The following is a 71,794-nucleotide window of genomic DNA, read 5'->3' as shown; positions in this document are numbered from 1 at the left end:
ACCACCGCGGCCACCACTTTGCGGCCACCGATCCCTCGTCCCCGAAACTTGGCTGCATGGGCCAGATCAAAAGGAAAAACAAGTCATCTAGCTCCATCTCCTCCTTCTCTTCCTCCTCCTCGCCGTCGTTGAGCACCGGTTCTTCGGATTCGAGGAGCGGCAACAAGTTGTTCGGGCTTAAGAGGGCCTTCATGGTGAGGAGCGTGGGGTCACAAGCGAGCTCGACGGTCCGGGATGACCGCGGCGGCGTGCCGGTGGTGGTGAGCGTGGCTGATTTGGACCCGCCGCTGCCGGTGGTGAGGCGGCGACCGGTGAGCGACATGAATTCGGTCAGCTTGTGGGAGAGGAGATGCGGTGGGGAGGCGCTGAGGGGCATCCAGCTCGAGCAGCCGCAGCTTCACCTCTATGCCACTGCGCTGTAGCGCTGGGTGGGGAGCCAACGGTCGAAAAGGGAAGCAAACGGCCATCTAGTGCTGCACATACTTCTAATCAAATGAAAATGTTGCATATATTATTGTTGCTTTAAAGGTTGGGAATAGTACTATCGCTTTGTTTAGTATCATGCAAATTTGGGCCTTGATGGCAACGATGGATCAATCCTATTCCTTTTGTTTTGTTTTTTTTGTCCCCCCCCCCTCCTTTTTTCCTCAAATAAAATCATTGTAAACAGATGTTCATCTTACTTTGTTGCAAGTATGGTATCTTTCTAAAACAAAAGTGTAATTTCTTCCAAGAACAATCGTGCTAGGTGAAGATTGAAATTTAGAAAAATGTTGAGTTTGGTAAAAGTTTGGATGAAATTCAGAGTTTTTTTTTTTTAAGCAAAATAGTGTGATGACTTGGGAATTTCTTATGTAGCACCCAGAAATTCAGATAATTAAAACTGAGGAAAACGATAAAATTGAAGGATGTGGAATCATTGATAGTCATCCAAGGCGGCGTTGCAATAGTGAACAGCAAAATTCATGTAACATTAAAGTTCATACATCATTAACTTAATTCGATCAATTTGATCATCCAAGAATAGATCAAAGAATCACTTGGCCAACAAAAAGAGAAGTGAATATCTAGTTCAAAAGCCTTCCAATTATTTGTAGAATATTGTTATTTTCATTTGAAAGAATAGAATATTGTTACCATGAGTTCTCTTCACACGCAACTCGATCTCTACTTTGTAGTAAGGAAATAGATAAATCCTTATCAAATTTGGAGAGTGTCATATAAACATGGGACTTTCTGTTTATTTGGGATTTTTGAGTATGAAATCATAAAGAAATTTAATATTATAATTATATCACTCATACTACGTACCTTCATATTAATTTCTCTTGGACAATCACCTAGGAATTTTCAAACTTCAAACCAACTGCTTTTCTCCTCTTAGTTTTGAGCAAGGACCTCCTTGGATTAAGGATGGCTCTAACAAGAATGCTAATGCTTCTCTCATCTCAGACAATGTTAACCTCTGAAATGATTACTTTCCACTCTCATGATTGGCTTTCATCTTAAAGTTATATAATCATAAATTGTTGATCAAAGATTGAACAGTTCACATGGCAGGTAACCATTACGAGTGTCAATAAAGGTGCTTCAGGCCATGAATCAACCGACCATCCTTTGGTCCAGATTCTCCTCGTACGAAAGGAACATAAGTACCTATTTTTCTACAAAACTTTTCCGCCATCACTAGCGATGGTAACAGGCTTTGACAGGAAAGTATTTTTCGAACAAAAAGTCGAAAACCTTTTCCTGAACATCTCAGAGGCCAAGACAAGCCGGAGCTAAAATTTCATTCCCTTTGAATAATCTCCTCATTTACAAGCATGGCATTAACTTTTGTTGCACAAGTGCTGGATTTGTTTGATAGCATGGAGATAGACATTAGAGATAAGCTCTTTGACGTCGTGATTCCGGCAATCAGAACCCACCGAAATCAGAGAAGAAAAGCCCGAAATAACCCAGAAATCAGCGGTGGTTCCCTAAGAAATTGGTGATGGTAAAATAGGGGAGGGAGCCACTACTTAATTATAGATGGGTCCAAGAGCCCAAAAGAAAAAGGCTGGGGTGGCTATTACGGTTTTAGTGATTGGCACCCTTCCTTGAGAGCTCACTCAAGTGTGTGAGTCTAGGGTTCAAACCTTAGTGGTGGCACCCACACCTTATTTATCAGATGAGGAGAAGAAAAGGAAGAAGAAATCCATCAATCAATAATAACAGGGGCAAGGGGTTTGCTGACAAATATTTATTAATCAAACTATATGCATCTTTAAAGGCCATGCAGTTCCTGGCCTTACGATTATTGAGATGCTTAACATGAATGACAACAGGAACTCGATCCAAGCAGATGATATCCTTATCAATAAACGCTCTACGCACACTATGACAAAAATGAGATAGTGACTGATATAATGTGCTGCTAGGCTGGCATCAACAGTAACAAAAAAAAAGAGTCCAAAACAGTATATTGTGCTGTTATTCTATCATGTTTCCTCTACCCTTGCATGCCAACAAATTCATTCTCTTTCTCATCACACAAATATAATCGGCAAACCTTAGTCCAAGCCTAAGACATTCAAAATACAAAAATACACAATAAACACAAATATAATCGGCAAACCTTAGTCCAAGCCTAAGACATTCAAAATACAAAAATACACAATAAAAGGAAGTAAGCACTGGATCGTTATTGGAATTTTTACTCAAAAGATTAAATATACGTGAAGTCTGATAGAAGAATAATATGGAATGTCTCTAGTTTCTAGGTCTCAGAAATGATGCATACACTGTCCAAGGGAATGATGTTGATTGTTTTTGAAACAGCATATTTCACAACATTTATAATCTTCTCATACAATATATTCCTTTCATATGTGATATGAAAAGGTGGCTGGCAAGCACAATTTTCCAAGGTCCCACTTGAGCTAGAGCCCCACAAAGTAGGTGGTGCTAACTCCATTCTCATCCAATATTACACACTAGCTCAAGCTGGAAAATTTGACAATTTCACCAGAAATATCATGATTTGGAAATTAAGGAGATAGCAAGATTGGAAATCATAGGAAAGAATTACAAGGCTCGTTGCATCAACATGAAAGGAGCAGTGACATCTACTAACAAACAGCAACTGATCTCTGACCAGTGCACTTTTCTCTACCTACCTAGATCGAAATCCTCTGCAATACAACATAAGCATTAATCGGCAACACATGCACTAAAGAAAAAGTAAGCAAGAGAAATCCTCTGCATTATAAGTCTGTCATATAAAATGCCTTGCACTTAGTCCCTATATATGTTTTGATTCCATTCTAAAAACCAAAAGCCCAGGGTACAACAGCTTGCCCCAAGCTAAAAAATCAGCGACTCAAAACAGCAAGGAGGTGTTTGATTTGCAATTACAATATAAATTAGAATGAAAATTAGGATGGATTGAAATCAGAATCGAAATGGTCAAATCTTTGAAAGCGTTAAATTCGTGATCGGAATCGGAATGAGACTGAAAATTTGAATCTTTAGAAGAGAGTAGGTATTGAGTTTAGAAAGATTGAGCCATTCTCATTCTGATTTTAGACTCCAATTCTTTCCAACCAAATATCTTTCTAAAAAAAAAAAAAACTCAAAATCTGAAATCAAAACATAGAATTTTACAATTGTCATGCTACATTGACATATTGGCCACTTATTTAGTGTTCAATGATCGTACTAGCTCGTTGACAATATTTTGCAGCGCATGCACTGTAATAACAAGGGCATAATCTATTAATCTGAGACCAGGCAGCTTGAATTTTTTACCATAAATAGCAACGTCTCATTATAGATATATTTTATCATCTGAGACCTGAACTCCAGAATATTAGGGATAAATGATTCAGAAAATAACAAGAATAAACAAAATAATAGATAAACAGGGAATAGTTAAATAAAGAACTGAATTGGCATTGGAGAGATTCAGACTTGTGATCTCTAGCGAGCCTAAACCCAGCTCTAATACAATGTTAACTATCCAATTGACCCCAAAACCCAAGTTGATATACAAAGGGTCGACTACGTATGTTAAACTTAACATACTGTCACATCTGGGGAAAACGATACCTGAAACAGATGCCATTGACTCGATAATTGACATGTACGATATCGAGATAAATTTTGAAATAACCACAATGGCGGGATATTACATACTTAACAAAATGAGGTCCGTATTTCCTAATAAAGATCGACACTGAAATATTGACAAATTAATGACACGATCAGAATATGCAAACTAACTCAACAAGCACTGCAACTTAATTGAATCTCATATTTTGCTTATACAATTACTAGGAAGAACTTTGCTAATGCAATATGCAAATTGTTCGTGCAATTTCCTTAGATGTACAATGTTGATATAAACTTTTTGGATTATATATAGAAATCATTCACCAACACCTGTTTATTAATGCACTTTGTTTGTCATGACATTTTACAATTTATTCCCAGTTCATATAGCCTGTTATCTTTCACAAACATATCTTGCAGGATCTTGTTCAAGATCTCAACTGTATCTCAAAGTCTTTTCTTTGTTGACTAAATTTGAATCGCCCAATTCCATAATGGCATGTCTCACCTTACGTCTTTTATCTAGCTCTATTACTGTACTAGATTTTACATCCATCTTCCACTTAGCAGGATCTGGATTAATTCCAACCTAGGGCTTGTTGTGCGCACGTGTCAAGCGGTCGTCAGGGTGAACCATGTCTCGACCCACGAAGTATTGTCCGCTCCAACTGGATCCGAACGGGGAGCATTATCCCGTGGTCTCCACCGGGGGCGAGTCCCCCCAGCGTCACACAGACGGCCTCACGATTTTGTCCTTATCCTCGGTGAAAAAAGACGCTTCACGAGGGAAGATGTGTCCGTATTCCTCTTAAGCATATGCACACACCAGAGTTGTCCGATGTGGGACTATTAAGAGAGGTCCCCCCACAGTCTGCCCACAACAGGGCTTATATGCTGAGCTTCTATGACATTCTTTTTTGAGATAAAAGTAGCAGTAAGATTCTCCCCCGAGCTAGATTAGTTTAATAGTGCAAGAAGAAAGACAAAATAGCAGTATAGAAGAAGAAATACAAGCTCCGACAGCTTGCATGACATTCTTGTTTCACATCTTGACAACACCAGTGCATAATCTTAGTTTTATCAATCTCATTATGTAGCATGATTACTCTAGTGTAAGTGGTGTCATAGAAACTAATGCCTCATCAACTGATCAAAACCCCAACAGAAATACAAGTTCAACCAAAAAATGGATGCCATTAGCTAGCAGGTTTGTTTTGAATATCAAAATCTAGGGCTACAAGTGGGTTTGGTAAATCTAGATCTGACTCAAAACTTTCTTGGCTGAAACCCTCAACTCATGCTCAAAATTAAGAGCCACAGGTTGACATCAATCTTGTATTGGAAAGGTTCCATGAGTAACTAAATTGGAGTCGACTTTTTTTAGCAAAATGGTGGGAGAGACCACCACATATTTTATTAAAGACAAATTAGAGTTGATGTAATCATGCCCAAATTAACTTAATTTCATCTACAAATCTAAGCTCACAAATTCTGATTTTTATGGTCTCAAAGACTTATACATGACTTAAGGTCCATTCTTTTGTGGGTAAAAAGTTTATCTCGGAATCTATATGTTTCTAGGTAAATATTTTCAAGACAATATTTAGATGAAAAAATAATTTATTCATATTCTTTTACATATCGAAAAATGACTTTGAAATCCGTTAGCCATAGTCTTTTGCATTACTATTGTTGAGAGAATTCTTTACGAGTGTGGAATATGGATCCTCACCCAAGATCACAATGCCAATGACAATGTCGATACCACAAGAGGAAGGATAAAAATATATACATAAAATATAACTAAATAACGTAGATCGGTTCAAGGTTTATCTCCATGGAGCATGCAACTTCACTATGAGAGAAATTTACAAATATAAGAGGAGATCACACACTCTGAACTCTTATACATCAATCTCTCAATAAGAATCACACATTCCTCATAAAAAACTCTCAAAATCCTCAAAGAGACTCCAACTATCATAAACTCTACCATCACATTGTAGAGCTCGTCGCAAGCTTTTTATAGAGCCTAAAAACAGCTAAAATGGATAAGAAACTATTAGGTTATGCTCAATTTAAACCGAAATAACTCTCAACCGTTTGATCGTCGCTCTAATGCAGGAACATTGTTGATCGTCACCTTTTTTCACTGGCCCACACATCAGATCTATGTCTCCACTAGCTGCCCTAGCGCATCCCATTGCCAGCTGTCCGATCATGCCAATCGGACAGTCCAGAAGGCTCCTGCAACAGTGCCGTTCCAATGGTAGGTTTAGGGGTGCCGTAATCGATCCAGTGACCGACTCAGCACCGATTTAGTTGGTTCAGCCTGGTTCTTCACCGATTCACCTCGAATCAGTTCCAACCCAATTGAGCTCAATCTTGTGATTTCTCCATCAATTCTTGACTCTTGGGCTTCCATTAACCAACTAAGATCGAATTCGAGGCATCAAACCCAACAAATCTCCATCTCGACTCAACATTCGGCCTCCACATGGCTTTGAGAGTTTGTGAAAGATCTCATCCTCACACTCTGAGGTAAATGCCTGGCTGCTCATGGATGGACAGATATGAAAGTCAAGCCAAACTGAATGATCCCATCTTTGTCATATGCAGTGACCTGCCTGACCTGAGACCTGCTTAGGATAGTCTTTCATGATAATAAGAACTTCATTCTGTGCCATCGCCTGTCACCCTTCCGAATCTCTCGCCTCGTGTCCAATCTATTTACATCCGGAGTCCCACCTCGTGCTGAGCTCTCTACAAAGAGATAATATCCTCCACACTTCTTTTTTTTCAAGACAACCCTACTACCATGCACAACCTTCGGGACTCTATCATTAGCTCCCCATCTGTAGCTGTTTGAATTCAGTCTATTTAGTGAAATTAGATTACTCCTGAAATAGGATATGTATTGGATCTCATTCAACTTCCTCATTCCTCCATCATATATCTGCAAGCTGACTGTTCCAATATCCTTGATTGGATATCTCGATCCATCCAGCAAATGAATAGTGCCCTCACTGTCCTATAGAGAGAAACAACTTCTCTCTACAATAAACATAATGCGAGTAAGTCGAATTTAAAATCTACTAAGAAAAAAAGTAGATATCTCATCAGAGATCATAACACATCATTAATCTTATCAGTGTCACTACCATGGACTACTGCCGCAGTATCCTTCATCCGATCTTTGAGCTGTGGATAATCTCTGACTCGATGTCCCAATTCATTATATCAATAGCATCTGATCTTGCTCGAATCCCTCGACTTGGACTTGGATTGCCCACCTTGCGATTCTTTGCCACTTCGTTCTCTGCCACCACCACCTCTAATCACCACCAAAGCCAAGTCACTGTCTAACTTGAAACTTGGTTCTCTTATCTGAAAATCTCATTTTGGAGAAGTGCAGAAGTGACCTTATCCATCTTAATGGTGTTTTTTCTTTTAAGAAGAGCAATCACCAAAGACTGAAATGAGGGGGGAGCGACGAAAGCATGACCAACATCTTAGTCTTCTCTTCAACCTTTTCACCAACGTTGAAGAGATCAATGAAGATTTTTTAGAAGTTGCTGAGATGCTCCTGCATGCTCTACTCTTTACTCATTTACAGCTGGTAGTACTATTTTTAGAGAAAGAGAGTGTTAGTGAGAATTTTTGCTATGCACATCTCCTCGAGCTTTGACCACATCATCATCGGAGAAGTCTGGCTATGCACATAGATCACCACATCATCTGTCAAGTACAAGTGAATCGTGCTCACCACTTGCATTTGAAGCCACTTTTAATCTTTCTCCTTCGTGGTAGTTGTCTTCTCCTTGCACAAAAGAATATCAATCAACCCATATTGGATGAGCACATCCTTCATTATTGTTGCTATAAAGAGAAATTGCTCTTCCTATCAAATCAGTTAATCTTTCTCTACTTTGATTGAGCATATTTTCTCCATCTTCTTTAATCTCAATCAACACCACCACAATTCGGACAACCCCGTGCTCTGATACCACTTGTTGGAAGAATCTCTCACGAGTGCGGAATATGGATCTTCGTCCAAGATCGCAATGCTGATGACGATGTTGATACCACAAGAGGAAGGATGAAGAGAGATGCATAAAACATAATCAAATAGCATGGATCAGTTTAAGACTTATCTCCATTGGATATGCAACTTCACTATGAGAGAAATCTATAAATACAAAAGGAGATCATACACTCTCAACTCTCATATATTAATCTCTCAATAAGAAGCACATATCCCTCATAAAAATTTTTAAAATCCTCAAAGAGATACTTCAGTCACTACAAACTCCATCACCATATTGTAGATCTTCTCGCAAGCTTTTCACAGAGTCCAAAATCTCTTAAAACGGATAAGAAACCATCAAGTTACGCTCAATTTGAACCAGAATAACTCTCAATCGTCTGATCGCCGCTATAATGCACAGATCACCATTGATCGTGCCTTTTTTCATTGGCCCGCACACCAAATCTATGTCTCCACCAACTTTCCTAGCGTGCCGCATCGACAGCCATCCGATCGCACCAATCAGATAGTCTAGAAGGCTCTTGTAATAGCATCGGTCCAGTGGCCAGTTTAGGGGCATCGCTGGACTGGTTTAGCCCTGATTCAAGTTGGTTCTGCACCGGTTCACCTCCAATTTTGGTGAGTTCAGCTCCACATTGATCGGTTCACCTCTGATTCTAATCCAATTGAGCTCAATCTTGTGATTTCTCTATCAATCCTTGACTCTTAGGCTTCCGTTAACCAAACAAGGTCAAATTTGAAGTGCCAAACTCAACAATTACTTTCCTGGATAAGTTGCTAAAATTTATTCATATTTCTCATAATATCGTTTATGCTTGTTAGGTTTGAAGAAAGTAGATGATTGAGTTATTGAGCATTGAATGATTAAAGTATTAGAAATAATGATTGGATATTTTAGAAAAAAATTAAATATCTATTTTATTGGTCGATGAAAAAATGATTTAGCCATCCACTAGGTGGGTAAGATTTTTTCTATGTTATGGATAAATATTATCTATAAACAATAACTTATCTCCTTTGAAAAACGTGAGAACATATGTAAGTTAGTTAATAAAAAAGTTGAGCAATCTTTCCATGATATTTATCCACAAAAGAACGGACCTTTAAGTGATGGGTTAGATGTGAGTCTAAGTCTAAGATTAGCATGATTAGGTTTTGGTTAGATCTAACCCATTTGTAGCTCTATCAAAGTAGTTGTAAGAATTTACATGCATTGTATGTATTTGTTTAGCAAATACTTAAGTCTAATGTCTTGAATATGCTTTAGGCCTATTGCTAATCCACGTTACCACCTTGTTTTGCAGTTTCTTGCCATCTTGCGTCAACACTTGGTTGTTTGTATTGGACCCTTGCCACGGCTGTCTGGTTCGAGATTCCAGTGGAACGGATTGGGAGAAAGCACATGCACAACTTTGAATAGCCTCAAACTATCAATTGATATAGAATGATATAGGGTACGATCCACAAGTCAATCTATGGACATCCCCATGCGAATTTTCTTCGACCATCATGTTCCCCTGTACTGCTACCATATCGCACTTCTCTCCACTCAAATTATAGATCGAATATCACTCCTCCATACATGTACACTTTCACATCTTTGCAATCAAGGGAAGCGGAGAAAACTAGCATTGTTGCGGCCAATCGCCTCGTCGCCCGATCGTCGGAAAGCGTGCACCTGCAAAAGGAAGTCCGCACTGATCGGAGGCGGCTCCGGCGGGGACCCTCCGACGGTCAAGTCAGAGAGGTGACTGGGCAACAGTGAAATGCAGACAGAGAGCTCTGAGAAAGAGAGAGTGAGGGGGAGGAGCGAGCCTGCGTACGTAGGAGAGACGGACGGATCGATCCTTTGCACTGTTGCCTTCCCCGGTATATATAGTGGAGCTAGGTATGGCGCCGTCATTAATGGCGCGGACAAGTGAGGAACTGTCAACTCACTGTGGGCTGTCAGAGCCACCGTGAAAGCGTCATGTCACCGTGTGGCCGTCTAATCACCAGGGTTGACCCGGCTCTCGGCGGGACAATGCCCCTAGGTAACTGTGCCGCATGTCCGTGTCAGAGCTGACAACGTCTGGCGGCCGTACGGCGGTTGGAGGAGTCAGCCGACCCTAGGTCGGCAGCCAGCAGAGTGGCGTCGGGTTCCTCCGGTCGATCGGCGAGCGTCATGTAAGTCGGCCATCGAACCTCGGGGTTCGGTCGGTCGGGATGGATACGCCCGACATACCCCCAGTCGGCGATGGGCCATTGGACGGCCGGCGGTTAGCCGCTGATGGCTCCCGTCAGTCGGTCGCCCCGACCGACGATCGGTCGGCCTATCGGCCAGTCGGAGTCGTCCAATGGAGGTGGTCGGGTTGTCGGTCGGGCGGGCGGCCGGGCCCTCCGGCAGTAGGTCGGGCCATCCGGTCGGTCGGGTGGTCGGGCCCTCCGGCAGTAGGTCGGGCCATCCGGTCGGTCGGCGGGTATCCCCAACAGTTGCCCCCCTCCACTCACAAGTCGGGCGGTGAGCAGGACGATGCTTCCATTCGGGCAGCAATCCCGGACGACTGGGAGTGGATTTATCGCACGTGTAGATCCGACCGTACTGTCGGATGGTCCGATGTCAGACGCCTCATGAATGCCCAGCGATCCGGACGTTCAGTCGATGTCAGAGGCCACGTCGGCGTCAGGTGTAAGACGCCACGTCTTGTCGTCGTCAGTCGTCATGTCGGTGTCAGAAGATCGGGTGCCGGACGATACGGCGTCAGTCGATCGGATATTCGGCGTCGATCGCGGAAGAGAGGGCCGCTGTCAGGTGTCCCATCGGGAACGCGAACCGGCGCGGGTGCGTGAATGCGGGGCCGCGCCCCGCGTGCCGCGTGTCAAGGTGGTTGGCCGGCGCCCCCTCCGGCATTTAATGCGGGCGGTGCGGCCGTCCCGGGGCGGGGCGCGCCGAATCTTCCGCCAACCGGGGGGTGCAACGCGTCGCACATCCGCAGGTCTTCGGTCGGCGCGGAAGGATCTCGACCATCGGTCGGCCCTATATATATAGGACCTCCCGGACCCTGACCCACATTTGCCACATTTCGCTGGGGAAACTCTGTCCGGGCGATTTTTCAGTCGTCGCGGGCAGAGCTCTTCTTCGCCTGCGGAGGGTCCATCCGGTTCGTGGTCCCCCCTTTCCCTTCTTCCTTCCTTCCTTCTCTTTCTTCTCTTTCGGTCCCTGCATAATGACCAGGAAACCGACTCAGGGAGCTCGGTCGGAGAACCCGACCGACGACTCCCGATCGGCTCCGGAAGATGAGGCCTCCTCGCTTTCGGAGCCGAACGTCGATCAGCTTCGGGAGCACTATCGCATCCCGGAGCAGTTTCGGCTCTCCGCTCCAGGGGTCGGCGGTCGGGTCAACAACCCTCCGTCTGGCGATCTGGCGCTGTACGTTGAAGACCTTCGCGCGGGTCTTCAACTTCCGATTCCGGAGTTCGTCCGGAATCTGCTTGATTACTACGGACTCTGTCCGGCGCAACTGGCGCCGAACTCTGTTCGGTTAATCATTTCTTTCGCGCTGTTGTGTCAGCTCTTGCCGACCAACCCCCGCGTTTCACTCTTTCGGGCCTTCTTTGTGCTCCGACCCCACCCTAAAGCCCGAGGGTGGTGGCTCTTCAACCCCCGGAAGGGTCTTGCTTTCATAACTGGTCTTCCATCGTCCATTCATGGATGGAAGAACCAGTTTTTCTTTGTTTCCTCTTCCTCTTCTTGGGGCTTTCCTTCTCGTTGGGGTACACCCCGAACAGAGGCCAACGAAAACAGTCGGGTGGATGCGGACGACCGGGAGGACTTCCACCGACTGAAGGACATGTCGGTACCGAAGCAGAGGGAGCTTGTTACCGAACAAGCTCTCTATGACGCCGGCTTGAGTCTGGTCCCCCGAATAGGTATCGCCCGATCCTCCGGCTTTTCTTTTTGTCCATCTTTCGGTCGGCTTTCGGTCCAGCCATTAACTCTTTTGTCGGTATTGCAGGGACACCACCGAGGATGAGGCCGACTGATGCCGAGATTCGGCAGTTTGCCAAGAGGAAGAGGCCAGCATCGGGGGCCGGCCCTTCGCGTCCTGCAAAGAAGCCAACCCCAGCTCCGCCAACCATCGAGGCGTCGGCGACCGACCAGTCGGAGCCGGTCATAGCCCTCGTGGCTCCGACGGTCCGAGCTGAGGAGAGGCCGACTGAGGAGGCGGCCGAAGAAGTATCGGCGGCTTCGCCGGTGCGGGTGGAGCCGGATGTCGTTCGGGAAGCCGAACATCACCCGGCGGCGTCCGCTGGCGCAACGGGGGGCGCCGGCTCAAACTCCAGCGTGCCGTCGCTGCCAGTACCATCGGTCGGGGCAGCTGATCGGGGGAAAGCCCCGATGGAGCCCGAGGAGGAGGATAGGTCGGGGAGCCGCTCAATGCCTCCCAGCGCATACTACCCCGAGGGTGCGTCGGCGTTGGCCGACCACAACCTTGCGAGGAGGTTGTGCCAAGGGATCCTCCTCCCAGCCGACGTAGAATCGCTGCGGTCTCGGCAGGTGACCGAGATGCTGTCGCGGTTCTACCCGACGATGGTTGAGGTAAGCTTCACGTCACCCTTCTTTTGACTTAGAAATTTTTCTTGTCATGCGATTCTGACGAAGCTTTTTGATCGGCAGCTGATCTTCACAATGTCCGAACTTGAGGCCGGGTACCGAAGGTTCGGCAACGTTCGGGCAGCCTTCAAGGAGAAGTCGGCGGCGGCCGAAGCTGAGAGGGCGATGCTGGCCGAACAACTCCTGCAGTCGGCCGACCGGGAGGCCAAGTTAGTCGACGAGGTTTCCCAGCTTCGGACCGAACTACAGTCGGCCAAGAAGGAGGCCAGGCACAAGGGTCGGGCCGTGCGTCGTCTTCGACGCGAACGGGATGGTGCAACTGCCGAACTCAAAGGGGAACGCGAGCAACTTCGGGTCAGCCTGGAGAAGCTCGCGAAAGCCGAAGAGGAGCTGTCCATCGCTCAGATCGACGCCGAAATGGCGAAGGTCGAGGCGGAATCGGCGAGGGAGGAGCTCGCCCGAGCTGAGGACGAGGCAACGTTGGCGAGGGAGTCGGCCGTACGGGCGGTGGAGGACTTCCGGTCCTCCGAACGACATCGGGAGGAGATGCTCGAATCGGGCTTCGCCTCATTCCGGGTCGGGTTCGAGGATGGTCGGGATGCCGTCCGTGCCTTGTACCCGGAGGTGGACGTCAGCCGCGTCGTCCCGCCGTTCGTCGAGGAAGGAGCCGACCAGCCGTCGGGAGGCATCATCCTAGTGGAGGAAGCTGTCCCGGAGCAGGGGCCGACCGAAGCTCCTCTGCCGACCGAAGCCCACTCTTTGCCGACTGAAGGACATCCTTCTGCCGTCGACCCAGCGCTGCTCACAGTCGAGACGCCGATCATCCCCGATCCTCCGTCGGCTGAAGAGATCGACTAGGACGAATGATCGGCCCAGCCGACCGTCTTCCCTTTTTGTCTTTTTGAAAATACATGTAATCGGGCTTCGATCCGACTCTGTAATTCCTTTTCATCAATGAATGGAACTTCTTCCTTTTCTTCCAACATGTCTGCAATGTCAAACACGAGTCGCTGACTTAGTCAAATCACTAACTCGCGTAAGTCGGTAGGACTTCAGCAACTTGCATAGCCCCGAAAGTGGAATGGGTCCCGACTTTAGGTCGGCTTTCAATAGTCGAAGCCGTTAGTCGGGTGCATCTATTGAGTCGGGAGCCGACCGAACCTGGAAAAGGTTCGGCAGGCGGGCCCCCGTAGATGCACTTAGTCGATCATCGTCCGGCGCAGTGTCGGGGGTACGATAGTAAGTCGGGTCCCCATGTTCTTGCGTCGGGTTCCATGTCTTTTGACAGACAGTGGCAAGCCGAATGTCGTTCAGCCGGCCGTAGGTCGGTCGGCGAGTCGTGTGTGCGACTAAGGTCGCGTCGTGTGATAGACGGTGGCAGGCCGAATATCCCTCGACCGACCGTAGCCTGGTCGGAAGTCGCGGCAATAGTCGCGTGGGCTTTTAGCCTTTCTTCGGTCGGGGCCCGATCGGCTAGTCGGCCGATGGATTCTGCCCGAAAATTCGATCGTAGAAGGAGTATGAACTCCCGTTGCAACAGCTGCGTCGACCTTTGTCAGGGACGGATGTGTTGCCGAAAGTCGAAGGAGTGTAACTCCCGTTCGTAAGAGTCCGTCGGCCCTTGTGAAGGTCCGACGAGTCGTCGAAGGGGTATTGACTCCCGTCATTGTAGATGCATCGGTCCTTGTAAGGGCCCGATGTGTCGTCGGTGCCAGGTCCGCGTCGATGCGTCGGGGCTGATCGCCGATCAGTAGTCGAAGAGTTAGAACTCTGATTTTTCAAACTGAACTTGTATTCCGACAATTGAATTACAGAATTCACTGGTAATACAGCTTCAAGTTGTCGGCGTTCCAAGTCCGGGGAATGGGCTCCCCCTCAAGGGTCTCCAGCCGATAGGCTCTCGGCCCAAAGGTGTCAGCAACCTTGTAGGGTCCTTCCCAGTTGGGAGCCAGCTTCCCTTGGTCCAGGGGCTTCGACACTTCTGCCTTCCTCAAGACTAGGTCGCCAGGCCTGAAGAGCTTTGGTCTGACCTTGACGTTGTAATACCGGGCGACCCTCTGTCGGTATGAGGCCATTCGGATTTGAGCCTCATCTCGCAGTTCGGGGAGAAGGTCTAGGTCGGCCCTCCGACTTTCGGAGTTGTCTGGCTCTTGGTACCGCTCGACCCTTGAAGATGGCAGGCCAATCTCGAGCGGGATCATAGCTTCCGTCCCGTAAGCTAAACTGAACGGCGACTCCCCGGTCGGGACGCGGGGGGTCGTTCGGTAAGCCCACAGAACGGAGCCCAGCTCGTCGACCCAAAGACCTTTGGCTTCGTTCAGTCGGGTCTTGAGTCCATGGAGCAAGGTTCGGTTGGTCACCTCAACCTCACCGTTGGACTGTGGGTGCCCGACTGAAGTTAGTCGGTGGCGGATGTGGAACCTGGCGCAGAAGTCTTTGAAGTCTTGGTTGTCGAATTGCCGTCCGTTGTCGGTGATGATGGTGTGCGGCAATCCGAACCTGAAGATGATGGACTTTTGGATGAAGTCCTCCATCTTCCGCTCGGTGATCTGCGCCAAGGGCTCGGCCTCGACCCACTTCGTGAAGTAGTCGATGGCGACAACGATAAACTTCCTCTGGCCCGACGCCGGTGGGAAGGGGCCGAGAATGTCGACTCCCCACTGAGCGAAGGGCCACGGAGTGACAATGGGAGCGATTTGGCTGGCCGGTTGGCGCTGAATATTGGCATACTTCTGGCATGGCTTGCACTTTCGGACCAACTCTGCCGCATCCCTCTTCATGGTCGGCCAGTAGTAGCCTTGTCGCAAGACCTTGAAGGCTAAGGACTTGCCCCCTAAGTGATTCCCACAAATTCCTTCGTGAACCTCTCGGAGAGCGTAGTCGGCGTCGGTCGGTCCCAAGCACCTGAGCAGAGGGAGGGAGAACGACCTCTTGTAGAATCGGCCGTCCATGATCACATATTGCGACACCGACCATCGGAGTCGCTTGGCCTCCGTGGGATCTTCGGGACTGGTCCCGTCGGTCAGGTACCGGGCGATCGGGTCCATCCAGCTTGGTTCGGACGTTAGCTGCTGCACTTCTTCGACCCGATCTATGCTCGACTGCTGGAGGTTTTCGACGAACGTCCGACCCAAAGAATCATAGGCCGACGTTGCCAATCTGGAGAGAGCATCGGCGCGGGCGTTCTCCGTCCTGGGGATGTGGGAGATCTCGAAATACTTGAGACAGGCCACGAGGTCCTTTACCTTCTGAAGGTACTTGATCATGGTCGGATCTCGCACCTCGAAGTCGCCCTTGACCTGCCCCACGATCAGCTGAGAGTCGGAGAATGCCCGAAGGCTGTCGATGCGCAGCTCCTTCGCCATCCTCAAGCCCGCGAGGAGTGCCTCGTATTCGGCTTGATTGTTGGAGGCCTTGAAGTCGAACTGGAGGGCGTATTCGGTGACCACCCCACCCGAATTCGTGAGTAGGAGCCCGGCCCCACTTCCCTGAGCGTTGGAGGCTCCGTCGATGTGGAGTACCCAGGTGGAGATCGGGTCTGGCTCAGAGGCCGAACCTCATCCCGGGCCTTCAGCTCCCGACCCTCGATCGGTCATCGGACATTCGGCGATGAAGTCGGCCAAGACCTGAGCCTTCAAGGCAGGCCTTGGTCGGTACTGAATGTCGAACTCGCTAAGCTTCATCGCCCACTTAGCGAGTCGTCCGGATGTGTCGGGTCGGCGCAGTATGGCCCTCAGGGGCTGGTTGGTGAGTACCACGATGGCGTGGGCCTGGAAGTATGGTCGGAGCCGTTGCGCGGAGATGGTCAGTGCGAAAACCATCTTTTCCGTCTCCGAGTATCTGGCTTCGGCGCCGTGGAGCACTTTGCTGGCATAGTAGATGGGCTGATGAGTTCGGCACTCGTTTTCCCGAACAAGCACCGAACTGATCGCCTCGGAGGATGTGGCCAAGTAGAGATACAAGGTCTCCCCGACTTGCGGCTTTACGAGCAGCGGCGGGGAAGCCAAGTACCTTTTCAGGTCTTCGAAGGCCTGTTCGCACCCATCCGACCAAGAAAAACCGTTCGCCTGATGGAGAGTCTTGAAGAACGGGAGGCACCTTTCAGCCGATCGGGAAATGAATCGGCAAAGAGCGACGATTCTTCCGTTCAGCTGTTGGACCTCCTTCTTGGTGTTCGGATGACGCATGTCGAGGATTGCCTTTATCTTCTCAGGGTTGGCCTCGATCCCTCTCTGAGAAATGAGGAATCCGAGGAACTTCCCTGAGGTCACCCCGAAAGCGCATTTGGTCGGGTTGAGCTTCATTCGGTGTCGTCGAAGGATGCGGAAGGTTTCCTCGAGATCCTGAACATGGTCCGGGACCTGCGTGCTCTTTACCAGCATGTCGTCCATGTACACCTCCATGTTACGCCCGATCTGGTCTTTGAAGACCTTGTTGACGAGTCGCTGGTAGGTGACGCCGGCATTCTTTAATCCGAAGGGCATCACCCGATAACAGTAGAGGCCCTTGGGAGTCACGAACGCGGTGTGCTCCTCGTCTTCAGGCGCCATCCGGATCTGGTTGTACCCGACGAAGGCGTCCATGAAGCTGAGCAGTCGAAATCCGGACGTCGCATCCACCAGCTGGTCAATCTTCGGAAGTGGGAAGCTATCCTTCGGGCAGGCTCGGTTGAGGTCGGTATAGTCGATGCAAATCCTCCACTTCCCGTTGGCTTTCTTGACCATGACAACATTGGCGAGCCAATCGGGATACGTGGATTCTCGGATGAAGCCCGCTTCGAGCAGCTTGTCCACTTCTTCGTCGATGGCCTTCTGCCTTTCTGGGGCGAAGGACCTTTTCTTCTGCCTCACCGGCTTCATTGTCGGGTCGATGTTGAGTCGGTGAGTAATTATTTCTGGATGGATGCCCGACATATCTGCTGCCGACCAAGCGAATATGTCGGCGTTGGCCGTCAGCAGTTCCGCCAGTCGGTGACGTTCGGTGTCGGACAATTGAGACCCGACCCAAACTTTTCTGTCGGGATTTTCTCCTATCGGGATCGCCTCGAGCTGTTCGGCCGGCGAACCCCGTTCCTCCTCCTCCCGTTGATCCAGTTTGTCGATTGTCAGGGGATCCTTTGTCTCGCCATTTTGAGCGGAGATTTGGAAGCATCGCCGAGCGAGCTGTTGATCTCCGCGCATCTCCCCGACTCTATTTTTGGTCGGAAATCGAACAAGGAGATGGTACGTCGAGACGATCGCCCTGAGGGCGTTCAATCCGGGTCGCCCGAGTATGGCGTTGTAGGCCGAAGGAACTTGGGCGACCGCGAAAGTGAGGGAGATCGTACTTTGCCGTGGTTCGGTGCCGACCGTCACGGGCAGGGTAATTTCTCCCTCTGTCGTGACGGTGTCTCCGGCAAAGCCGATCAGGGGCACAGGGATCCTCCTAAGTCGGTCAGTTGACAGTCGCATTCGGGAGAAGATCGAGTAAAACAAAACATTTGTCGAACTTTCATTATCAACAAAAATTCGTTTTACATCATAATTGGCTATTGTCGCCGACACAACAACAGCATCGTCGTGGGGAGTCTGGATGCCCCGAACGTCGTCTTCTGTGAAGGTGATTACGTCGTCCGGTCGTGGCTTTTTCGTCGGCTCCCCTCCTGCAGACGTCCCCGGTCCCAGCCGCTTGGAGATCATGTTGATGACTCCAGCCGTCGGCTGGTTAGTCGGCACCTCTTCAGTCGGCTGGGGGCGTCGATCGGCAATCAGTTGGGTCGGCGGACCCTTCCAGAATTTGCCGAGATACCCCCGACGGATGAGATTTTCGATCTCATCCTTCAACTGGATGCATCGCTCGGTGTCGTGGCCGTGGCTCCGATGGAACCGGCAGTACTTCCGATGGTCGAGGCCCTTTGCCTTCAGAGGCGGAGGCCGTCGCAGGTATTCTTCTCCCTCGATCTCCATCAGGATCTGCGCACGGGGAGCGGAGAGAGGAGTGTAGGAGTCATACCTGGGACGCACCGGCCTCGGAGTCTGTCGGCGGGGTGATTTTTGGATCTGTCGGAGTGGAGAAAGCCGACTATTGGCCGGGGGCCTGCTTGGTTCGGCGGGCTCCCGACCTTTTCTCCGCTCCTCCTTCGGACCTCTGGGCTCGACCAAGTATCGGTCGGACGCTCCTTCGTCCGCGCGCATATACTTGTATGCGCGCTCCAGTAGCTCCGCATATGTTCGGGGGAGGGTCTTGTCCAGAGAATAAGTAAATCGGGACGACCACAGGCCCCGCTTCATGGCTGAAACTGCCATATCTTCGTTGAGGTCCCGGACCTCGAGCGTGGCCGCGTTGAATCGCGCCACGAAGTGTCGGAGCGTCTCGTTTTCCCCCTGCTTGAGGGAGAAAAGGCTGTCCGACGTTCGCGGCGGCTTTCGGCTGGTGCTGAAATGGGCCACGAACGAGTGCTCGAGCTGCGCAAAGGAATGGATACTGCCCGATCGAAGACCGGAGTACCAAGCCCTGGCAGCCTTGCGGAGCGTAGCGGGGAAGCCGATACAGAAAAGAGCGTCGGTTGCCCCTTGAATCGTCATGAGAGCTTTGTAGCTCTCGAGGTGGTCGACCGGGTCGGTGGAGCCGTCGTATGGCTCCACGTGCGGCATCTTGAACCGACTGGGAATCGGCTCGTCGAGGACCAGTCGGGAGAGAGGTTGGGCGGTCTGGAAGTCGACGTCGTTCGAAGACCTCTGACCGTCCATCTGCAGTTGGGCGAGTCGGCGGTCGATTTCCTCGAACCGTCGCTCGTAGTCGTCCGCTCGTCGATGCTGGGAGACCCCAGGGGTGGAGCCTCCGGAAGATTCTGAGAGAGAGGCCGACGGTGTGCGCGGCCGCTTCTCCTTCCTTGCCCGTTTCAACGGGGAAGGAGAGGGCCGATGGGACCGTCGGTCGTCGCGTCGTGGTCGTCCCTCCTCCTCTCCGTGGGAGCGCTGTTGGGAGCGCTCGCATGGAGGCGACAGGGGTCGGCGCGGCCGTCGGCGGCTGCTCCTGGATGGCATAGGTCGGGCCGTCGGTTGTTGCTGGAGGCTTTTGACTGCGTCGGTCAGTACGGTCATCTGCCGTACGATGGCCGCAATCTGGGCCTCCGTGGTCACTGCAGGGCGTGGAGAGCTAGGCTCCGCCGCCGGTGGGGGCGGGGAGGCTTCTTCCCGACGGGAAGAGCGCCTGGCCGACCCAGTGACTCTTGATCGTTGAGCTCTTGTCTTTGTCATGCTGTCCCCTACCTGGCGCGCCAATCTGTTGCGGCCAATCGCCTCGTCGCCCGATCGCCGGGAAGCGTGCACCTGCAAAAGGAAGTCCGCACTGACCGGAGGCGGCTCCGGCGGGGACCCTCCGACGGTCAAGTCAGAGAGGTGACTGGGCAACAGTGAAATGCAGACAGAGAGCTCTGAGAAAGAGAGAGTGAGGGGGAGGAGCGAGCCTGCGTACGTGGGAGAGACGGGCGAATCGATCCTTTGCACTGTTGCCTTCCCCGGTATATATAGTGGAGCTAGGTATGGCGCCGTCATTAATGGCGCGGACAAGTGAGGAACTGTCAACTCACTGTGGGCTGTCAGAGCCGCCGTGAAAGCATCATGTCTCCGTGTGGCCGTCTAATCATCAGGGTTGACCCGGCTCTCGGCGGGACAATGCCCCTAGGTAACTGTGCCGCATGTCCGTGTCAGAGCTGACAACGTCTGGCGGCCTTACGGCGGTTGGAGGAGTCAGCCGACCCTAGGTCGGCAGCCAGCAGAGTGGCGTCGGGTTCCTCCGGTCGATCGGCGAGCGTCATGTAAGTCGGCCATCGAACCTTGGGGTTCGGTCGGTCGGGATGGATACGCCCGACATACCCCCAGTCGGCGATGGGCCGTTGGACGGCCGGCGGTTAGCCGCTGATGGCTCCCGTCAGTCGGTCGCCCCGACCGACGATCGGTCGGTCTATCGGCCAGTCGGAGTCGTCCAACGGAGGTGGTCGGGTTGTCGGTCGGTCGGGCGGTCGGGCCCTTCGGCAGTAGGTCGGGCCATCCGGTCGGTCGGGCGGTCGGGCCCTCCGATAGTAGGTCGGGCCATCCGGTCGGTCGGCGGGTATCCCCAACAAGCATGATGGTAGGTCAATTAGCTGTTGTAGTTTAAAAGTATATACGGTCATAATAGAAATGTTATAAACTTACAAATAAATCCAGATTGCACAAATTATCAGGAGACAAATATTCACAACCACTGGGATTGCATTTGGTAGCTGGATAATTTTAATATAATTATCTGGATTACTATATTTAATATATTTTTAGATAGTAATTCAGATTATCTTGATAATTCAGATTGACTCATAGAAGGCAATCAGAATTGTCTTAGAGAGAGGTACATTTCTAGATTACCATTTCTTTAACAATGTTATAATAAAAATTTTGAAAAAAATTATTTCTCAAAAAAATCACACAAAATCTATTGTCCAACCCTCTCTTTCCCTACAACCCTCCTCCGTGTGCACCTCTGACTTGCGGCTCTTCCTTCTTTTTTTTTGTCTACCTGCGGCTTCTCTGTCCTTGTCCCCCACCATCCTCCTATGACTCTTTTACGTCCATCCTCATCATCCCCATGGCTCCACATGCACCCACCCCATCTCCACCCCCTAATACTTATGATTTTCCACATCTTCTGGCTCGCTACTTCTCCGTACTACCATCGTATCCATACTATTCTCATCATTTTTCATCAGATAAAAAAAATATTTGAATAAAATTTTTAAAAATATTTTAAAAATTTAATTATATATTATTAATAATCTGATTATTATATCAAATATGTTGATCAAAATTTTTAATAATTTTATTATAATATTATTTATATATATTAATATAATAATAAATATTATTAATAATTTAATAATAATAATAATTTATTTTAAAAATAATATTATTTTTTAAAATTATTTGGTGATGCACGAAGCACAACCTAAAGGATTTATTTATTACGAAAGCAAACGATCCGGCGATTATGGACTTGGGTAGAAAATATACGCATCACAGGACGGTCTCCGGGTCTCGCCAGTAACATGCAGTGCACCAATTTTTAAACATCAACATGCATGTGATCTGAGCTACGTGGTCAAGTTCATTAACTTAACATAAACAGAGCCAACGTTTCTTAGGTTCAAATTATCACTTCCTTATGACTTAAGAATGAGAATCGTCACACATGGCAGACATTATCCTCCCCCAGGCCCACCTCCAAATTATCTCCATAAATTAATATAAAGAAAGCTAGAAAGGTAACAAAGTTAAAGAAAAGGCGACCCAACTCCACTACCCCCGTCTAACTTTCTCCCACCCCCCCCTCTCTCTCTCTCTCTCTCTCTCTCTCTCTCTCTCGCCAACCGAGGGAGAATAAGACCAAAACCAAATTCTGACAAGGCCATTTCAAGCACGGTAGATAGTGCGAGCGAGTGCGAGAAATAGAGACCCTCGGCGAGGAATCCCCAAATCCAAAGAGGAACGGTGGCGGCGGCGGCGCGACGGCGATGACGTCTCGGACGACTCAGGCCAACGGCGACCACCACCGCCGCCGCCCCTACGCTCCGCCCGGAGGCCGCGCCCAGTACCTAGGTCCATCCTCCTATTCCTCCTCCTCCTCCTCCGCGGCCTCCCTCAAGGGCTGCTGCTGCTGCCTCTTCCTCCTCCTCACCTTCCTCGCCCTCCTCGCCATCGCCGTCATCCTCGTCATCGTCCTCGTCGTCAAGCCCAAGAAGCCCCAGTTTGATCTCCAGCAGGTCGCCGTCCAGTACTTCCTCGTCGCTCCCTCCGTCGCCGCCGGAACCACCGCCTCCGCCCCGCCGGCGGCGTACCTCTCCCTCAACATCTCGCTGCTGTTCACCGCGGAGAACCCGAACAAGGTGGGGATCCGGTACGGGGAGACCAACTTCGTGGTGATGTACCGCGGGGTGCCGCTTGGCGTGGCGACGGTGCCCGCGTTCGAGCAGCCGGCCCACTCGACCCGGCTGGTCCAGACCTGGGTCAGCGTCTCCCGGTTCAACGTCCTCCAGGCCGACGCCGTCGACCTCGTCCGCGACGCCGCCGTCGACGACCGCGTCGAGCTCCACGTCACCGGCGACGTCGGTGCCAAGATCCGCGTCCTCGGCTTCACCTCCCCTCGAGTCCAGGTCCCCTTTCTAACATGCGCCACCCCTCTTTTATTTAATCTAAATCCAAGAAAATCATCCTTTTTTTTTTATCCTGCTTTAAAATTTAAAATTATTTGTACAGGTATCGGTGCAGTGTGCGATGGTGATCAGTCCGCGGAAGCAGTCGCTGACGGATAAGCAGTGCGGGGTGGACGGATTGAACGTCTGAACGGAACGGCGAGTGTGGAATTGTTTCCGGAAAAATTGGAAAAAAAAATGTGTTAAATTTTGTTTTTGGATTATTATTTGAGCTTCAACTTCCTTTATTTTTGGAATTTATTTTATTTTATTTGGTGGGTTGCTGGTGGGTGTCCACTGTTTTAGAGAGTGGGGGGAGTGGCGAGACTGGAAAGCCCTCCCGACGCCGCCGCCGTTTCGTCCGTTCCCTGGGCTTGCGGTTGTGGTGGATTATTTGTGGTGGTGGGAGGAGGTGAGTGGACCGGAGGTGAGGGGATTCGAGCTACGTCTGATTTCAGTTTCTGGCTATAGCTTTGGAATCGAAATCTACGGTTTCCAGTTTAGTGCATGCGTCTTATCGAAGCAAACTTTCGTAGCTATCAACGTTTTGAGTGTGGTTTGGGCATGTGAACTGGTCAACCAGTCCAAAAGCCTCTCTGGGAAGCTGGTTTGCGGCCAAAACTTCTAAAAAGTGGAGGTTGTGTGTGTAATGTGTTTGATTCCTAAGGAATACCGGATTGTTGAGCCTACCGGCGGTGGCGTGATCCAGAATGGTTTGGGATTTTATATTCTGGTATTGATTTATGTACTGAAGTCAGTTGCAATTCAAGTGGCATGGCATTCTTGTTGTGTAATCAAGTTCAAGTCGCCTAGGTTGTTGCAATATTTATGGACATATGTGAGCGCTCACCTATAATATTGGATGAGATTGCAGCCAAGGGCAGAGATCGTGCAAAGCTGAGACTTATATCTTGTACTAGGTCAATTGAGTTCAATTGCGAAAACGATCAAGCTTGTGAAATGCACATGTACTTCTAGTAAGAAGTGTATTATCTGAAATTTGAAAATTTATAATATTTTAAGGTAGTTATTGGCCATGGAAAATCTTTACAATGTTAAAAAAAAAAATTACGTAGGATTGCATCGTTTGTTGGAAAATGAATATATAATGTTTGGAACCATATCAGACGTATGTATTCCTAAGACACTTATAAATTAATTTATACGAACACGAGAAACCAAGATAACCTACTTTCTTCTTTTGACATACTATTTTTATAACGTTGCTTTTCTCAAATTTCTTTCTACATTTCATCTTATTAGATGTGAGTTCTTGATTAAGATGATTCTGGGTGCTGCATCGGATAAGATTTTCTAGAGTTCTTTGTACCTATAAAGGGAATTTTACTATCTTCAAGAAAATTTTTTGAAAGTGCCTTATGTGATTAAATTTTTTCTATTCATCGTACTTCTTTCTATCTCTTTAAACCGTCACAATAATGAAGGGTAGGAAGATGAATATTGGATGGGTGGTCATCACTAAAACAGTTGACGGATAGGGATGGATGGCTGAGGTTGACAAGGCTGCATGTGCTTTGAGTCTGCTAGGAAGGGGAGAGGTGGGGAAAAAGTGGGGGTAAGTGGACCTAGAAGCAGTGTCACCTTCGTTTATCTGGTAGTTGTATTTCGTTTTCCTTATATATATATATTAAGATTTGTGCTCTGTATTGCAGTTGGAATGCTGCCTTTTATTTAGTGCTTTGTGGAGTGCCCTTCTTAGCTTGGGCATGTGGAGGGAAAAGCATCGGAAGTGCAGAGAAAAGTGACACTCCAGTGAATCTACTGGGGATAGTACCATGAGGATATTCGTCTATTGGATGTCCATCTGCCTCATATTTTGATTGTCTGATCGAAATACGTACCTCAATTGTGTGCATCATTGACAACTTTAATGCTCTGGAATTCTAAATGTCCTTCGATTGGAGGGACAATTATATTTGGGTGAATAATATTGGCGGTGCTTGTGACTTGTGACTCAGCAGCGACGAGGGAACTTGTCTACAAGAAATGTCTTGGAAGTTAATGCTTAGGATTAAGATTTATTTCACTTCCTCCATCTTTTTGAAGAAGAGTTCTCCATTATATAAAACACGAATTTCTCCGTATAGGACATCACCCTTGTTTATGTCCACATCCACGCGTGCGGTTGCCGACTCCATGTCTCCCTTTCTTTTGACGAAGCCATATGCCGAGCACTAGTCATGTATTGCTCTTTTTCAGGCCTTGCATCATCCAAAAGATGATCCAATTCGAGTTTTTGTTTCTTTCCTCCTATTTTCAGTACGAGGCCTGTCGAGGTCATGCCAGAGCTAATTCCTAGCCCCTTTCCCCTCCACTGTCCAGCCAAATTAACCATGCCAACAAGCAATTTATCGTTCTTAAAACGGACGGTTGGCTGGTGATTTGGCACACGTCACCATGTAATGTGCCATTTTCTCTTTGGAAAAAGAGGTGTAACGATTATGTTTCATTTCATTGGTAGTAAGAGGAAAACTTTTACATGTGTTTTCCACTCTACACATCTAACTTCCCTTCCTCCATTTTAATCGACGATGATCCAATGTGTTGGGCATTCAGTAGGTCCATATTAGAATACCAGTGTTATTATTATTTAGAAAAAAATATTTTAACATCCTCTCAACTTAAAGCCGATTTCATTTGACGTATCTAAAGTTTAAAAAATTTCAAAGATGTCTTTCAAACTAGTGTAGTTCAATCTGGGCGATTCTACAGGCATCTCATCTATCAGATTATGACTTTACTTCTCAGGAGGACCTAATTAATCTTACTACAGATCCCAATGTACCTCATTTGCAGAAACCCATTATACGTTACACGGCGTTGATGATTTGGAACTCAAGAAACGACTTCATCTTCAATCAAAAAACACACGGTGCCAATTATATTCACTTCCCTGCTCTTAGGAATGCTCATGAATACCTCCAAGCTGGCTATATTTCATCCTTGGCTAATGGCTTACAGCACTGGGTACCGACGGCTCGGTGAACCCATCATTTCGTCCTCTTGGGTACCCCCTCCCTGTGATCGAGTCAAGGTGAAATTTGATGCCTCTTGGTCCAATGGAGAAGCAGGCGTTGGATACATTGCAAGAGATCATCTTGGGACGGTAGTCTATGCGGAAGCTATCAGAACGGTGGTGCATTCTGTTCTGGAAATAGAACTTTTGGCAGTATGGAGTGCTCTTACGATCGCTGTCTACATTCACTAAGATTTGGTTGGAAGGCGACTCACCTACCATTGTCAGTTGAATTGCAAAACATCTTCAGAGATTCGAGCAGACTAACGCTTTCCCCTCTTGCCACCCACTGCTCGCTGATATTACTCTTTGCGCGGCCTCCTTGGACTCATTCCAGGTCTCTCATATTTGTCAGGAGGCCAACCAACCGGCTGACAGCTTAGCTAGGAGACCCTCCGATGGATTTTTCTTGTCTCTCTCTTCTCTCCCCTACACCACTACTTTGCTGGTAATGGCTGACTTGGTTGGTGTTTCCTTTTTATGTTCTTAGTTTCCTTTCTTTCTGGGGGAATACCCCCCTTATGTACCAAAAAAAAAAAAAAACCTTTATTGTCCATCTATACTTATTCAGATTCATGAGATTTCATCTTGTGATGGTCATGTGAGATTTTAGGACTGAAATAGTTTTGTAAAGAATATTTTGGATAGAGAGGAGGGATGATGGGGGATGGAAGGAGAGATGAGGATCGTAGCATGGTTTAGAGAGTAGGATGTGTAGGAAGGAAGGAGGTGGTGAGAGTTGATAGATCTCGAGACCAAGTTATACCAAAAAGCGGAATGAGAAGTGGTAGGGTTTAGGGAGGATGAGGTAGTAGGAATGAGAGGATTTTGAGATTGGGTTAGATGGATAGGAGAGATGAGGACGGTGACAAGATTTAGCGAGGAGGAGGTGGTGATGGGTGTAAGGAGGGATGAGGGAAGAAATAGAGTATTGTTTGATAAAGAAGCCATTGCAATAAGGATAAAATTGTTCTTTATGATAGCATCTTAATGTTGTTGGATGTCGGATAGAGCTTGGGACTATATTGAATCATTTAATTAATTTTAGAAATTATTTTAAAGTTTTTTAAATTTTAAAAATATTAAATAAAATTAGTGCTAAATTAAAAGAGTATTCAAATAATTTTATTATTATTTATGCTAAGTTCATGGACCTAATGCAACCTAAATAACTCAACCAACCTAGGCATATCACTGCTGGAACCCACCATATCATCACATCTTAACTCGTCGAAGACCTAACAAGCCTAGTATTCAGACCAGAGTGGACATGGGTCCACTGTTTCTGCACTCTGAGAACAACGACCGTTACTCGCCTGCCCAGTTTTAATATATTTGAGCCATTCAAAGTTGGAAGTGAAAAATCTTTTGGAAAGAGGGATCCCCATTCCTTATATCTTCTTTCTACCAAACGAGATTGAGAGATGAAGTGGGCAAGCAATATCGTGTATTTAAATAAAGAGTGTGGATCAAATTTTTTTGTTTTGGTACAAGCAGACGTTCACACCACTCTAATATGAGTACATCTCATAAAGTCAGAAAATAAAAAAGTTATGTAGGGCCTATGAATATATTTCATCGTGTCATCAGTTTCAGTCTCCGATGTGCTCAGTATCGTATGATGCAAAAAAGATCAAATCCTTCAAATGATAGAGAATTTTCTTTCAAAGATGACACAATAAAGCACCCATCGGCCATTGCATTGCAAACGTGGGAGCATATAGTGGATAGCATACTACATTACTGCCATATTTGCCAATACAGTGCGTGTATTTGAGGTGTAGCGATCTATGAACTTGTTCATATGCCCAAAAATTGGTTTACTTATAGATAATGTGGGAACCGAGTTTAAGATGCTTCCAAGTTTGTAATGATGACAAAAAAAAAAAAAAAGAAATATTTGCAGAGGGAGGTGTATTCCCAGATGCATATAAGCAAAAATATTGGATATAAAAAAAATATTGTTTGTACATCTTAATTTTCTATCGATGGTCAGTCATGATATAATTTGCCAACAAGTGGCAAGTGATCAAATCCCCCCAAGTAGAGAAATTATTGATTAGAATGATTTTATCACATGTATATTAGATCATTCAATAAAACATTAACACATCACCAATGATTGGAAAAAGATTCATTGTTGTTTAAGCTTGGCTACAAATTTTGAATGGAAAAAAAAAGTCCAATATTAACTTCAGTTAACTAGTTGACAATTTGCTATTTTGAATGGAAAAAGGTTATTTTTTTTTGGGATGATGTGATGGTTATTTATTAGATGATCCAAAGATACATAGAACAGTTTTAACTAATAATATTCTCTCTAAATAGATTAATCAATCAAACCTCGATGGACATAATATAACTAATTATCTAATATAATTGGTTAGTGACTGCTTAAATTTTTGGTGCAAACTTATATATCCACAGCAACATCCGTAACCAAGGAGATGCCATTGTACCGGTCTTTCAATACCTTCCTCATCACCCATATCCACAACTTCTCTTTTTGCCCCAGCTGGTTATCTTCTTTTAACATCTATTTCATTCATTTTCTGGTGGACTTCGTCGGGCTTTTTCTGTCGTGGTGTTTGCGTCCCTCTATTTTCCTCTATTCTTACGGCTCCATGTCAGGTCTGTATCTCCTTCTGTCACTATTTGTGTACGACGGCCTCATCCATCCCTTCAAGATATTGCAAGAATAGTACGTTACAAACCAGCATAAAGATTTATAATTTATCCTCCTGAAGCCTGTTAGCGGATGTCTGTCAATTACACTATCTTCAAAAATCTTTTCGATGCTACATATTTTTGATAGCCCAGCAGCTTCAAAAAAAAAAAAAAAAAAAATTGATGAAAACTCCCATAAAAAATCTTCTTCTCCCGATCGGCTCCTAATCGGAGTCGAAAACCTCACCGGAGAGGAGTCAAACTCCTCTCCTTTGGTTCTATTTAAAGGAGAGACCCTTCTCCCTTCTTTCTACCAAAGAATCCCGGGGCAAAACGACGGCAATCGCCGGAAATTTTCTCACGGAGACCCGTCCTTGTGCCATCCAATTTCTCGCCGGAAAAACCTTGCCGGCGTCGGAGGTAAACTTCCTCCCCTTCCTCTCTCCTCCCCCTTCCTTCCCGTGCCGATGTGCACGCTCCCCGGCGATCGAAGTCGCCGAATTTTGTTGCGGAAAAATCTTCTTTTTTTGCCGTTTTTCCGTCGCCGGTGGTCACCGTCGACCACCGGTTTGGCCTCCTCTTACCGTGGATCGCCTCTCCTCCTGCCGACGGCCGTCTCACGCCGAGCACGCCGCTGGCCGGCCACCCAATGAGGGGACTGTGAGGTCCCCTGTTTCAGCCCAAAAGGAACCCAGCGGGAGAAAAAAAAAACAAAAGAAGAAGAAGAAGAAGGAAAAGAAAAAGAAAAAGAAAAGAAGAAGGAAAAGAAAAGAAAAAGAAAAGAAAAAGAAGAAAAAGAAAAAAAAAAGAAAAAAGAAAAGAAAAAAAAAGAAGAAAAATAAAATATGATAATAATATAATAATAATAAATAGGATTTTCTCCTCTCTCTTTCGTGAAGAAAAAAAAGAGAGAGAGAGAAAAGAAAAGAAAAGAAAAATCATTAAATTAATTAATAAATAATGATATAAATAATAAAATATGAGAAAGAGAGTTTCTCTCTCTTTCCTCTCTCTCTTCAGCCTGAACTAGTATTTTCTCTCTCTAGAATTGGACTTTCTCTCTCTAAAATCTTCTCTCTAGATTATCACTTCCTAAGATTTCTAGAATTTTGAGAAGAATGATGATGAATTTAAATGATTCTTGTAATGGATTTTTGATCTGTGATCGTCGGACGATACACCGACATCCACTTTGATCAGATCAGGTATTTTTAGATTTTATTTCTCATGATCTTATTGAATTATCCATATGATAATTTTAGCATGATTTGATCTGATCGATCAGAATTTGTTGAATCATATTGTCTGAAGAATTCAAGATGAGTTTTCTCTCTCTAAAATTTTCTCTCTCTAGAATTTTCTCTCTCTAAAATATTCTCTCTCTTGATTGATTCTCTCTCTAAAAAAAGGTTAGTGAATGAAGAAATTTCTTTTAATAAGTCTGATCTGATTCTAATGAAGAACCCTGATCCATGATTGTCAGACAGCATACTGGCACCCACCTTGATCAGACCATGAATCTTTAGATTTGATCATCCATGATCCCGATCTAGTCATGACTTGATTTGATCATGTTGATTTCACCAATCAAGATATTGGATCAATCGTAATGTTGGATTGTGTCACCTGATCAATTCGAATTATACCTCATGAATTCTCTCTCCTCTGATTGTCTCTCTCTACTTGATTTTATGAAATCGATGAAGAAACCTCGGTCCTATCACTTTGAATCCGATTTGATCTGATAGTCAAACTTTGGATCATTTAGGTCCTAATTAGATTTTGATTAGATAAAATTAGATGATCGGACCCAATCTAAACCGTTGAAATATGATATTCGTATTCTTTCTAATTATTGAAATTGATTCTGTATAGGATTGTGGATGTTTGATCATGGGATATTGCGATATGATCTACGAATAAAATTTTTGGAAGAAAATTTATAGAATTATGTGGATTTATTGGAATGCGTTCGAGGTAAGTAATGTTTCACTTTTTCTAGATTTATCGGCAAATTATAATGTATTCTTCTGACATGATTTGTGAAACGATGCATGAATTGGATGAATGGTATTTTGTTATGAAAATATCTTATTTGAAATGTTATGATGAAGCATGATTGAACATATTGATTTCATGATGCATTATATTGATTGATTTCGATACTACATGATTATATGTTTTATTATCGAAATTAGAATATGAAACATGATTTATGAAGAATTATGATATAAGAAACAATAAGAATTGACAACCTGACTATGTAAAGGACCCCGCCAATGGGGGCATATACGTTGGCAATGGATTGTCCTGATGGTTTATGTCGCCAGCGAGACCAGCGACATGTCGCCAGAGAGACCAGCGACAAACCGCCAGCGAGACCAGCGGTTCCAAACCGCCAGCGAGACCAGCGGTTCCAAAGGACATGGCTGCCAGATGATTCGCAGCCTATCGCAAGCAGATACGCGGTATTATGACCCTGCCACAGAAAAAATATGGTCATAGCTCATGGTTGACGAAAAGAAATTGAATAACAAAAGAAATTGAAATTTGGAAAGAAACTTAAATTTTTGAAAAAGAAATGAATTTGGCATGAATTATGTTGCATAATTGAAATTGATTTCGAATTGATGAACTCTATATACTTATTTTCTATAAATGATGATTTACTTAAATGCCTGATGAAGTCTGTTGAAAAGTGATCATTGCTTACTGGGCTGTCTAGCTCATTACCTCCTATTTTACTATTTTTACAGATGTTGAAAAATTAAGATGATACAAGATATAAATGGAAGAGTGATCAGAAGCAGAATCTTCATACTTTTATTTTAGGTTGAAAGGCTTATTAAATTTGATGCAAAGCCTTTGAATCGTTGTTGAATTTATTGAGATATTAAAGAAAAAGTTTAGGTCGTTATATTTTAGATTTAAATTGTTGACTAATTATTCCGCTGTTGTTTTAGGATAATATGATAAGATGCCTTGCATGCTTATGGGAAGAGTTTTCTATGAGTATGCGGCGGTTGCTATGACCCTCAATTCAAAATCTCGGGTCGGGGGCGTGACAATATCACAATAAAAAAATAATAATAAAATAAAAATAATCAGATACGTAGATCAATCAAAAAAAAATTCGTCTCCATGAAGCATACAAATTTTACTATAAAAAAAAATTACAAAAAAAAATCACATCCTCAACCTTTGTATACCCAATCTCTCCCTTACAGAAAGCTCTCCCTCACAAAAACTCTCTATCTAGGAATTGAATCTCCTGAATTCCTGAAGCGACCGCTGTCTGCTGTCCAACAGTCTCCCTGAAACCTCTGCTCCTGCTTTTGTCGGTGTGGCACTTCTATTCACTGGGTTTTTCTCTTGAACACAGCCGCACACCACCATACCTCCCTTTTAAAAGCTTAAAACCATGAAAGAATAAGATTAGGGACTCCTCACGATGCCCAAAAACCTCCCTGAACCCTTGGATCTTGACCGGCAGTGCCAAAGACTGTCGGATCATGACATGATCCATGAAAAAAGCCGTAGACCGCCAGAAATGCGAGTGAAACAGCTGTCGGTCCACGATGTACCGCGAGAAACCCATGGAAAATGCCCATGCGATCCACGCACCCGACCACTGATCGCTTGGTCCACCATGGACCGGGATATCACAAACCTGATCGTCGTGCGCGTGCGCATGGGCCTAGGCCACAACCGCATGCGAGTGCCCGGGCCTGGGATGCGCTCCACGTGCTGCCGCACGGGGTTGTTCCACCGTCGCTCAGCCGGCCTGCCGCCGGCTGCCACCGATCCTCCATCGCTCCGAATTTCGTGCCAACTTCAATTGAACGTATCTCCTTCATCCGAACTCTGTTTGAGGTGATCTTAGGCTCGTTGGACTCTATTCGTCGTCATAGACCTCGTTGTGGGCTCAATATAGATCGAATCTCGAGGTATCAAATCCTAACAATCTCCATCTCGACTCGATATTTGGCCTCCTCTTGACTGTGAGAGCTTTTGGATCTCCTCACCTCCATGTCCTGAGACAATTGTCTGCTGATCATGGATGAGCAAATATGAGAGTCGAACCAAGCTACTTGATCCCATTTCCATCGTATGCTGTGCTCCTCCTGACCTGAGACTTGCTCGGGGTATCATCCTGCGGTAATATGAATCTCACCTTGCGATATCACGTCTCATCCTCCTAAGTCTCACGTCTCGTGCCCGATCCACCTCTATCTGGAGCTCCACCTTGTTCTGGGCTCCTCCTGGCTCCTGAAGCTCCATCTTACATTGAGCTCTCTGCTAGGTAATAATATCCTCTCGTCTTCTTCTTTCCTTCCAGAATAATCCTATCACCGTGTAGCACCTTCAAGATTCTTCCATTAGCTACCGTTCTGTAGTCTTTCGAATCCAGTCTACTCAATGAGATAAGATTCTGCCTGAAATCAGGTATGTATCAGATCTTTTTCAATCTCCTCACTGCACCATCATGTGTCCTCCAGTTGACCGTCCTAATACCTCTGATCACACAGCTCGATCCATCCGATAAATAAACAGTGCTCTCACTGTTCTCTAGAGAGTCAAACTGCTCTTCTCTACAACATACATGATAGGTGCATGCAGAATCTAAAATCTATTACTGGAAAGAAGTAGATATCTTATCAGATATCTTCAAGGCATCAACCTCTGAGTCGCTACTGGCCGTCGCTGTAGTAGCCCTCGTCCGATCCCTGAGTTGAGAGCAATCTCTGGCTAGATGTCCTAACTCGTTATACCGGTAACATCTGGTCTTGCTCTAGTCCCTCATCCTGGACTTAGACCGCCCTCATCACGATCTCCTGTCGTTCCATTTACCGCCTCCTGCTCCTCCAGAAACTACCAAAACTGAGCTGCCACCACCTGATCTTGAAGCCGGGTTCTCCTTCCTGAGAACCTCATTCTGGAGAATTACCGCGGTGACCTCATCCATCTTGATAGTGCTTTTCCCCATTAGAAGAGCAGTCACCAATGGCTCATACGAAGAGGGAGCGACGCTAGCAAGACCAGCATCCTGATCTTTTCCTTAATTTTCTCGTCAACACTGAGGAGGTCGGTGAGGATCTTCTTAAAGTGGCTGAGATGCTCCTGCACGCTTTGTTCCTCAGTCATCCACAGCGGGTAGAACTGCCTCTAAAGAAAAAAAATGTTGGTAAGAGATTTCACCATATACAACTCCTCGAACTTCGACTACAGTATCGTTGGAAAAGTCTTGCCTAGCATATAGATCACCACCTCATCCGCTAAGTTCATGCAGATGGTACTCATCGCTTACATTTGTAGTCGTCTCCAATCCTGCACTTTCACGATGGTTAGCTTCTTCTCGCATAAGTAACCATCGATCAACCCTTACTGGATGAGCACGTCCTTCATCATTGCCTGCCACAAGGAAAAATTGCTCTTTCCATCAAACTTATTGATCTCCATCTTGATTGATCATATTTTCTCCATCTTCAATTTGCTCACCACTGCTGCAATCTGCGTCCTGGTATCGCCTTATTCTAATATCACTTGTTGGTGGATATCTGGTCATGACACCATCTCCGAAGACCTTTTCGATATCGTGTGTCGTAGCAGGAAGAAAGAATAAATAAAATAGAAATAATCAGATATGTGGATCAGCCAAAAAAGAGCTTGCCTCCACGGGGCATGTAAACTTCATTATGAGAAAAAAAAAATTATAAGAAAAAATCACATCCTCAACCCTTGTACATCCAATCTCTTCCCCATAGGAAGCTCTCCCTCACAAAAGCTCTCTATCTAGGAAAAATTCCTGAACTCCTGAAGTAATCGTTGTCCACTATCCAACAGTCTCCCTGGAGCCTCTGCTCCTGCTCTTGTTGGCGTGGCGCTTCTGTTCACTGGGTTTTTCTCCTGAACACAGCCGCACGCCACCATACCTCTTTGTTCACAAATTAAAGCCTTTTAAAGGCTTAAAACCATGAAAGAATAGAATCAGAGACTCCTCACAATATCCAAAAACCTCCCTGAACCTTTGGATCTTGACCGGCGGCACCAGAGACCGTTGGATCGCGATATGGTCCACAAAATAAGCCATAGACCGTGAGAAACGTGAGTGAAACGGCTGCCGATCCATAGTGAACCATGAGAAACCCATGGAAAATGTCCACACGATCCACGCGCCCAACCATGGACCACCTGATCCACTATGGATCGGGATATCGCGAGCCTGATCCCCACGCGCGTGCGCCTGGGCATAGGCCCCGCCTGCGCGCGTGCACCTGGGCCTGGGCCGCAACCCCGCGCAAGCACCCAGGCCTGGGATGCGCTCCGCATGTTGGGCCGCGCTCCCATAGTCGGGTTGCATGCTGTCGCGCGCGGTTGCGCCACCGTCGCTCCGTCGGCCCGCCGTCGGTCCTCCGTCATTCTGAATTTCGTGCCAACTTCAATCGAGCGTATCTCTTTCATCCAGACTCCGTTTGAGGTGATCTTGGGCTCGTTGGACTCTATTCGTCATCGCGGATCTTGCTGTAGGCTCAATGTAAACCGAATCTTGAGGTGTTAAATTCTAACAGAGCCTAGGTCGTTATGGCCTGCATCTGCTGGCAACTGAATTTTGGTTATCTTCAGTGGCTTCTCCTATCTTTGGTCCTCCCACATATGCTTACTCATATATTCACACAATGGCTTTGCATGTTTCAGGAGCAACGTTTTCAGAGCTTCTGCTATTGGGCATTTGTGTATATGGATTCACATTGCTTTGTAGTAGCTCACAGGCTTTCTTTAGTTAAGTCTCTTTTGGTGATACAGGTTTACTCCTTTTTTTTTCGTCTAATTATGTTTCCATCCTGTTTTGGTCCATCTTTGGATTGTTGTATATGGGACACACTGGATACTTCTCTTCTCCTATATAGACTTTATTTTTCAGTAGTATAGATCACAAAATTTTATCAAAAAAATATCCAATAGAACATTATGCCAAATTGGCTCTGAGTTTTTTATCACGTGATTTAGAAAGAGTGGCTCCTTCAGCTAGTTGGTGTCATGATGGAGATGCTGCCTTTCTTTATTTATGGTCCTGCACAATTATCAATATATAAATAGGTAAAATTACTTATATATAATGTAAATTAGGCACCAAAAAAAAAAAAAAAACTTCCATCGATACGAAGAGCTTGCATATATTCATTGTGGAGTGCGATTTTTCTTGCTCCTTTCTTTTTTTTGGTACAGGAGTGTAATTTTTCTTTGATAGAGATATGCATGGTTCACTTTAGAAGAGGAGATTTCATTCTTTGGTTGGACCCTCTATGGACCCAAGTTTGTAAAAGGAAATTTGTATGCCCACTTACAAGGGTTTGCCAAGAAATTTACGTATTGATTGGCATTTTAAAAGTGGTGCTGCCATATCATTCCGCAAAGGAAATTAACATGTAAATTGGTTGGCAGGCATTGTGGCAGAAGGTCTATGTTTAGCGATGTCAACGGGTTGGATATGAATTAGATCGATTGATATCCATATCTATTCCATAAAAAAAAATCATATCCATATTCACCCTATACGCATCTCATGTCGGATTGGATTCGGTTCCAAGGATAGATCGGGTTGGGTCGGATATATTCGAATCTATCTCCTTCTCTGTTCTTCATTTCTATCATTGTCCACCGTGTCATTCCCAAACCCTACAAAATATCATGCTTCCACCAAGATTAAGCTCTCAAAGCCTCAAGGGACCAACTCACACTGCCACAAACTTGCGCAACGTCCCATATGCTTGAGAAAAAACCCCAATCGAAACTTAAAAACCTCTCCAATCTCCCTCAGATGCTTGCCTTCTCCAACCCAGACCAACTCATAAGTCACACTGCCATAACTCGCACAAAATCTCATATGCTCAAGAAAAAAATTCAAACTAGAACCTAAAAATCCCTCCAATCTCCCTCGGATGCTCTCCTTTCCTGATTGGGACTAATTCACAGCACTGCAACTTGCATAAAATCCCATATACTATAGAAAAAACTCCATTCAGAACATAAAAACCCCTCTGATCTCCCTCAGGTGCTCTCCTTCCCCACCAATCTCCAAAAAACAGAAAGAATAAAAAAAAAAAAAAGATCAATCTACATGGGAAAAGGTCTTACTTTTAATTTTTTTTCATCTTTCCTTTGTTTTGATTGATTTTTTCTCTGTTTTTCATGGTATTTCCTTTGTTTTTTGGGTCCTCAGGAGTCTCAGTCAGGCGAGAGGCTTGGAGTGGTTGAATAGGAAAGCTTAGATGATAGCTAGGCCACCGTCGCTAGGGGTGAGGGGCCAGGGGGGAGTGGGGACCCACTAGCCACAAGGCCGTTGCAATTCCTTAGGTGTCGGGTGGGAGAACAAGTGTGTTTTATGTAAAAAAGAGAGAGAGACATTGGTAGGCTTTATGTAAGAGAGAGAGAGAGATATATTTTTAAGTTATCAGGATGAAGCATATCATTATCTATATCTGATCCGAATCCGTTTCGGATATTTTTTCTTAAAATCTATACCCACCCTACCTCTTGATCGGATTGGATAAAATCTGTCCCATTCAGATCAAGTCGGATCAAATATCCACTGGATCAAAAAAATTTGCTATCCCTACCGATGTTATTTTGTAATATACCTTCTTTTCCTCCTGATCTCTAATTCTCAATTTACTTGTTCTAGCTAAGTGGCAAAGATATAACCGCGTTCTACAAAAGATCTCAGGTTTGCTTACCAGCGAGCCGCGCACGCGCATATATATATATATATATATATATATATATATATATATATATATATATATATATATATATATATATATATATATATATATATATATATGTATGTATGTATGTATGTATGTATACAAATATATATATATATTTGTATATATGTATACAAATATATACACACATATATACATATACATATATGCATATACATACATATACACACGTACATACATACATATATATATATATATATATATATATATATATATATATATATATATATATATATATATATATATATATATGTGGTACTTCCTTCATTATAATATGGTTGCTCTCACCACCATTATGTGGCTCTTCTTAGTGGCCATCTATTCATTTTCACAAGCCTTTGTTACTTGCATTTCGTAGAGGAAGTTGCTTTGCTCTAGGTTACTGTATAAAGCTGTTGTTGTTTCCATTTTTATTTGCTGCAAATCTAACAGGGATATCACTTGGCAGGCTATACATTATATCTGTTGCTGGTTCTTTGCTCACATGGCTGCTTTGCTTGGTTAATTGATCTGGATGTCTTTGGGCTACAGTTCTTCATCACTTTATACATTCACTGTTTCTTCATTTTCTGTTTCTGTTTTACCATGTTTTCTTTCATTTTCTGAATGTATCCTACGCTCTCTTGTGAACTTATGTAGCTACCTATTTTCTTTAATGTAAGCTTCAGCTCCTTCTCACAAAACAATATATATATATATATATATATATAAAACTGCGCTCCCCTACCACTTTCTGACTGGGCCCTTCGGGCAACATGTCAAGTGATCCTGACCGTCCATTTGCTAATAATTAAGTTTATGTGAATGGTGCCTTGGTACGTCATGCCCCACCCAGGGACCGCACACATGGTTCCCAAGGAAAAAGATTTCAGGGTGGAAATGAACGGCTCAGATTACCCCACTTAATTTCTCCGAGTATATATTAAGGTTCTCGCTAAAAAGAGGGCAAAAAAAAAACCTACTCTGTTTCTGGCTGGAGGAAGCCATCGGAGGGGAGTAATGGCGAGCGGCGCCGTGGAGAAGACGGCGGACGAGCTCCGCAAAGAAATCCAAGAACTCCAGCGCCAGCAGCGCGAGGTTTCTCTCTCTCTTTTTTTTCTCTCCCTCTTTCTCTCGATTTTACGCGAGCTCTGGTACCTATTTTGTCGTAGATCACCGAGCGGCTACGAGATCCGAGAGGCCTCCGCCGCGCCGGCCTCGCTTCCAACGGCCCGCGCCCCACCGGAGGACCCCGCCAGCGTGGTGTTGTTCGACCCGTACGATCTCTATCCATCGCGCTTCTTTCTGATATATATTGATTTTTTTTTTAAAATGTGTTTCTTGAATCCTTTTCTGGGAATCTTGATGGGTTTTAGGCGGTGGAATCCGAGGACCAGCCCGTTCCCAAAAGACGGCTCCTGTCAGCTGTTGTCAAGGTATTTTGCCGCAACTCGTTCTTCTCTCTCTCTCCAATCCTTTTCTTGGAGTAAATGTTACCTTCAATATCAAGAATTTATTTTCTCGATTGGCGGGGTGATGAAGGTGGATGGTGGAGAAACCAAAGAGGAAGAGAGCGGTGCGAATGATGCGAAGGAGAAGGATCCAGATGGGGAAGTGGGGGCGGCCTCCGGTGGGGAGAACAGTAAGCCAAGAGCTGTGAACTCACAGAGCAACGGAGGGTTCAGAAGGGATGATAATACTCGGTTGCGGAGGATGGTGAGCGCTGGCTAGGGTTTTGTATGTTGGGTTTGTGTTGGATTTATACGTTAGTAATTGTTGTCTTGTTTTTATTGCAGGACTTTGATATTCCAACAGAACCGGTTCCGAGGAACCTGCCGAAAGATGAAGACCCGAGCTTGGTCAAGAGGAACAAAAGAATGCTTGGACAACTCTTGGGGACGCTGGAGGTAATGCTTTGTATCAAACTGTCCTCTTTGTTTTTTTCCTCTGGTTTCTCTCTTTTTCATTATGGTATTGGTCATGCAAAAATGTGCTCTTGGTGTACTAATTCTTGTGCAGACATTTGTGGTTTATATAATTTGTGCATTCAAGTCAGTTGTTAGTGCAGTGGAATTAGTGCCATGATAGCTAGTTCCTTGCTATTTGCAATTTAGCTTCTTAGGGACAGTTCGGTTTGTCTGTAGCAATGTACGAATAGTCTGTTAAAGTTCTGGCATCACTGCCAATGCTTTCTTCGAGTGTGCATCATGGTGAGCACATTTTTGAGAAGTTTATTCTGTCAGTCGGGGGCAGCCTCTTAGAGGAATGGAGGTCATATGGTTGGTGTGACAGACATCTGTTGTTGTATTGGCTATGAATCCAGTATTTGTACATGTGGTTTGGCTGAAGTTCCCTCTTGGCAGGAGGTGTCATCAACTTTATTTTTTGGAGTTGTCATCGTTTGTGTTAATTGATCTAATATTTTAAAAATGATGTAGCAAGAAAATATAAGATCAATATTGCGATGAAGCATTTCTTGGTTAGGATGTTGCTTAGAAATGTATGTTAACTCGCCAGAATTCACCAGTTTGTCCAATTGATTGTGTTATCTAAGAATAGAGATCAAATTGCATATTCTTTTCCATAAGTTTCATATTCTCCCTGCAAAGGTGCTATATCAGCATCTTCTCACCTTAGAGCCACATAGTGGACATGTTAAAAAAGGTCGCCCTTAATTTAAATATCATTGATGTAATCTATGGCTAATTGGGGATCAGGAGTGGGAGTCTATTCTTTTGGGAGCTTTCCCCCCTTATTTCTCTTATTCCCATTTTTTTTTTCTTCTATTACTAGTACTCAGGCCGTGTGATGCAAGTGAAGGAAAGGATGGAAGAGAGAATGGAAGCATGGATGTTGGGAATTATTATAAGCATCCATCTCTCAACCCCCCCCCCCCACAAAAAAAAAAAACAAAAAAAAATACAAAAAAATACAAAAAAAAAAAACAAAACAAAAAAAACAAAAAAAGAACAAAGAAAATTTTTTATAAGTTCAGATCGCAGATGGTTGTTACCCATCCAATCCGACCTGAAAACAGATGTCAAGGTATGATGCGTGGATCATAGAGGTTATTAGAGTGAGGTGTGGGGCTGGCATTTTTCTTTATTCATTTAATTAAAGCACTGATCCTGATTTAGATAGCATTAATCATGGTTATATTTTCTACTCAAGTTGGAGTCTCCTGCTCTCCCTTCAAAATTCATGTGTCTAGATTTAGGGAATCAAATAGTCATGGATAAAGATGTATACCTTTCAGACTCTGGACTCTCTCCGAGGGGAAATTTTCTCTCTCTATTTAAAGACTATTGAATTATCAATGGTCATTCAAGAGGTCCCTTTATATACAGTGAAAAAATTCTGCTGTAGAAGTTATGACTGGTTAGTATGATGGGTTCTTTTGCCGAAGATTTTGTAGTATATCTTGGGCTTTCCACTTCAAGAGAACAAATTTTGTAAAATGGGTGCGAAACTAAACTTTTAGAATAAAAGGGGGCTTTGAGATATCAAGTAGGAAAAGATTATTTGATGATGCACAAAGAAAAAATGAGAGAGGGTGGAAAGTAGAAGGAAAGGTTGGGTAAGATAAAGGTGGAAAAGTGAGAATAAGTCACATCATAAGGAACTAAGGAGAAAAGTGGAGGAAGAATTTTTTGATCTCACCTCCATATGGGGACTACTATGATGGCTGCTGCGTTAGGCCATATTAATTTTTTATTCTTATTCTATTTTTGTATGATAGGTGATGGCTTGTTGATGCAACTGTTGAGATCGACATAAATATTAGAGATCTGTTCTTTTAATGGAAAGACTAGAATTAATCGTTCTTGCAATTATGCAATATGATCATCTTTAAGGCCCATCATTTTTTCTTTAAAATATTTGAAGCAGTGAAACAAAAATATAATGTTTATTCACTCATTTTCCTAGGAAACATGGTAGACCTCCATTTCTCTTTTAGCTAAGTTTGGAGTTTGAGGATCTAATTGTTCTAGTAGGTGAATCACTTAATTTATAAGGCAAAATAATATACTTAGTAAGAAATTTCGTGCCGGTCCAAACCGATCGTTACACCTTATACCGAATTGGACCAGCGGAGAACTGGGACAGTTTGATCAGGGAAAGCGTTGTACTGGAGGAGGGAGAGGGAAAGAGAAGGAAAGAGAGGAAGAGAGAGAGAGGAGAGGGAGAGAGAGCAGATGCCGTCGGAAGCCGACGGTGGCCCGCTGTGGCCGTTGGAGGGCTGTGGAAGCCTCTGCTGCTCGACTATTGTCCGATAGAATTTTTAAACGAACGAGAAATATAGAGGGGGAGTAACGTATCGGAGGGAGGTGCAACTGGCGGAGGGGTTGCCAAAGTTTATCGGGTGGCCCTCGTGGCCATCAAACGGTGGAAATCACACAGGCGGAGCCACGGCCGCAGAACAGGGGCAACAACCTTTGTTCCTTTATTGTGTTTTTTTAAAAATGACGATGAATAGTGAAGCCGACAATCGGTTTGCCGGCTTCACTCTTTGAATTTTTTAAAAAATCAAAGATAGTAAAGCCTTCATGCTTTTCTGAATTTTTTTAAAAAAATATCCGTGAAACAGGGCATCGCCTTTGTTTCACGCCCGCAGCGCCACATGTGTGGAGTCTGCCGGACTGGCTGCCGAGGCCTCTCTGACGGCTTCCCCTCCCTCTCTCTATTTCTCTCTCTTTCTTTATTATTCTCCTGCCAGTTTGCTTCCTTTGCCTGTGTTGATTCGCACCGATCTGATCTGGTGCGGATCTATACAGTCGGCCGGCCGGCACGAATTCCAGTACCATGTCCACGAACCTTGATACTTAGTATCTGTCTCTTTTCCCAAGGCGGTGGTCTTAATTTCTGATACATGTACTTCATCAGAAGCAAGTGATAGCATTCTTACATTCACAGATGCAATGTGCAGACCCTTTGCATGTATTGTTCATTGAAGTTGATGGAAGAGGAGGAATCCACCCTTTCCCTTCTACCATAAATAGCTACCATCCAATTATTGGCTCCAACCATCTTGTATTGTCACCCTCCACTCATTTTAATCAATTATGTAATCACTTGTTAATGAGATGACAATTGGAACATTGGCATTCCATTCTGCTAGTAGTTGCAAAGGGCTGGGTCAAGTCAGGTTTGGGCTGGGTTGCATCTGTACAGATTTTTGTTGAGCTAGCTATCCAATGAGTCAACTGCTTATGGTTTTCAGTTAAAACCTTTTATTTGGGAAACCTGCTATCCCAGCTAGGTACAGGGGATTCAGATGTGATCTCTGAAAGTATTTTCATGCTTGGTGTAGGCTATTTTTTCTTTAATTCGATACTCTATTTTTTTTAAATAAGCTGTTGTATATAGTTTACATGTATTTGTGATTTTGGGAGATGAGTTTTTGCAGCATTTTATTTGAAACTTCGGCAGATTTATATTTTAGTTAATTGACTTTGATGTCTTTCTGATCCAGAAATTTCGTGAAGAGGACAAGCAATTATCTGCAACAGAGGCATACATGCGTAGGTCAGATTCCTTACGAAGGGTTAGTAACTTCTGACCTCTGTCAGTTGGAGTCCATCTGTTTCAGTTCTTCCTTCTTATGAATGTTTCTGATTACTGAAATCCTAGTTTCAAATGGAAACCATAATAAAATGTTCTTTTAGTGCATTTGCTATTTTGTGACTCGAGATGATAATGTTGAAAGAGGAACAGTTGAAGTCCCATTATGTCCTTGAAAGAAATAAATAATCTGAGGGAAAGACTACTGAGCATAGGTTGTGCAAAGTTCCACTACTTCTTTGAAAAGAAATAAATACTTTGAATGAAATACTACTGGGCATGGACTGTGCACTGAAAAAGACAGTTTTTCTTTATTATGTCAAAGATACAATAACAGATAGAAACTGGAAAAATGTTATCCGCAAAATCTCACTGGTGTTTCTCTTTTGCTTTAGTCTCAAAATTATGCTTCATTTTGAGTGATATGACTTACATATTTTATTAAATAGAATGTATTTATTGATATGGTTAGGTAAAGATCTGTTTTATCATATAGTTTTCTCCAAAATGTTGTTGCACTGTGCCCAGTTTACTAGTCCATTGTTATTTCTAAACCTTTTCTGTTTTAACAGTTGGTGGTTGGAGTGCCAATAGGTTTCTTCTAGTTTCTTCTTGATTGTGCAATGTTTTGTCCATCAAATATGTTATCATTATTACAGTTATTTTGCTTCATTCCATCAACCTTAATATAAAGCATGTGTGCTATTTTGCCAGCATGATTCAAAGAAATATGTTTACCTGTTTAAGCTCTGTTTCAATGGTTATTTAGTAACAGGTGATGAAAAAATTAGGAAGTTCATTAGAATTGCAACTAGCAAGTACTTGGTAGTTGTGTTATATTCTACACTAAAGGGATACAATTCTCTGTTATAAGTCAAGGCCTAGTTTGGATGCACAGTAAAGGGATTAGGGCTGGAACTCGGCCGGGCCAGGTCGGGTCCTATCCGAGCCTGGCCCGAAATAATTTTTCGGGCTTCGGGCTGGGCTTAGGCCAGATTTTTTTGGAAAAATACCGGCCCGAGCCAAATTGGGCCGGCCCGCGTCCAAGCGCTTCAGCCTCTTCAGCCAATCTAGTCCTTAAGCTTAAAGGGGAAAGCCAAGAGAAGAGAGGGAAAAAAATAAAAAGAAGGGAAGGAAACCCTTGCTCCCCTCTCTCGTTCATGGTCGTGGCGGCGGCGGCGAAAGAGAGAAGAGAAACCATGGAAGACCTCGATTCTGAGTCTGCCCCTCCTGCCCCTCTCTCTCCTCTCTCTGCCGACGATTCTGAATCTACCCCTCCCTTGCCTTTTCCTCCCACAGCTCCTCCGCCTCCCTCTGTCAGTGCCCTCTCCATGCCCAACCCCCGTGCTCGGCGCTGTCTGCATCTCCTCCGCCCGTCCGCAGCTCCGCCGTCTTGGTCCCCCTCCCCCAACCCCCCTACTCTCGGCATCCATGGACACGTCCCGCTCGTCGACGGCGATGCAGAAGCCGCGGAGGATGGCACGAACGGTGCAGCAGTCCTCGTGGGTCTGACGGATGCCGTGGAGGGACGTCGAGAGCAGGACGACCTTGTGGCGCTTGGGCTCATCGGCGAGGTGCACCCAGAGGGGTTTAACGGCAGGATGCTCATCCTTGGCTTTGATCGGGCGATGGTGGTGGTGGTACATGAGGGATCGGGGGAGGAGGTAGGGCTTCTTGGAGGCGGAGGTGGGGGAGGAGAGGTTGTCGAGGCCGTCCATGAGGTCCCAGGCGTTGATGACGGCGGTGGGTGAGGCAGAGGCGGCGGCGAGCTGGGGATCGGGGTCATCTAGGGTTTTGAGGGAGTCCTAGGTGGTGGAAGAAAGGGAGACGAGATGGGTCGAGTTGCCTTGGTGGTCTGACTATCTCAGGCTTTACCGCTTATAAGTTATAACATATGGATAGCGTGGGGACCCGGGCCGAACTTTGGGGGTCGGGCCAAAGGTCTGCCCGAGTCCGGCCCGAAAGCAGCCCAGGCTCGGGCCGGGCCAAAGATCTGCTCGAGCCCGGCTCGAAAGCAAAATGGGCCCTATTTTTGGGCCTGAGCCGGCCCGGCCCGAGCCCACTTTCAGCCCTAAAAGGGATAGAAATTCTCTGTATATAAGTTAAGGCCCAATTTGGATGTAGGATAAGTTCAGGCTAACTACAGGTTATCCTTTAATGCCACGAAACAAGGCCTAGTTTTGTCTGGTCAATGCACCAAAGAGGTGCTTAACCAGGGCAAAGTTATTTCCTTCGGAGGGGTCAAATAAATTTAACCTGCAGAGTCTCCTTTCTCTTTCCTATCTTTGGATATTCTTCCACAAATCCCACTAACCCTCAAACTTCAACCCAACAATGGATATTACTAACCTGAGAATAAGTGGATGCATGAGGATAGCCAGAGTTAAGGTTAACTACCCCCTGGTTAGGTATGCTTTGTCCAAATGCAGCCTAAGAGGATTAAATAAGCCCAGCATGATATTCAAGTGATGAAATGCATTCCTTAAAATATTACAAATTGTAGTCTGTGCAAATGATTTAGCTGGAAACGGGCATGAAAGCCTTGTATTCATGTTTTTTAGAACAATAATGATGGCTTACAACTCAGCAAATCCCTATGACCAGACCGCATTAGGCATTAGCAATGCACAAGAACAAAGAGAGAATATGTTCTACATGAGATGTCCCTGTATGGACGCGACAAATGATCCTGGAATTGTATGCTAAAAACGTCAAACAGTGAATACAAGTCATGATACTGTGCAAATTGTTTTGTTAGACATAGGCATGAAAGTCTCATTTCGATATATATCTTTATAATAATAATGCACCAACATACAAATTGGTAAGGCCCTGTTCCTAAAACCATATTAGGCTAATCTAACAATCAAGGTCCGAAAGCTCATTTATTTTGCTTTCAGTTTTAGCCAGACCAAATTAGTTCTGAATTTAACAGTTGAAGACTATAAATATTCATAAAAAAATAATTGTAATCAGAGGAGTGCAAAAAAAATAGATAAAAACAATTAAAGAAAACAATTATGGCATCATTTTGAAGTATATTTTTATGTTATTTTGTACCCCTTTTGCATTAAAACAATTGATTTTTTTAATAAAATTTTAAAGAAATCAACTTTAGCGTGCAATGTATAACTGTACTATTTGATGGTAATCTAGCATATTATAATCCAAATGCCTATGAGATTTCAGTTCTAGGTTGCAAAACTTGTTTAAAAGATATTACTTTCTTCTCTTTATTTTACTAGGATCGCAATACTTGCAACTCTTCCTAGAACTTGTATCATTGAAGTGTCGTCGAGGAAAAACTGAAATTGAAAAGGCAAAATTTAGCATAAGTATACACTTAGGTTTATCTCATTAATTTGGCTAAACTTAAAAACCTGCCTTTATATTGGATTAGTTCTCATCTGAAATGTTTTTCTTTTTTTTTTTTCTTTTTTGATAAAAAAACTGAAATGTTTTGATTTGAAGCTTCAAGAAAAACTTAAGCTTGTTTAACAATGAACACATGCCTTGAGGGGATCTTTTATGGATAGAAATTTCATTTGAGCAGGGGAAGAATTATGGAATTTTTTCAAGTTGTATGCTATCTTTGGTTGCTCTATCTGCTATCTTGATTGTATGATGGGAGTTTCATGGTGCAACTCTGATGAATTCTTTTAGGGTCATCTTGATGCTGATTTTGTTTGAGTTGCTAAACACCAACATAATGAAGCTTGAAAGCATGAAATACAACATCAAAGCTGACATTTTTATATATATCACTGCAGTGTAAGTTAGAACATAATGCTTATAATAGAATCTTTTGTGATCCTTGGCTGGATTAGTTACATAAATAAGAGGTCACTAGCTCTATTTATTTATATTTAATAGTTTCACTGCATGTAGGCTGAACAAAAGGCACGTGAGGAAAGTGAAAGGTTAAGGCAACAAGAACGAGAACAAATTGCGGAGAAGCGCAGGCGTGATCTGGTGATTCCTCTTATCTCCTGATTGCCTGTTCACTCAGATGTATTATATATCTTGGAACTTGCCTGCCTATCTTTGATTTATTTATTCCATCATGATGTTTTCCTATTCAGACACTTAGAGCTCGTGTGGCTGCTAAGGCAGAAGAAAAGAAGTTGGAGCTGCTATTTCTTCTCTGGGCTGAGCATCATAAGAAGCTATCCAATTTTTTAAGGTACAAATTTCGTTGTAAAAGTCTTTTCAAGATTTCTCCTTTTTCTTCTTCAGTTGTGTTCAACTTCTTTTTCTCATTGCTCTTATCGCTTCATGTTAATTTTTAATCTTTTTTGTTACTTCCTAAAAGTTCAATGACTTTGAAATTAATTTATGGATTTCTTATGCACTGCAGGTTATTTTTATTTTTGGCCCAAAAGTGTCCATATTGACAATTTAGTTGAAACAGATAAGTTTCTGATTGTATGGATAGTGTTAACATTTGACATGACTAGAAGCTTGCCTAATGCATTTTTGGACCGAATTTAAACTGCCTTGTGGATATTGACTCTACTTTAATTTGTTTTTGCTGTCTTTATTAGGACTAAGGCAGAACCCCCGATATATTATATGCCGGCCAAACCATTAGTCGAGGATACTGCTATTGTCGAGCAGCACAAAGAACAGGTATGATGTTTAATGCTCTCTGTTTCTATTTCTGTGAAGCTGGGCATATGAATTAGTTCATATGCAATACTGGCAGGATAATGATAACTAGAACAATGTGTCCCCCCTTTTATTCTCTTATGTTCTGGGTTACCCTCCTCCTCACTGCTCTAAAAGGCAAAGAAGATTTCACTTTTTGATAATTTACAAGTTCTCCATTGCTTCTTGTTTCCCACCACTGTGATGAAAAATTTTACCTCCTGTTGGGATTGACCGACCGACCAAGATGATGAATCTACAAAATGTATTGCATCAATGATGATGGTTCTTTAACTTTATTGTTCTTCCCATCAAATCCTGTGCATATACAAATATTGCAAAAATAGAAATACCTGCTTTTCTAAGACTTCAATGCATGAACCTAATTATTAGACCATCTCATGGTCTTTATAAAGGAGATGTCTTGGCAAAAGTTTGTTAGACGTTGGAGGTCAAGTAGCGAGGATCAGCAAGTCTCACTGATAAAGAACATAGTGGATGGAAGTTAAGCCTTACTTCATGTAATCTACAGGTTTTTGTTGAATGGAAGTCAGCACGAAGAGCTGAGTTGTCAGAATACCAAAAGCAAATTGAGGAGCAGCATATTTCAAATGTTGAGAAGGAGCTGGAAAGGTGGCAGAATGCTCGGAATGCAAGGAGAGCAAACAATCTGGTGAATCTGCAGGAGACGATGGACAAGGAGCTAGAGACACACAAGCTGGAGCATGGCCCCAAGACACGGAGGATTCCAGGTAGCAATGATGATGAAGAGGATGTGGAGGATATCGCAGCTGAGGATGAGCTAATGGATGAAGTCCTCGAAGTTCATGAGAGGATTGATGGTGATGCAGCCAAGCTGTCTGAAACTGGTAATAGTAGTCCAAGCCCTGTCGAGATGCAATAGGGGGTGTAGCAACGAGGTTTCACCTTAAGGTATCATGTATTTCAGTAAAATTTATATTTTGAGTTTGTGTTTGGCAACCTTATGGTTCTGAGGTTGTATTCTCTTCTTTTTTGGCTTTTGAGTTTTCCATATTATCTGCATTAAGTCTTGCATTGAGACATCAGACCCGTCTCTCTTGATCTCGTGAGAGAATCTTGTTTTGGGACCAGATTTGACGTTCTGGATATTTTATATCTCAGCAGTATTATATTTGAGTTGGCATTGTATTGACTCATTGTCTTGAGGTCGTAATTGTGGAAATAAGCTTGTGTTCTATTGATATCACTGGTGGTTTGGGGACTGAATCTGAGATTCTGTGATGCCTTTTCATATTTGGGAACAATGGATTGTAGCGAAGAGCCATAGTTTACCTGAAGAATCTCATTTTGGGAAGTTGTCCTTCCACAGTCGTTATAAGGGATTGTATTGAACTTGGAAACCTGTTATCCTTGTTTCAACAAAGTTAACAGGACTCCTGGTGTCCGCTTCCAACAGTCAAGATGTTTGTGGTTTGGTTTTTAAACCGTACTTGCTCTTGTAAATTCTTGCTTATTGCTGCTGTAGCACAATGTGGTACATAGGGTAGGAATTCTATCGAGCACAACCTGTGGATTTTTTCAGCAACCACCGCAGGATGCCTTATCTTCGTACTTTTATCAGGAACCGGAGTTCCCTCATAAATGATACTTTCTAAGGCGGATCTTCTGGTTTCATTTTCTCACCGATCTCGGTATTCCGAATCCAACCCCCTATGCATGTGCATCCACCTTTGTCTGAAGGTGGAGATGGAACACTATGTATGCTTTATTCTATCGATATCATCACATTGATTTCATGCTTCATAGGGAGCTCCAAGGTATCGAACCTAGACATGGAAGTAGCATATTTTTCTTGCATTGGATGTCAGCCATCTTATCTCCTTGAGAATGCCGAGAGTTGTTTACCATTTTCATCAGGCAAATCAGATTAACTTAAGGATTTAATAATACGGTTTTTTTTTTTCCCCAATATGAGATTGGGCAGTATAAGCTCCAATGTAAGGGGTTTGAATACTTGAATATGGCATAACTTGTAGCACATGTAAATCGTTTTGAAAATTAGAGATGGTCAACTGTAGCAGTCAAAAGGTTGCTTACCGTAAGATGAATTACAAAGCCACATCGCATTAATCTGCAGTAAAATATCTACATTCCTCATCATTAGCTCCTATCCATCACCATAATTTGCATGCCAATGTTCCAGTGGTCCTGAAAGTAAAATGGAGCAGTTTAAGACCTTGACTCTTTCCAGCTACTGTCAACCCTCTGGCTGGTTGCTAGTTTTACTCGTATCATTCATTTGGTAGCAGGTAAGACCATTCTCCTGGAAGATTCATGCCCGATCTCCATCCACAGCCAGTTGAACAGCTGAGCAGTGAATCTGTATATGACTAATTTGTTTGACAGTTTCAAGTACAAGTAATGTGATCAGAATTACAGAATGAATAAAAAAATAATGAGGAGTAATGCTGGTACTTTGGTACACTACATGGAAAAATCTGGATTGACTTGCTAGTACATCATCGTCATCATTGTCCACTACGCTTTTCTCAGTTTGGCTATGGAATACGACTCCAGAAAATCATGGAATGATTGATAACTTGCTGCATTATAATTTTCTCAACCTCAAATCTCCTGGCGGAAAACTTTCTCCAGGAAACTAATGAAACGTTTAGAATACAGCTTAGGTTCAACTGCGGAGATGGACAAGGGATCAAACTTCAGTGATTTATAGGCGTGTTCAATTTTCTTAGTCATGTTGTACTCCTGCAATATATCTATAATTCCAAGATAGAGAACAACATCATAGACCTCAACGGGATCAATTTCTGCTGAATCGGGGCCTTCATTGTGAAGAAGCTTTCTTTGAGCTTGAGCTGGCATGTTAACCCCTAACTGCACCCTCAACCTGCAAAAATCAGTAGATAACATGCCCGAAATGACAATTCCTAGGTGATGAGTAGTTGTGAGAATATGAATTCACAAGCGTAGAAATTTCGAGATAAACAAGTGATTCAAGATGTGCTTCACATTAACAAAATTTTAACAGATCATGGGGAAACGAATGATGCACAAACTCTTTACCACAATTTCGGTTAATGCATGGCACACTCAAGTGCAAGTGACATGACAGGATGGCTATTAGATCCTTGACTACTGCCATTCTTGTGACATGACATCTGAGACTATAGCTCTTATGGATGATCCATGCAGCTTGTCATATGCTTAGAATATTTTGAAGTGACTGGAAATTTTTAGCTGCAGTACATCCTCAAGAAAGTTTTGTAAATCAACACAAGTTTATCAGCACCTCAAGAAAGTTTCGTATATCTATGCAAATTCATCAGCACCTCAAGAAAGTTCTGCATATCTACACAAGTTTATCAGCAACCCTATAGTTTTGCAATTTGAAATTCTTCTTTTCAACTTTCCACGACCCCCAAAAAAGTTCACGAGAGCCTGATATCAAAGATAACCAGACACAATAAACCGAGGTGTTGGAAGTAAATAATAAAGTGTCTCCAGTTAAGAATGAAAAACTATCAAACTAGGCCATGTTCTTCTAAAAGGAATGTAGTAAAAAACTTCTATTATCAGAGGATGAGCCATTATGTTTCAAGTTGCCAAATGAAACCACTGGGACTAGGAATTTAAAGTGACAATGTTATAAAATACATGGAGAGCAAGAGTCGCTCAACATTATAAAACCTTAGTTCAAGTTCATTTTGAGATGAATGTACTTTCATAATTATATATAGCACCATGCAATTTGGCATACTAACCCTAATAGTTCCATCTATTCATGCTAGCTTGCTGAATAGGTGAGGAATGACCATACATTATGATCTTTTAAACACTTCATATATCATGAAGCATGATTAATAGTGCAAATTTTTGATTTTTGATAGCCAATATTTAGATTTTGCATTGATGGTGAGCCTTGGCATGACAGTTAAGGTTTCTCCATTATGACATGGATGTCATAGATTCAAAACATGTAAACAACCTCTCTGCATGCAAGGGTAAGGCTGCTGCATATAAGCCTCCACAAACCCTGCAATGGATGGAGCTTTGTGCACCAAGCCACCCCTTTTTTGTGATCTTCAGATTTATCATCGACAGACTTCGGGCCCAATCTTATCAGCAGGAGTTTTGCCCAACTCTGCATGCTTATAGGTGTGTGTAGGGTCCTAATTCTGACCAGGGGTTTACAGGCATTTCCAAGCTTTTCCTCCAAGCACTTTCTCTAGTTCCAAGCTTGTATCAAAGACTCTTGCGTTGGGTCCTCATCATTGGTTCTGACATTCACCACTTCAACACATAAATCAACGATCAACTGCATAACCAATAACATAAGTTTCCTTACCCATACAGTGTTATTAATTTTCAGGATAACAAACCCCATGTTAGCTAACCCTAGCTCTAACCAGCCTTCTAAGTTTCCCTTATCTCACAGTTACTAAAATGTGGTGTTTTGTTGAAATTTGGGGTTGGTGGGATAAGGTGAGAAAAATTTGTAATTAAGTAAAAGAAAGAGAGAAGACAGAACAGCACAGGTTAATTTCAAGCCATCTTTGGTGGTTATAGCTTGACACAGTTATCTCACTTTTTGGCACATTGACTGATAACTTGAACCTCTTGAAAAGCAAACTTGTTCAATGGATTAGCAGGGCCATCCCAAACCAGGGGTTATCCTGCAACCGAACAGGGCCTACAGGTTTAATGGAAAACCTAAGTTGGAGACTGAGAGGGCTGTATATTCGATTAAGCTTCAATAATTAAGTTTTCTTGAACATCAATGGACCATTCTCTGGTCCATAAAGCCAACCACAAAAGTGTGAGGTAAGACTTATGGGTTTAGTTTTGTTTGGTTTGGATTGACATATTTCTTATTGCTTCTACATCATACAGCTTGAACAAGATCTAGTTTGATGATTCTGGACTGATTAATGGCATCTTTTGTGTCAAAGTCTTCATTAAAATCTTAACTCACCATCTCTTTGCAAAAAACAGTTCTGTACTGCATGCAATTGAGTATGCATTGCTCACTATATTTTCATTCAATTCTCTGATTTAGTTTGAGTTTGCTATGTTGTCAATAGAATGTAACAATTCATAAACATTTTTAAATATTTGCTTTGAGGGTTCTTAAAAATTATTGAAGAATAAGAAGCAAAATAACTTCTCTCCCTACAGCATGGAAGCTAACCACTACTAAGACTTAAACCACCATTTTGATCATTTGCCTAAAATGCCCTCTAGCACCATGTGCACTCTTTGTATTGACCTTAGTTGCTTGGCAAAATTGAATTGCTACCTGAATTAACCATGAATGGCATCCTGTACCAAGGACATTATCATAAGTTATTGATCTATCTAGTCTGCATGCTATTTCTCATAGTTAGACAAAGACTAGTTAACAATCCACCCGAAGTCTGGGAGAAGAAGGCAGGGGGAAGGGGCGTTCATTGCATAACTTTCCTACTATATAGTGCTAAAAATGCTTTTTCTATGACATCTATATATGTCGGCTTATGTTTAAACTGCAGCAAGGTAGTTTAGGATGAACAAATAATGAAACATAAATTATTTGTAACATCTCTACTGCTTTACATAGCTAATATATTATTAGAACAAGAAAAATGAAAAATGATAGCTACCTTCCTGTGCCAGGCAAAATAAGATCAACCTCCTCATCACCAACTGCAGATGCCCTTAATGTGCTGCCTCTAATGTGTGAACCGGGCATGGTATTCACAGAACCTGGTTCATGAGCCACCAAGAGCAAACCCTTTGGTGGAACTGTGACCTCATCTTGTGATGGTTCATCAGCTGGAATAAAGTAAGAATAGTTGGAGTGCTAAGTAGCAAGAAAAATCTAAGCAATAGGTGTGCAAAACTGAGTCAATTACTCAATGATTTAGTGGTAATTTTGTAATGTGCAAAATCACAAATATCAGTCCAAGGCATCAAGAATTAAATATTTGCTTCATCCCACAGAATGTTATTAGAATCTCTTAGCATTAGATGCTGCTGAATAGCACCAATAAATCTATTTACAGGAGAATGATGTATGTTAAGCTGAATAGTGCAGACATCTCTGGTCTAGCTTTCAATCTGAGACTCACATTCAAATTATCTGTCAAGATCAAACAGTTTAGATAATCAAGGTTCATATAACTCTATTTTGAAGAATATAAAAGAGTATCCGTCTCTTGAGAAGATGATATGCACCAATTTATGCATCTTGAAAACCATTTTTTGGAGGGCAATTTTTGTCCCCTACAATAGACCAGTTTTGTGTTGGGGGCTGTTCTGTAAGGTCCTATTGCTTTTGGACCTGACAATTAAGCAATTGACCCTCATACTGTAAGACAGTAACTTGAGTAAAGAGCCACCTAATTAGATGTGTTTTGGCCATTTTGCCTGCTTGAAGTGGAAAACCTAATTTTTTACAAGAAAAAAAAATGATGTGTGTTACATTCTCAGTTCTTGCTTTCTCCTCTTGTTTTTTCCCTGTGATCTCTTCCTCTTTTGTCAAGTCTTGTCCTTCTTCCATCTAAAATCCTTTAAGGGTATGCAGACATTGTATTTGTGATACCACAAGGAGACTTAAAGTAGATATACTGTACTAGTTGATACACTGTACCATAGTAAGTTAGAATGATCTCTTTGATGATATAACAATTAGTCTCTCTTTTGCATCTTCTTTTGACTTCATTTTAGTTTTCTTTTTCTTAAAACTCTTGATTTCTCAATTGTGAAAAAAGAGAGAACAAAATTAATATCTGCTCAGTAAGTAGAGTGCATGGATCAATAGCTCGAGTCTAAGGATCATTCATTTTAATTCTAGATCATCTATAGTATTTGAACTAATATTTTCCCTTCTCCATCTTTATCTCTTCCCTCACCTTCTGTATTTATGCAGTTATGGGCAAATCATGCAAGAGAAGAATATCACAGTCAAATTGAAAGCTACACAATATCGACAGTATTGCTAAGGATCAAAGTTTGAAGCAAAAAATTTCTTTGACACATCATAACATGAACAAATACTTTGCAACAATCAAGATTATAATACATATCAAAATAACAAAAGATGTCGGCCTCCGATAAGTTCCAAGGAAGGCTTTGCAGCAATAACAGAAGCATTGACCATTGTGTTATGAGTCAACAGCTAAAAATTCCTTTGAGATTATTTCTTTCTTTTTTTTTTGTTGACCATGTAATATAATTAAGGTTACCTTGAGTTTATTATATCGGTAGGATTAGTTTTCATGTGTAAAATCAGTTAGGATTTGATTTATGTATTTTGGGATTTAACTCATCACTAAGGCCTATTTTAGCCAGAGTAAGGATACCATAAGGAACTTATTTTGTTCTCTCAGTTGGTTCTGTATCTCCTATTCCATCCACAGTCATCATGAAATTAAGCTCAGGATGCTCTAAATGCAATCCTTCACTTTGGGGTTGTGCTAATTTATGTTTTTCTAAATTGTTTCTTTGATACTGACTTTGTGTGTACGAATCAATCTTATCTAGCATGCTTGCTTCTGCCCCATATTAATCACCTTCGCAGGGTTCGCCTTGTATGCTTTGGAAAAACTACAACTTAAGATTATCCGTACAAACATCTGATGATCATATTGTGTTTATCTAATTGAATGTCTGTTAATGCATGCAATTACATAAATATATGCATGCATAATGTAAGGTCAAACCTGAGAAATGATGTCACTTGAATTAGTTAAGTAGGAAGAAAATGCCTGGCCTGCATGTTTTTACACTTTTTTACATGCTAACATGGCAGCACATGAAAAGATATTTTCAATATAGCTTTCTGAAGTTTCAAAACTGCTTCCAATGATGTGCTTCCAAGTTAGCATGTGAATATTATGCATAAGAATAGCATTGTGTTCTGAACAATGAATGAATCCCACTAAATCTGAAAAATGGGCATCAAATAAAAGCAAAAACAAATGACAGTTTCAGTGGTGACTGCTTTGTTTTGCACCATGCATAAGGGCCAAAACCAAAAAATAAAAAATAAAAATAGAAATGAGATACCTACAGTTGTTGGCTTGTGAGCTTGAACTGTTTTGAAGTGTATGTTGAGATTCCAAGAGAGCCTTCAAATGTTCAGGAGCCCTAAAATGCAGCCCCAACAGCATGCTATAATCAATTATACATTGTGATTCTAGGAACATGCAGTCTAGAGAGATTTGTCTGCAAAGGGGGGGAAATATTTTGCGTAAGATAAAAGATTGTCTGTATTATAAACGAAATATAACAAGTTACAGTAATACAAATCATAGCCTCAATAACATTAAAAGAATCCATTTTCAACTTCTGCATTTGTGAAATCCATGAGGAACAGGAGTTAGCAAATTGTTAGATATCAGTAGTGGACAGATAGATCATGTTAAATCCACCGAAACAAGACTTAAACAAATTTTTAAGATCGCAAATAACATACTTTTATTTGTAATTGGCTCACTCGATTTACTGCTTGTTGTACAGACAAAGAGGTCCAAGTACCAATCCATATTGTATCAATTGATAAAAATAGGGCCAGCAGGCTTTTGGCATGATAAAGGGTGCTATGTTATGTCTGTGCCAGTTTATATCAATCTGTATTGTTTTGCTGATGCATATGTAATCATATCCTGCTACTCATTCTGAATGTCATAGTTCTACTTGAGATTGTTCGGAACTCTTGCCACAATTCACCATTGTGTAAGCTTCAGATGACACTACCATTATATGAGCTTTCACATTACCAATAATACACAGAAATCCACCATATTTAAAGAAAGTGCAACCACAATTACATCTTCCCCATGTAGTATTTATAATGAATTTTGATATTATTTGTATTTGGTAATCTGTAAACATGACCGTGTACTTGAATTAATGGAATATGCTTAAGGAATGACAATGTACACAGATATCTAGGATAATTTATGATTCCGGAATTCTGCATACTACCTAGTTACTACGTTTATATGCCTTAAAGAAATGTTCTTTACACCATTACAAAGATGTTAAAGTTGCTCTATGCTTTAAAAAGAAAAAATAAATAAATAAATTTGCAAGTCTTAGCATGCTAATTCAAATTAACGACATGTACGTGTCTCTGTGAGTGTGTGTTCCCTGGGCAGTCATGAGGGAAGGAGAGCTTTTACCAGGATCACAAAAATGAAGAATAGGATCTGCACGTGCTAACAAGTTGGGGAAGGAGGAAGTTTCAAATAATCACCCTTCTAACTTTTGGTCGTACCATGTAGGCATACAAGAAAGTAACTATGTTGTACGCTTGGATCTCTTAGAGAACTTTAATTGGGATTTGGGAGTCTATAGTTTATTTCCACTTCTGGAAGTATATTCACTTGAGCCATTCTTTATTTTGCCTATTCTCCTATTAATCCAAAATGTAGAGAAAATAATCACATCAAATCCACCTAAGAATGAATAGTCCCAGAAGTAGGGTCCCACTAGGAGTCTCCAATGAAAGGAGTTGGTTTGTAGTTTTAGTCTATAGTTAACAAAGACTTGTTAGATGTGCTCATAAAGTCAAAGTGGGAATTTAAATAAAAGAATACCACATTAAGATGAAAAGAAAGGAATGAAACAAAGTATATATATTATTAAAATAAAAGGTGAAAAAGAATTAAAACTAGGAGTTGAACCCAATCGAGGATGTAGTAGTGGATGTTGCATACATGCATACATGGAGGGTGGATTCAGATACATATCCATGTCTAATTCGGAAAGATGGAAAAAAAATAAAGATATGTAGGAAAGTATACTATTTATTATTTAATGCCGTGTTACTATTTAACATTTTGGGTCTTTAGGTGGTCATATTAGGAATGAAGGGTTTTGTGACTAGGTCTAGATGGAAGCCCAGTAAGGGTAGATTTTTTTCCATTCGAGTGAAGACAATAACCAAGATTTTCCTATCACAGAATAACACTATAACTTAGTAATTGACAAGTAATCAACAAAAAGTAATCATTACATGCCTCCCAATGGGTTCTATTAAAATAATGATACATCATATCATCCAACTTGATGGATCCCATTGACAGCCACAAATCATTGCTGTCATCAACATCCAAATCCTTTCCCAATCAAATATGGGATCGATCAAGATTTTAAATTCCATGGGACAGAGATGTCTCGGTATCTTTATGGAACGGGACACCCTGCTGTCCCATCCCATCCCATCCTGACAGCTATCCCAATCATGCATCCGATAGATATCCTCCTCTCTCTCCCCTTCTTCTTTCATTTCTTTCCTTTTTTTTTTCTTTTCTTCCTTCTTTTCTTTCTTTTTCTTCTATCTTTCTTTCTTTTCTTTTCTTTTTGTTTCATTTTCTTATCCCTTCCTTTCTTTTTTTTTTTCATTTTTCTTATTCTTTCTCTTTTCTTTCTTCCTTCTTTCCTTTCTTTTTGTTCTTCATGTTTCTTCTTCTTTTCTTTCACTTTTTTCCTTTCTTCATCTTTCTTTCTTTCTTTCCTCTTTCTTCTTCTCTCGCTATATGGATGGGTTTCGGAGTCCCAACCCTGTCCAGGCCTTGTTTCCTCACAAAAATGGGACGGGACAGCTAGGACATGCACTGTCCCGTTGGGACGTAAAACCTTGGGATCGGCTACACAGCAGAACACTAAACTAAGAAGGTCCCACGAGATTGGACAAATTTATGACTAGCTGGTTGAAGTAGCATATGCAAGGAATGAAAAATAAAAATGAGATTTTTATATAAGAATATTGTTACGAAACTAAATTAGCATACAAGTAGTCCACCTTTTGAATGAAGGTCACATGCTTTGGTATTGACCACCTTTTACATGCATATAGTGCAAAAGAATGCAACACAAAAGTGGGGGAGGTGATAATGCGAAAATCCAGTTATGCTCTCTCCTTGATTCCTTCCCTTTTGTTCTCTCCTCTGCCCCCCTTCTCCACTCCTCGTCCCTCTCTCTAATGCACCCTTCATGCTCTCTACTTCCTTGCCTCTCCCCTCCCTTCGCATAAGTGATGACAGGCCAAAGTAGCTGCAATTATGGTTGGGATTGGCAGTAATAGGCCTTGCAGCCACATCAACATCCTTATGAGCCAGGTCTGTAAGTGTAAGTGCTGCCTTTCTTTAAACAAAGCTGATGTGGTTGACACAAGGTTTGAAGCACCAGCCTGTATCAAATGTATGATGCATGCTATACCGACTCAATACAGTATTAGCATGGTATGAACCCCTGGTATGCCTCTATACTGATATATGGTATAGATGCTATGCCAACTCTAGCACCATTGCATGTCCATGGACGTGTTCTATACCACATATTGGATCAAACTGGTAAGATGAGTATTGGGCCTAATATCAAGGCTCAAACCTTGGTTTTGGCACATATAGATTTGTTGATATGTATTGACATGATTTACTCGAGATAAAATCAGAAGTCTAAGTAACACAACAAAGTGAAAAACCAAATAAGAGCATACAACTAAAGAGGTTGTGATGATGAGATCGGGTCGAGTTCTTGTTGTAGTTTGTGAGCATTGAAGAAGATTTAAGAAAAGCAAGAGGGAAGTTGAAGCTATCACTTGAACCTGTAGACACAAGCCCTACCTCGAGACCCAATCTGCATCCTAGATTTTTGGGTTGGATATGAGAAAAGTTCTGGGTCTAGTGTAGTAATAACATACCCAACTCAACCTGGCTCAATGGCATAGCTAGTGTCAATTTTATAGAAAACACTGATTATATTGTTTTATCTTTATATCTTTAATTTATTTTATAAAATATATAATCTTCAATTTGCTTCCCATCATTGCCCCTTAATTCTTTATGTTGCCTTCCATCTAAAACCCAGATGATCACCATCCCACCTCTGACCATCATATAAAATTTATGCTATTTCCTCTTTTTCACAAGTGGACTTTGGGACTCGAGCCAGCATCCAATCCATGATTCACCAATATTGGACCCATAGACTTGATTGGTCTTACAATTTCATAGGCAACTAGACCTAGAACCAACCTGATTGATGGACAAGTAGGGTTTGGGTCAAAATTTTGCAGTTGTGAGATCTATCAGGAGTATGGAAAGAGTATAGATCAAGGTTTGCCAAATCGATATCAAAAGTTGCATCGGTCGGCAACCAGTTCAATATAGTACCAGTATGTACTATACCAAGCTAAGATATACCAAAAATCTGGGAAGGGAGAGGGAGAAAGAGAGGGAGAGAGGTGCATCGATACCCTAACCCTAGTAGTGTCATCGCTGAATCCTAACCCTAGCCAATGTTGCCTTTGTGGAGCTGTCATCATCACATCATCATTGTCATCGTAGAACCTTGAGAGAGGGAGTAGGGAAGAGGAAGATCTCGAGATAAGAATTGAGAGAGGGAGAAGAGACTTGAGAGATCAGAAGTGAGCAAGAGAAGGAGAGAAGAATTGAGAGGGAGGAAAAGTATCAGAAGCTTGGAGCAGTTCGATACCCGAACCACTCAGTTCAAGGCAATTCGATGGTCCTTGGTATAGAATATGCATAGATACAATTGAGCTCTACATACTGAATAGGTCCACGTGTGAAAAAATAGAGGGAGTGAGAGAAAGAGATGATAGTGTGCAATGGCCCAAAGGTGGATCATGGTGATGGCACCTATAAGTAATGATGATGCAATGGACTAAAAGGAGGTGGTAGGAGAATAATTTAAGATTTTTTGAGCATACTCTAAAGTCTAAATAAAAGCTAGAGATAAAAGAAATTATATAATTTGCATACTTGTCAATTAACATATTATTAGAAAAAAAAGACCGAAAGAGATGATAGTGTGTCATGGAAAAAGGTAGATGATGGTGATAGAACCTCTAAAAATAATGATGCAATAGACTAAAGGGAGGTGGCAGGAGATGAATTTATGATTTTTTTAGTATATTCTAAATAAAAATTTAGAGGTATAAGGACAAATATAATTTGTATAGATGTCAATTTGTATCACATATAATATATATTATTACTAAGTAGCCATATCCAAGTCTAATCAGGTGAATTTTTGCAAGACCTATACATAAATTTGTTTACATGCCTATCTAGGGACCCAAACCCAACCTGAAAATCCATGGGTCTAGATCTAGCATGGGTAGGTCTAGTAGGTCTAGGTTGGGTCCAACCCTACAACTTTGAATGACACCAGTAGTATGCTATGTCTATGGTAAACATCAGAAAGTACTACAGTAGTGCTCATTATTGTCAAACTTTGCGTTAAACTTGTACTCCATATCTTTCTTGAACATGGAGGATGGCATAACTATAATTGTACAATTGGTTCACTAATTTAATCTAAGCATTTGATAAGTTACAAGCTAAGAAGATTCCACTACTAGAAGTTGATCAAAGATTTAGCAATTTGGAAACTAAATAAGATGAAAGCCACTGACCTAAAGAGCGACTCACGCCATGAATTCTCCAAATGGAAAACGTATGATAGATCAAGATCCTTTAGAGTAGTGTTTTCATTAATGTTATGCTTGCTTGTTGACCTTCCTTGGGATGAACCTTTCAAGTCATATCGACGGTGAATGCGTAACTCCGTGCAAAACATATTTCCCATCACAACAAACCGGACCTGCAAAGATTAACTAAAAACATTGGCAAGAGCATGTCTGAGTTAGGAAGCATATTACAAAATATAGTATAGGATAAATACCTTCCGTGCACCTTTTATTGTTATTCTGTGAAGACCAAAAAATTTTGTTATCAGGGTATTATCATAAATTCCAACGTGATTATAATATTTGGGAAGCATCTTCAACAGAATCTGCAACAACAGAACTACATTTTAAGTAACTTTCCCAATATGACGCTACTAATGCAATTCCAATATAAAATCTATTAAAAATACTAATTTAAGATAAAAATAATTAATTTCAATTACAAAGTTGATAGATTGCTGGGACCTAAATTGTACCTTGATTATTATAAAAAATTGACATGCTAGAAGCCATACTGCCGCTATGTCCCTGGTATTATCCCATTGTCCTAGTGTGCCACCACCAAGTGCCCCCCTTTCCTTTCTGTACCCCCCCTCTTTTACTATTCCTTTCTCCTCAGCTGGCTGACCTGCTGGTGGGTTTCAATTAAGTCAGGGGGGCAATCTATGTTAATATTAAAGGTCAAACAAATCTGAGCCTATCTTTTTCACCCCTTGCCACTACTAGCTAAGGGTTTCCTTATTTTCATTCTTTCATACCATAGGTAACCTGAGGATCTACTTCATCTTTCACCACTCATCCCTCAACTAAAACCCTAACCCTAATATCATGAAGTTCAAATTTTAGATGATCCTATATCGGGTCTACATCCACAACTTTAGCCCTTAGGTCTTTTCCATCTCCTTGCCTAGTTTTTTCCAACACCATTTAACTCCGTTGCAATCCTAATACAAAGAAGCTGCCAAGATGCTTAAGAAGCAGCCTAGGTGCATCAGCATTGCGTTTTGACGTGCATAGGCTTAGGGGCTTCCTCCTAAACCTAAACAGGCCTCCATCATGCCACATTGAGAAGCATAACACATTTGCTGTTTTTCAATATTTTTGTTTCTACTTGACTTTAATTATAGTCCATGAAATGAATACCTCAGCTTGTAATTGTGACTTAGTTTTCCTGGGTATTTTTTCTTGGAGGTAAGGCTTGATCTAGCCCAAAGATCCTCCCCAAAGTCAAGGTCTCTATTGAACAACAACATGGTCACACGCATAAGTGCATCCATATGTGGACATGTTTGATTTAGTACTTTTCTGTTCCAGACCACTTATAACCCTGAATGCCTAGTCAATGGGCATTTACTCCCAAAACAGCTCAAATTGCATTATGGCCATCATCCTGTTTTAAAGCTCATTGCATGTAACCTAATCCCTAGTCAGCATCTTGTATCCCTCCTAGACACCCTCTAATCCTGTTTCCCCTTTTTTTTTCTATCTTTTTATTTTTATTTTTATTTTTTTAGGCACATGCATTCTAATAACTGAATCAAGTAGACATTGAGCCCTCAAGAGTTCCAAGGTGGTTAGCATAGATCTGACCTTCCTCAGACAGACTGGGATGATGTTCCTTCCCTATATGTAATAGGAAGTTTTATCATGCATGCCTGGCATCAAGCAAGCAGAACCATAACCTACTTTTGCATACAATTTGTGTATTATCTATGTTTGAACCATAAAATATAGGTAGTGAATCCGTTCCTTATTTTTGGCTATATGATAATGCATTTGGTTAATTCCGCATAGCCAATGCTAGAGGGAATTTACGGAGAAGGTACTGAGAAACTTGCAACAACTCTTAAGTCATTTATAGGAATGTAATGTGTGCTCCAACAAATTAACCTGTGCACACTACTAGCAGAAACCAAATAAAGTTGGGAAGGTCATGGTAATCATCTTGCAACCTTTCAAATAAAAAACATTTGGCTAACCATTACTGGTCATTGTTAAAAGCAAAAAATGAACACAGTTAGCATTTTATAAAAAATTCTTAAGAAACATAAACAGCAATAGGAGCAGAATATCTAGCATAGAGGGGAAAAAACTTATTTAATGTATCAATTTTAATGACGAATGACAATTCAGACTTGCAATCTTCATAATTATGTGAGTTAACATATGCATTTCTTTGTGATAAATGTATCATACAATCATCTATGAGGAAACAAAAAAGAGCAACACATATGGTTGCAAGATTAGTTTACCATCATACTACTCTTATACCTAGCTCTATTTTTCAAGGAAAAATTTGACAAATGAAAACAAAATACTAATTGAATGGTCTGTAGAAAGGAAGTCTTCTAGGTTACTGTGTTTGAGATTAGGTAGGAATATGAAGATAGGAGGATTGAAATGTCATACATGGTGAGATAATTTTCAGGTTAACAAGCAAAAGATACTGCAAGAACCAATTAACATCTAACTGACAAATCAAAACTCTAACAATAAAGAGATTTCCATATAAATCAAACCTTAAGTTCATATTTTCTTAGAGTCTTGATTACAAATCTTTCATCTTGTGAAAGATAAAATATGCTGCCACTTTTCCCAGGAGAAGAAAGCTCCTTCAGACCATCAACCCCACATATGGACATCATGTAGTCTGCAGCATCTATCTTAAACATTTCCCGAAGATTCCTGAAAAAATATTTTTCACTAATTTAATCTTGAGTTTATTCCATCAAAGTTAGTAAGTGGCCTATCAAGTTGCATAATAGAAATCAAAATCAATAAATTATGGCCAAGCCAAGTGGTTGTTATTAAAATGTAGTGGTAAAATGTTATCTATGCATCTTTAGAAAGAGATGTGCTCCCCACTCCATTCTTCATATTTCATGAAAAATCATTTAATTATTTCTGCAGCATTTTCATATTAAGGGAAAAAAACCTGAGACGTGTAAGATTATACCCATTAGATAACCACGAGCAACAAGGTTCAAATGACAAAGAACTACAATATGCAACAAGAATCTCAGTTAGCAAGAGAGTATCTATAAGCTCATGTTTGAAAGTTCCTCCATGACTAATATTCTACGAGATGAATTATATACGTCAAGCATTGCAAAAGAATCAAATCATGATTTATATGACCATTGTAGTAATTGGTAGAATAGTCATGTGCCAAAAGACTTGTCTTTCCCATTCAGGGTAATTGAGAGAGAAAAAAAAAAAAAAGGAATAGAATGATGATGATGATGAGAGTATTTATATGTTCATGTTCGAAAGTTCCTGCATGACTATAGTTCTACGAGATGAATTATATACTTTAAGCATTGCAAAAGAATCAAATCATGATATATATGAGCATTGTAGCAATTGGTAGACCAAATGACTGTCTTTCCAATTCAGGCTAATTGAGAGCTAAAAAAAAAAAAGAATGATGATGATGACGATATAATTGCTTACTAGTCCCCATGACGTACAGAAAGGAGAAAGGAGAGAAAATGTTAAATTGAACTTGCAGTGGGTGTTGAATTACCTGAATTCCAGATAGTAATTAAGGAATAAGACAGATAAAGTATTACCTAAAAACCATTGGACAATAGTCCTTCCAAAAGAAATCAATAGAGTGATGTGGAGGTGTAAATTGGGAACCCTTGCTAGGGAAGTACATCCGTATTCTAGCTCGTGGTCCAAAATCAGAGGACCGAACTTCACGCATAGGCACAGGTGTGATTTTTCCAACTGTATACCTGTCAACTTTAAAATGAGACCTCTGACATATTTTTTTAGGAATTGCACAACAATTTTTTACAAACCGAAAACTCAAAAGCAACCTGTATATACTAGAAAAAGATAAATAAAAGGTAAAGGTCGTCCATGGAACATTATTGGTTAAGAATATCTATTTCACAAAAGATAATACAATATGAAAGTTCTTTTTTTATAATGTGTTATTGAACAGATTTTTTTCCACCATATAGACTAAGTAAAAGATCCAACAAGAACATCTATTAAGTTTTCTTTGATTTTCATTTCTCAAAAACTATTTTTAAACTCTGACTATCTATACCAAGTTTAAAGCCTCATGATTACATTGTCATGAATGGCAACAACAGCACATTCCAGACATAATAATCCACCAAATCAAGATCAAAATTGAAACTAACATTGCAGGATTTTCAAGGAAGACTTTTATTTGATCATGATAAGACAGGCTTTAAATGCTACATGGCAGACACAGAAGAGAAAAAGCATTGTCTTAATTTGTGTTGTATCTGATATTATATTTTACAATCTCCTTTGGGATATATTCCCTTCCTTATTTTGCATAAATTTAAAATATAAGTGCTTTCCTCATAAATATATATCTGTTATAGACATTCTACAAATCAGGCCATCTATGCAATCCTGCAAAGTATTTTTTCCTGCTGATCTAGTTTATGCCAAAAGACTTATGTATAGACCTCTAATATGGAGATTCTTGCTAAGCAGACTATTTGCAAATATCGAGATTACAATGCCAAGAGCAAGGTATTTCATAAATTGAGGGTACATAATTCTGCGTTCTGGCCATGCAATCCCCATGCTTTCTTCCTTACTCTCTCTTCTCCCCTCTCTACCTCCTATCTTTTCTCACGTACCTTTGATAAGTCAGAGATCAGATCAGATCTTTAGTCCTGAAGGACCCTCTTAATCCAACCGAAAGAATCATGAACCAGACCTTGAGGTTTTTTTTTTTTAATTTTTTCTTTCCCCAAACTGAACCCTGTTTCATGATGTTGAAGAACCTAAAGGAGTATAGGCAGCTTTTGCTTCCCTCTAAAGCAAAATTGGAAAAATCAGTTGGTTGACCTGTAACTTGGCTCAAGCCGAGTCATTTTCCAAGGCTAGAGGGTCAAAATTCTTGGTTAGATTAAGAGAAACATGTCTTGATTGAATCTACCTGAGTCTAACACGACTTGGATAACTTAGCAAGTCAAAAACACACACACACACACAGAGCAGGGGTGCTATCAGGTTGGCTCAGGACTTGGTCCAGGTAGAATAAAGTTGGAACTAGGTTGGATCAACCGATCAAGTACAGATAGGGTCCAGGACTTGGTTGGATTGGAACTAGGTCCAGGCCTTAAGCGTGTATAATTTGGAAGGTTTAATTCTCTTCATGCCCTCAAAACTATTCACTAATAACATAGACTCGAAATAATTAATCAATTTTATGAAAAATGTATGTGATTTAAGGTGAAAATATACATTTGCATACTGGGTAAACTAAGTCCAGATCGGGTCCAGTTGGTTTATAAGAGATCAAATCCTCACTTTACCATAATATGATCAGATTGGGTCAACTAAAATTAAAATAAACCCATACCTGAAGCCAAGAAGTTATATGGGTTTTCTTACCCAAAGAAGAAGAAGTTGTATGGGTTTACCTTTGGTCCTATACACAGATCAGGTTCATGCCAGTTATGGTTCTTAGTGACAACCCTCGATCCTTTCCTCCTATATAGTGAAATGATGCCTCTACTTGATAGGTACGAGCTTTTCTTCTTTCCATTAACTAAACAAGTAAAGATGACTTCAGCATTCATCAAATCAAGCATATACATGTTTTACTCCCACCAATTTTTATGTGATTCACAAATGTTAATTCTAAGATTATTGCAGATGATAATAACTTGCATATATAATTCTAATATACATAGTACAGGTGATTTAAGTGGCTCTATTATTTGAACTTTATTTTATTTAAAAATAACAACATATGTAGTGATTTATGCCATTAATCAAATTAGATTATGGACAATTCATATTCATAGTCATTCTCTCAGGCCAGATGTGGTTCGAGGATAGTGGAATGGGGCTAATGGGTCGGCTGGAATTCTTTTGGGGAAATTAACAAACGGTTAACTGGGTTAAAGCTATTCCACCATTTTGGTGGAATAATTTTGACCAAGTTAGCCCAGGTAGACAGGTTAGATAAAGCAAATAGTGGCTAAGCAAGTTTTCTGAAATATACATTTTGCCCTCATCCAGAATGCTCTAACCCAGTGAGCAAAAGTAACATTTGGATGAATAAGTGGGATAAGAAGCCCTTACCATGTGGTCACCCTGAATTAAATGGGCCCTAATAGGTTCCAGCTATCGCCTGAGAATATAATGCAAGAATTGAAAACTGTTGTCAATAACCCAACATAAACATAGCATGATAACCAACTACCAATACACAGTTCACGCTGCAAGTATTTTTTGTGCTCTACAAGTAAATGAGACATGGTTGGTTGTCATATCATCAAGAAAAGATGGAGGATAAGCAAATATCTGCTCCATTTGTCAAGAAACAGACCCATGTCACTGTTATCATGGAGCTTCTTGGGTGCTGTCAGCATCATACTAAACGATCCAAGCAACATATGGAAATGCATGTGCTCCAACTCAAGGTGCAAAATCAAAGTAGAAAGTAATCCTGTGCTTTAGTTTAACAATTTTGATAATTTTGGACCTGTTTTATAGACTTAACAAGCATGTAACACCTTATATTTGACCAACCCTTAAACTATGGTTTAGATAGCTATAATTATTTATTTGAAATTGTACTTTGATATAATGCTCTAAGTTGTCTTTTAGAATTCTGGTAGATCTTTTGTTAAGATGCCATGACTAAAGTAATCATTGCCATACTCAATATAGATTGTAAGTTATCTTAATTTAGATTTACTTTTTACCATATTGTAAATGTTCATGAGTTCAACTCTAGATAGGCGGAATGAAGCTAAAGGTTGAGAACATGATGAGTAAAAATTCACAACATTTTGCCATGCCAAAGGCAGTCTAGTGATATTCACTCAAAAGGAGGAAGAAGGAACATTTTTTTTTTTTTAATCAGAAGTTAATTTAAAAATTAGACAGAAAGATCATAAGTAATTGCAGCATAATCAATACAACTAAGAAATGAATCATTGCAAAGTCAAAACAGATAGAAAGTTGGACCTACCACTCAAGCATAAGTATTTAACGTGATGCATACCTGATTCCAAGTTGCAAGTTAAGCATCAGATAATAGCTTTTGTGACCTTTGTGAATAGCTTCACCTGGCCCTCTTGGTTGTTTTCTTCGAATCTTATGGTGACATTTTTTTGTGTGTTTTACACCAGAATCAGAACTTCTTGCTCTTTCCATTATTAACACTCCTTGCACATACTCCCTTTCATAAACCAAAACATTGTCATGCTGGAGCTTATGCGGACCATCGTCAGATGAAGAGGACAATGTGAGGGAACTGTCTTGTGACAAAACGCTACAAGCAGAATCACCAAAATTCCAAATTCCATCAAATGACGTAGGCCTATGGGAGATTCGTCCAGAATGACAGAAATAACTACTTATATTCCATCCATCAAGACTGTATCTTTTCTTATGCAATGGTTTATTCCTGAGTCCTTCAGAACTCATCAGTGAAGCAGTACAAAGACTTTGAGCTCCATCATTACATACCACAGATTCAGAAAACTTCTGCTTAGGTAGTTTGCTTCCAGCTGGATAAAAAGTTCCTCGCCCATCCTTTAGGCCCCTACTCCATGTTCCAAAATAATATGCCCCATCTGCATACTTGTAGTAACCTGAGCCATGTTCTAATCCATCCAACCAAACACCATCAAATAAATCACCATTTGCCCATTTCATAACTCCTCTGCCATTCATTTTTCCAGCTTTCCAGTTTCCAATATAAGTGTTTCCACTACTCCATGTATATCTACCAATACCTTCTTGCAATCCTTCCCTCCAAAGACCCTCATAAATATCCGAATTAGGATATGTTTTAGTTCCCATTCCATGCTGTATGTTCATCCTCCAAGACCCTTTGTAAACAGAACCACCAGGTCCATAAAAAGTGCCAGAACCATGAAGGAAACCTCCACAGATGTCACCTTCGTATGTGGCCCCAGCTGGCCAGTAAATCCGTCCTCTGCCAGTCATTTTGCTTTTCTCCCATTCTCCCTCATAAAGTGTTCCATCTGACCATATATATTTTCCTGTCCCATGAGGAAGTAATCCATCAAGGTTTCCAACATAGACATCACCATTAGCAAGGACCTCCTCACAATGCCTAGTAAATAAACGACAATCAGGATCTCAACAAAGAAGAAGCAATTATAAGCCTATTGACCTCATATTAATAGACTGTTTTTTTGCAGGGAAGGCTACATACAACACATACTGATAAAGCTGCATATATAAGGAAAGATGTGTAAGTTCACCTTTCACTGTTCTCACAGCTCCCCTCCATACCTGTCTTGTCTTGATGCATGATTATTCATAGATGAGATCAAAACAAGGAAGCAGTTCTTACACCACCTACATATGACAGCAACAAACCCAGAATTCCACCAATGAACCACTGCAAGTACAAGAACAATGTTCAAAATAGAAATAAACAAATGAAGAGGGATAGTCAAATTTTTATTTCTTAAAGTTCTCGTGCAGTAGACGCTCATCTATGTTTTTGATTGAACTTTTGTGGAACTAAAAGGGAAATGTCTATAAGATGCATATATTGTCTGTCCTGATTGTGGGTATAGGCAGAGGTTTGCAGATGACTTAGGGCTCAGTTTTCAACATAAGCAACTGCACATATACATGTGCCTGATTTGACCAGCCAAAACGACCACTATTTGGGGGGAAAAAGAAGAAAGGGTTAATCAACTGAAAGCTACGGCAATTTAAGTGACAATTTTACATGGTTGAGTAAAATAAAGTCCCTTTATGTTTAACCATTTACAAAGAGGACATTTGGATGCACTACCATGGTGTCCCTATAATATCCTATAATATTATAGATGGGAAACATATATTTAACCCTTCATCCAATGGAATATAAAGTAGGAGGTCTGGAGAGGACGTTGAAACTTCAATCCCAAGATTTTTCCATACATCATAACCCATTTTTTATTAAGCATGATATCCTATTTATGGTTGTGGTAGCAGAGTCCAACTCCAACTCGATAAGATGAAAGCTACCTCCTCTATGATATGATTCAAGGTCACTCCCTACATATACATGATATCTCACAGATATCACAGTTGAGCATTTACACACTTCCTTACCCTTCTCATTAGGCATAGTTTCTTTCCTCTAGGAGAAATTCTAAACACATAGAGGCTAATATCATCTTGGCACTCCATCAAGGGAGCAGTAAGTAAAAAAAGGAAAAAGAGAATACAATATTCTATAAAAGCCATTCCAATCTAGAGCATCCTCTTCCAATAAATTATCAGGCTTTTCATTGTCTACAATTTTCCCATTCATATGTTTCAGTCTCATAGTTCGCACATTGAAGAAAATGACATGATCCAATAAATTGCCAGAGTTAACAGATTCATCATCATATCCACCACCAGCCTCCACCGGAGAAACGTGCGTCGTATTCGAACTAGTAATTCTTCTTCTCAATACAATTGCTCTAGCACGCATTCACCAAGACATTATCCAACCACAGATGAAACGCAACAACACTGACATATTACGAAAACAGATCTCTATAACTACTAAACAAAAGACGAAGAAGAACAAAAAGATCGTTTCCTCCAATCAAACCCTAAAGCACCAATTCCTACACTACCTTCTCCCAACAAATGATACACCCATCCAATCTTCATCAATTTGCGCCCGCCCCTACGGGCACGAGGCAGTCGAAGCTTCGATTTTAACCAAACTCCCTAAAATTTATGCATTGATGCTAAATATTCTCCAACTCAAGAACTCAGAGAGACCGTCAAATTTAAACAATTCCAAAAGAAATAAAGCGAACGTACCTGTTTGCAGCCTCGCAGCAGCTCAGAAACAAATCCAACGCCGACCCTTTTGTGGACGCTACCTCCGAGATAAATCAATACCTACAAGTTTATTAAAATTAGAAGCATTGAGATTCCACTAGATAGAGGTCTTGAAGTGGATAGCTGTCGCTGTTCCCCGCCGAGAGAGAGAAAGAACGATTCCCTGAGAAGCAGGGAAGGAGGAAGGGCGAGGAGTGGAGAGGAGAGGGTGGTGGCGGTGGAGCTGAGATCACGTCACCGACCAGAGCGAGACTTTTCGGGCTTCAATCGGTTCGGATTTAAATATAAGGCGTTGGCCCGTCTGGTGATCCCCACGTCGGATTCCAACTCTCGTTTTTATTTTCCTCCTTCCTTGCAGTAGTTTTGTCCGTTTCAACCACTTCAGTCCTCTTTCCTTCTCTCTTTCGGTTGGTGCCTTCCCACTACTCCCTTTATTCCGTTCACCCGATCTCGTCATCTTCCCTCTTTTATCTTGTTGTAGCCTGGCTTCTTTATTGTTATTATTATAGAAAAGTATTCGTGAAACTTTTATCGTCAGTGCGGTGCGAATTGGGTACTCGTGGGGGAGAAGGAAGCTTTTACTTTTAATCAGGCAGCAAAGCGCAAGGTCAGTGGATCACTCTATGACACTTAACGAGACTTGGTGCTTCTCACCTTTTTTTTTCCCTGGGTTTGGTTCGTTTTCTCCCAACTTGTTTCCCATTTGGTCGTTTTCGAGCTAGCCGAGCTGCAAAAGACACCGGAGGCGGAGAAGTTAAAGAGGCAAATCTGGATAAAATTTGCGTATGACGGTATTCGTTCAACTTTTTGATCCTTACGTTGTCTTTTCGCAACGAGAAGGATACCCGTAGACATTACCGTACATAAAAGTTT

General features: G+C 42.2%; 4 protein-coding genes across 9 annotated transcripts in view; 3 read left to right on the top strand and 1 right to left on the bottom strand.

The window, feature by feature from the left end:
• Positions 1-742, top strand: part of LOC109505649 (uncharacterized) — a 940-nt gene extending 198 nt beyond the window's left edge. Inside the window, exon 1 of the mRNA XM_019849233.3 lies at positions 1-742. This exon is cut by the window's left edge and continues 198 nt beyond it. Coding sequence (XP_019704792.1) covers positions 1-422 — 422 coding nt within the window. The 3' untranslated portion in view covers positions 423-742.
• Positions 743-22,099: 21,357 nt separating this feature from the next.
• LOC105041331 (uncharacterized) lies at positions 22,100-23,186 on the top strand. Its single transcript, XM_010918258.4, has 2 exons — positions 22,100-22,899; positions 23,003-23,186. Exons 1-2 carry the CDS (start codon positions 22,261-22,263, stop codon positions 23,087-23,089), a joined length of 726 nt encoding a protein of 241 aa, XP_010916560.1. The 5' UTR covers positions 22,100-22,260; the 3' UTR covers positions 23,090-23,186.
• A 15,166-nt stretch (positions 23,187-38,352) lies between these two features.
• LOC105041333 (uncharacterized) lies at positions 38,353-48,781 on the top strand. Its single transcript, XM_010918259.4, has 10 exons — positions 38,353-38,505; positions 38,580-38,684; positions 38,784-38,843; positions 38,950-39,123; positions 39,204-39,314; positions 42,881-42,952; positions 46,858-46,941; positions 47,052-47,152; positions 47,514-47,598; positions 48,149-48,781. Exons 1-10 carry the CDS (start codon positions 38,428-38,430, stop codon positions 48,518-48,520), a joined length of 1,242 nt encoding a protein of 413 aa, XP_010916561.1. The 5' UTR covers positions 38,353-38,427; the 3' UTR covers positions 48,521-48,781.
• Positions 48,782-49,619: 838 nt separating this feature from the next.
• LOC105041334 (phosphatidylinositol 4-phosphate 5-kinase 1) lies at positions 49,620-71,324 on the bottom strand. 6 transcript variants are annotated; one of them, XM_010918260.4, is made up of 10 exons: positions 70,901-71,320; positions 69,346-69,485; positions 68,115-69,194; positions 64,672-64,839; positions 63,619-63,784; positions 61,315-61,425; positions 61,046-61,233; positions 55,670-55,824; positions 53,259-53,430; positions 49,620-50,506 (listed from the first exon to the last, which is right to left on the bottom strand). In XM_010918260.4, the coding sequence occupies exons 2-10, from the start codon at positions 69,393-69,395 to the stop codon at positions 50,224-50,226; spliced, it is 2,373 nt and encodes a 790-aa protein (XP_010916562.1). In that variant the 5' UTR covers positions 69,396-69,485; positions 70,901-71,320; the 3' UTR covers positions 49,620-50,223. The 6 variants fall into 6 exon arrangements, with proteins under 6 accessions (XP_010916562.1, XP_029119304.1, XP_029119305.1 ...); XM_029263471.2 differs by having other exon boundaries at positions 69,377-69,485; XM_029263472.2 differs by having other exon boundaries at positions 69,377-69,442.
• Between the last annotated feature and the right edge of the window lie 470 nt (positions 71,325-71,794).

This window comes from Elaeis guineensis, chromosome 3 (assembly GCF_000442705.2).
Source record: "Elaeis guineensis isolate ETL-2024a chromosome 3, EG11, whole genome shotgun sequence".
In the NCBI taxonomy this organism is placed as follows: Eukaryota; Viridiplantae; Streptophyta; class Magnoliopsida; order Arecales; family Arecaceae; genus Elaeis; species Elaeis guineensis.
This window is presented reverse-complemented; position numbering and strand designations above follow the sequence as displayed.

Coding starts and splice junctions, on each gene's coding strand:
- LOC105041331 (XM_010918258.4), top strand. CDS start 22,261: ATGACGTCTCGGACGACTCAGGCCAACGGCGACCACCACCGCCGCCGC. Junction 22,900..23,002: donor TCACCTCCCCTCGAGTCCAG/GTCCCCTTTCTA, acceptor TTATTTGTACAG/GTATCGGTGCAGTGTGCGAT.
- LOC105041333 (XM_010918259.4), top strand. CDS start 38,428: ATGGCGAGCGGCGCCGTGGAGAAGACGGCGGACGAGCTCCGCAAAGAA. Junction 38,506..38,579: donor TCCAGCGCCAGCAGCGCGAG/GTTTCTCTCTCT, acceptor ATTTTGTCGTAG/ATCACCGAGCGGCTACGAGA. Junction 39,124..39,203: donor ATACTCGGTTGCGGAGGATG/GTGAGCGCTGGC, acceptor TTTTTATTGCAG/GACTTTGATATTCCAACAGA.
- LOC105041334 (XM_010918260.4), bottom strand. CDS start 69,395: ATGCATCAAGACAAGACAGGTATGGAGGGGAGCTGTGAGAACAGTGAA. Junction 64,840..68,114: donor AACTTGCAACTTGGAATCAG/GTATGCATCACG, acceptor TAAAGTTGACAG/GTATACAGTTGGAAAAATCA. Junction 63,785..64,671: donor TATTGTCCAATGGTTTTTAG/GTAATACTTTAT, acceptor ATATTTTTTCAG/GAATCTTCGGGAAATGTTTA.